The sequence below is a fragment of the Argentina anserina genome, chromosome 4 (genome assembly GCF_933775445.1).
Source record: "Argentina anserina chromosome 4, drPotAnse1.1, whole genome shotgun sequence".
Taxonomy (NCBI): Eukaryota; Viridiplantae; Streptophyta; class Magnoliopsida; order Rosales; family Rosaceae; genus Argentina; species Argentina anserina.
The window spans coordinates 9,273,983-9,346,071 of record NC_065875.1 but is presented as its reverse complement, the minus strand read 5'-3'; the positions used below and the strand labels follow the sequence as shown (position 1 = coordinate 9,346,071).

The following is a 72,089-nucleotide window of genomic DNA, read 5'->3' as shown; positions in this document are numbered from 1 at the left end:
GTGGAAAAGAGATGGCGCGAAAAGAGTGAACCAATTTAGAGTTATTATAAAACCCAGAGTTCGTATGTACGAAGTTGAAGTCACACAAATGAGGGAGAAAGCGACCTCCGAATGGGGAGGCTGAGCCTCTATATATACGAGTCACAAAAGCCTTCATGCCGTCCCAATTAGGAGGTAGAATCTAATTGGGAAACTGAAATCTTCTTTGATATGGACTTTGATTCATGTACTCTAAATTCAACTTGATGTAGGAAACCAAATCCAATAGGAATACACTTAAGGGCTGCACGGCATCTCTCTTGGTCCAACTAGGAATAGCTAGGCCGGCCTCTTTTTCTCCTTCTTCAACTCGGATATGATTTCCTTGTCTCACTAGGAGTGCATCACAACATCTCTACTCCTTGTTCAAATATGATTTGTCTTTCCTGAAAAGAAATCGACGATTAAGGAATAGGAAAGAATGTAAATAGAAAAGTAGAGTCCTAGTCGAGTAAGGAATCCTAGCTCAATAAGGATTTCTAACACTTAGCACAATTTCATCATCAATTCTTCTAAATTCGGCATAGCTCTACTTAGAACATACAAATGACAATTATGAACCTAAAATAACTAAATAAGAAGTAACACAGCATAAGAATAAGGCCTTCAACAACCCCACACTTAGACTTTGCTAGTCCCATAGCAAACACTAAAAAGGGAAATCAAAACATAAAACAAAATCAAAGCAACTAAAACTAACGACACAACATTCTAATGTCTTCTACATTTTGTCTTAGAGATCTTCAAACTCATAGCATCAAGAATAACACTCAACTGAAAAAGATAAGATGAATTCAATGGTTAATAAACATGAGATTTCGTTTAACAAGTAAGACATGGCAGAAACGAAGGTGAAATTAAGCTCGACATGTTCAAAACAAGTTCAAATTCAACTCAAAGGATATGCACTCCGAATCTTTTCTCTAAAAAACATGGCATATGATTAAAAACTTTTCACACACAAGAGTTATGAACATAGTGAAATCGAAAACCTCATGAAAGATACCAATCATATGCACAAATGAACTCAAACCATATGCTTACTCGTGAAACAAACTCCACAGATCAAGAGCTACTCATTTTAAGAATCATGCGGATCTTTAGAAAAAGGTAGGCTTAGGCTCGACATGGATACATTTTTTAGAGTAAAGGAATCACAAAGGTCATCCTCAAGACTTAGCAGAGCAAAACATCTACCTTATGTCGCCATACTCCATAAAACAAGGCCAAATATCATCACGTTGGACCCATCCTTCACTTTAAACATTGTGAATACGAACAAAGACTAAAGTATAACATTATTGAGCCTTCAACAAATACATCACAACTTCAAATTCACAAAAAAAACAAGTTGTATGCTGAGATCTCTTCATCAATCTTTTCATTTTTTTTCTTTTTCAAACTTGAAATCACACAAATAAGGGGGCAAACGACCTCCGAATTGGACGAGATCCACCGGAATTATTCATTTCACCACCCTCAAAAATTGGTAATGAGATGGGTCGAAAATAGTGAACCAATTGAGAGTTAGTATAAAACACGGAGTTCGTGGGTACGAACTTGAACTCACACAAATAAGGGGGCAAACGACCTCCGAATTGGACGAGATCGAGTGGAATTATTCATTTCACCACCCTCAACAATTGGTAATGAGATTGGGTGAAAAGAGTGAACCAATTAAGAGTTATTATAAAATACAGAGTTTGTAGGTACGAATGTAAATGTGAACAAATGAGGGGGCAAATGACTTCCGAATTGGACGAGATCAAGAGGAACTATTCATTTCACCTCCCTTAACAATTGGTAATGAGATGACGCGAAAAGAGTGAACCAATTGAGAGTTTACATGGTCCCAAATGAATTGTTCCACCTCAGTTATATCCAAGGAATAAAATATCGGTGATTACGGAAATATCGATGACCTAAAAAATGAAAATTTCGTCGAAAATTTCGGGAAATATCGATTTTGAAAAAAAATTGAGAAAATTGATGGAAATTTAAAGAAAAACATGGAATTTTTTTATGGAATTTTGAGAGATGTTTTTTTTTATCAATTATCTACTATATTTCATAAGAAAATATCATATAAGTATTAGTCTATAATGAATTATAATAATTTGAGGTGAAGCAGTAGACCATATAAACGAAGGGCTGCTACTACTAGAAGAAAAATCTTTCTCCCAATTATGAAAGAACATACAACTTCAATTGAACATAGGAGTACTAAGATCAAGTGGTAAGTGCATTAGTACTTGACTAGCAATATCCCATCAAGTCATTTTCAAAAACTTGAGATAAAAAAAAAATGTCGATCAAAAGGTAACAATGATCACAATTTTATTATTTTGTTTTTTTTTTAAGAATTTAATCTTACATTTCCTTCTCCAATTGTTTTCAAATGAACTCCTTGCTATGTGCTGTTACTTTGTCTGTCTTGTTGCAGAGAACAAGAACCGGAATTTTATTCTTCACTACACTAGCCTTGGTCAAAATATCATACAGGTACCTGTTGGAATTAAGGAGCGAAAATCATTCATCATTTACAAGCAGCACAATCAGGCTGGCACCCTTTGTCACGGTAAATTAGGTGTAACGTATGGTAAAAAAAAAAGATCACTATCAAAGCATCTATAGCTCAATTGGGAAGAAGTTTTACTCAGAAGCAGCACGCAAGTTTGGTAAGAATTCCAAAGCATCCACCGCAAAAATTACACCAGCTGCTTGAGGCAGGAACTCATCTAATTTGGGTCTCAGGCGAGAATGTCCAGGAACATCAACAAGATGTACAGGCTTTAATTTTCCATTCTGTGAGGGAGATGACAAACAAAAGCATGGATCATCTTAAAAACCCCAATGATGACCACAAAGACAACATCAAAAACCAAAGGAGTGAATGTATTTGAAGAAGATATAAAAGGTAGTGAACTAGTGATGTCTTATACACAAAACTAAGTGACTAGACATGGATTGATTACAGCACATGAGGAATTAATAATTTAATATATATCACCTTTGATTTATCGGAATGGAGCACAAAAGATCCCTCATTTGGTTCCATTGATGTGACAGTACCTTGGTGAGCAGAGCCATCCCAAAGCTGGAACATGAATCCATCAGTGAGAATCATCAAATCAACATTTTTTCTATGGATATTTTTGAACCCAGCAGAGAGAAAAACGAGTTAACCGAAATTTCTTGAAACTTTTTGAGTAATAAACCAAAAAACCCAGATATTGTGTAATTTCTGCGCAAGACGCATCTTACTGAAAGCAGGCATGATAATTGATAAAATAAAAATAAGAAAGGAAGAAGCATATGATATAGCATATGCAAAGGACAGACACAAAAGTTCCAACCTGGAGAATCTTATAACTTTTTAACTGACTGAACCATAATAGGAAGGAAGCTATATAACATACATGCATTTTCTTTGCATTTCTTATATGTACTACACATTGAGTAAGTGTGAGACCCAAAAAACATTCGCGATTTAGAAAAACTAGATCAACTGGTGGGTCGTCTATGCAACATACAATATATTTGAGATAAACAGTAGCCAACAAGGTCAGTTCTTACTTGAGAGAAAAGAACAGTCTTCCCACTCCCGCTAAGCCCACTCAGCAAAATGGTATAAGAGTTTAGGCTTTTGAACAAGCTTCCTATATCCCAAAGTTATGAAGCATAAATATAGATCTTGGATATATTCAAACAATAAGATACAAAATTATAAAAATACTAACCCAATAAGAAATACACTGACGTTAATAGCAAGATCGCAAGAGCAGCATAGATCTGAGTATGTGGAACCTGCTGAATGTACTCTTGTGCTTGAAACCACAATGGCTCTGCCTGGTTCTTCCATTGTTGCAATGCTTGAGATAACCAGCGCTCTGCCTGATTCTTCCATTCTTCAATTCCTTCCATGTTCTTCAGGGAATTTAAGAGACTTCGAGTTTGAGTAATGTTGAACCTTGGCCTTTAACCGAAGCCGAAGTCAAGACCCTTGGTGATGTTTCAAGAACAAACGGTACAACATGATAAACTCAGACTAACGTTTATATAATTTATCATCCTCCAACAACTATATACTACTTCCATCTAAAAATATCAGAAAATTTGTACGGTCAGAGAAAATTGTTGCTTCAAAGTACAGCGAATGTGCATTAGGGGGAACCCTGAAATGAGGCAATCCAGACCATTGACTGAATTTCCCAGTTCATCAACAGAACCCCTTCTTTGTCTATAGCTTCTTTGTCTTTCTGCTTTTGTAGTTAATCAAAAAACAATGATGAACAAAATATAAGTCTACTTAATTACAAATAATGAAAACAAATGAAACCCCAACCTACCAACTTTCACTCCCACAATTTAACAGTACTGATCCAAGCTCTATAAAAAAAATTAACCAGTGATGATACAATGAAAAAATATATAGCTCTTACCCCTTAACGACCAAATGAAAACCACAGTTCCCGTTCTAGAACCCACTTACATCATAAAACAATTTTAGAAAACAATTACACAACCAAAAAACAAATTAGCGAAAACCGAAACAGCAAACACAGATAAGAGTTGATCAAAATCTCTCTATCATTTCAAAGTAATGCTTACTTAATGTATCAAACTACTGCATTAGGTTTTAGAATAAATCTCAATTCAACATAAATGATAGAGAAGTCAAGAACAACACAGCAAACAGCCACAAATGACTAAGTCCCACATATAAAACCATACTGAAATGAAAATATTAATAAAAAAAAAACATCACACAGCATGAAACATCACTTTCTCTAGACATCAACAGTATTGTTATCCAACAACAGCCTTGACATCTTCCGTCATGGATAACTCTGAAAGTACGGGAAATTGTTGCCCTAGGGTGGAAATTAATTGGTGACTAAGGAAGCTTATTCGATTTTCTAGTTGCAAAGGTTTATTCTCATCTCTTAGTTGGGTATCAGTTAGACACATTCAAGCTAAGATTATTAGGATATAAGTTTAGTTCTTAAATTTCAATTCTTTGCTGCTTCGTGATATCAATGTCAGTCCATTTCCAGACTCTTTTTTAAGAATCCGGCATAATCAACGGGGATGCACCGTCGATAAGCGATAACCAATCCCTCTGCCTTGTCCCAATGAAAACAAAACTCAGAAATCGCCTCTCCCTCTCTGTTGTGCAGACCACAGCGGAACCCAGCCAGAAATATAAAACAAACGTAAAACAGAAGTGAAGCATTCTCAAATCAAACTAATCGGAGTAAACTCAATCTACTCTAATAGGAGAATTTAAATCATGCTCAATTGATCTTGATTTATCCAAGCCAGTTCACCACATTGAAATTGGTTGCAGAATGAACCACAATTGGATATTATATTGAAAAAGAGTACATCAAGAACACCTTGGGCTGCATCAGAAAGTTTTCTTAGTATGAAACCAAATGCCACACAATCAGAGTACTTGATAAATCACCAAGAAATTAGCCAAATCTCAAATTTCATCCAATTGGGAAATTTCAGGACTCTTACCCACACAATCAATCACCACGAAATCGATTTAGTTTCCTTTCTTAGATTCGCAGGCTTCTTCCCTAGTACAACTGATATCGCACTGGAGGGAGAGAGAGAAAGAAGCCAAAGACGAAGCCAGCTAACATCTGTGAGGATATTTTCAGAATTGCTCAAACCAGGAGGCAGGTTCTGTGAGACGAACGGTGAAGCGTTGAGCCGAAATTAACTGTTGAAGAGAAGGAGAAATTGGGGATGTGTGTAACGGCTCGGCTGGAGCTGACACTGTTCTTTAGCCGATGAACAGTGGAATGGGAAATAGTATATTGGAAATGAGATCATGGCAGCTAATTCAGTATACAGGAAAAAGAGTATGAAACACTATGTACGGTTAGCAAATCCTATAATCTGCAATTTAAAAGACATAATATTGGAATGAGAAAATGGTTTCATTGATTTTTTCTCAACTGATGCAAATTGTAATTGTCGTTAGGGGAAAAATTCATGAATGAATCACATCTTCATGTCTATATGCTTTGTGTTCGTTTTAACACTGATGCAGATGGTCATTGAATATATCACCCCTACTATTAATCTCGCAATGACAAAGAAAAACTTCTACACATAATATAGATTCAAACCAGCAACAAAAAGTAATCAATCACAACCAAACAGTAAATATTAGTCCAGAAGAAAAAGCTGCTTGCATTATCAAGCAGACAGGTAAACGACACTACATGAAACTATTTTCGGGGAATGCAATGAAAAATACTTTGATTCAGCTCGTTACTCACAACACCCATTTCCCCACAGAACTTGGGTACCTTTCGAAGAGTTTAAACACAACACCGTAGGTTGTCCTGAGTTATCAAATTCACACATGAAATTGCCAGGGTTAATACTAGCTCTCAGGTTCATTGTATCATATACACATAATTCATCAGCTGCTCAGGTAGAAAACTTTTCCCTCTTACGAATTGCATTATATCGAGGTAATCATATTTTCACCATACATGATACAAAACCCAACACACGATTTGTAGCAAATAGTTGAACATAAACGAGCCACATTTCAACACAACACCATTTCCTACACTACCGCTCCTAATGAACACGACTTTGCAATTTGCATTAAGTTAAACTCGCAAAGCACAACAAGGTATTGAATTAGAGAGTAATGGAATCTCAGATTTTGGTTCCAAATCATAATTATCTATCTAAAATTCTGGATGAAACAAGTTCAAAAGTGAAAACATTACTAAACAGAACAAGAATTGTATCTCTGAAGCAAAAAGCGAATAGCTTCCACAAATAATCCATTGTAAATTTCACCCACAAAAACTAGTAGAGTAAGTCCCAAACTAATATAAGTAACCCACAAATCCATTGAAAACTTACCCACAAATCCAAACTCTCTCTCTCTCTCTCTCTTTACTCTGACTGGTGCAGGAGCCGCAGCCAAGAAATGGACTTCGCAGGCTTTTTATTCCTTTATTTTCTGGGGTTCTCTTCGTTTTAAATGAAAATGAAAAGACATAGGAATGAAACGACGTCGTTTCTCGCCCTTATATATAAGCAGTCCAATGACTCCAACGAACCAACCTAAAGGATTGTCTCGATGAGGAACGCAGCGCAGCCGGCCCAGATTCCGACGAGCTTCGGCAACGAACTGAGGGCTTGCCTCCGTTGCCGCCTCGTCAAGACCTACGATCAGGTACGCTCTGTCTCGTTCTCAAAAATCTCCGGTATAGATGTTTTAGGGTTTTGTCGTATTGAAGGTGAATATGAATGAGGTGCAGTTCAGAGAGAACGGGTGCGAGAATTGCCCCTTCTTCAAGATGGAAGAAGACAGCGACCTGGTGAACGAGGGCACTACTCCTAATTTCAATGGGCTTATCTCAGTCATGGATCCTGACAGGAGCTGGGCTGCCAAGTGGCTCCGCATCTCGAGGTTCGTTCCCGGCTGCTACACTCTTGCTGTTTCTGAGGCTCTCTCTGAGGATTTGCAGGTAAACTTCTTTTCTTTTTCTTGGTTAAATTTACTTAATTTATTTGTGCTGGGTTTGTGGTTGCAATGCTACCTTTATGTTTGAACAATTCTAGGAGTGACCTCTAATATACTGCACATTAGGATTATCTAGTTCCTGGGTATACGGTCGACACTCAGATATGACTGGTATTTGTATGACTCAATTGACAATGCCCTAGCCTGATGACGGAACCGGAGGGTATTAGGTTAGGAGACAGAAGAGAAGGAACAATAAAGAGAGAATCTGAAGATTATGAAGGAGAACAGGGGAATAGAGAGGATTAATCTTATATAACAGAAAGAAAGTAGGACGAAGGGAGAGATCAGAACACAAGGATAGAAGTTTATAATCTTTATCAACCATATTTTTTAAGAACTAGAATAAATCTAAAACATATAGGAAAAGAGGATTTCTAATACTTATACTTATTAGCTACCAAAGACAATAAATCCTAAAACAATGTAGAACATAGAACATTCCTAAAGACATTCTAAGTATCGCTGGTTATTCTCCATCGCCTGGTCGTCCATCGTAGTTGTTGGTTTAGATATGTGAAGATCCCACTAGTTTTGAGTGATAAGCATTTTGTATCTCTCGATTCTGTTTTCTTTCGGGAGACTGAAAATTTTTAATGTGCTGCCTATTATGGAATAGTCCAATTCTGAGTGATGCTTACATCTATAGGCCAACCTTAGAAACAGGAATGTGTAATTGAGACTAATTGTAAAAATTGAATTCTCCATGAAGATGCGGAGTACCAACAGCTAGTTGTGGGGCTAACCACCACCCCTTCTCCCTACTCTCCCATTCAGGAGGAGAAGGAAACTGAACAATAGCTGCCTTTAATGATGTACATACGAAGGTTGTGTATATATTTCACTAGTTTGAATATCAATCTTTTTTAACATATCACATGTGCAAATAGACTGAAGCAACTAGTATTTTCTCACAAGTTACCCTGATCAGGGTGGGTTCTGTGCTAAACTTTATGATATAGGACTGAGAAACAGTTGGTGAGAGTATGGTTAGAATGGCTTAGGGAGTGTTGAGGGAAAAAGGGAACATAACAGTTTAGTGTTGAACGAAACAGAGGGGGTTTAGAAGGGAGATATAATGAGGGAGGTTAGGGGAGAGAAACCAAGGGGCGCCTTGTTCAGTACGTTCATACCAGTCTGTTCTTCGGGTTACATTTTAAAGCCATATTTATAGGCTTTAAACACAACCCTTAGAGTCCCAGGATACCATAAAACTAAAATCAATAAGACTGAAAAAAAAACTTACTACTAATATGACCTTTAAGTACTTGAGACATAAGTCGAGATTAAGACACACTCAAGAGCCTTGAGTACTGAGACTTTAATACTCTTTAAAACACTAGTCATAGTTATTTTTCATGAACTGAAATTTAACCTGACACAACACTTCAACTACCGTGGAGACTTTGGTTGGGCCTCTTCAAAAAGATGATATTTCTTTTCCAGCCAGCTTATGATAAATGTGGCTGATGTAGAGGGATATTTAATACATTGCCTTCTTACCCTGTGTTTATGATCCCATCATATATTCATAGTGGATAGCCAATAGCCTGCCACAAAATCTCAACCCAATTTGGATATTCAAATATTTTACCTTCTTACCCCTTTTTAATATTTCCCATCATATATCATTGGCATTGCAGATTAGAATAGTCTTGCCAGACATTCTTGGAATGTTTACATGTGATTTGCTTTATTCCAATATATGTCTCAAGTTATAGCATTTTTTGGCGGCCATTGTTTTTCTTTTTCACTCTTGTTTTGCCAGTTTGTGTTCATCAGTCAATTACAAGTAGTCTTAGCTGATTACTTTAATCTGATCATCTTTTTGCAGAACATATGTGAAGATGAGCGCGTGCAGTATGTACCACCGAAACGTGTATGAGCTTGCCTAATGATCAGATTACCGTCACTTCTGGAAGCAAGTTAGCTTGTTATGGAAACACTTGGTTGTTGCAGGTGATTGTTCAATCGGAATGAAGAATTAGTGAAATAATCAAACTGGGACACTTGTGATGTACTGAATCTTAAGTTCTGTTGTTAATATGAATGATCTGCAAGACAGAGTAGTAGTTTAACTGTGTTTACATGTTTGGTTACGTGGTTCAAAATCTACTCAAGTAATGTGTTTTCTAAAGTTGGGAGATTTTCCAATGAGGACCATTTTGTTAAGGACTTGTTGAGGATTTTCTAATTAATTGTTATTTAGACCTATTATTCGATCACACTTTTTCATTTCAACCATTTAGATATTAGCTATATATGATTAGATTATATATACAAATTTTCAGTTAAATTAGTGATTGTTAAGATATCAAAGTATGTTAAATTAATGAACGTACTAAAACTATCAAACATGAAGTCTAATGGAGTAAACAATGGAAAGGAGAACATACCCGGTTTCAATATCATAAGTACATAACAAACCTTCAAATCAAAATTTCATGAGGAAAACAATATGGATTGAGGCTGATCGGTCGAACCCAAGGTATATATGGGACAATTGATGACCACCCTTGCATAAAAATGGTAATGAACCATGATGGAGACCTCCCATTGGAACCTTTCTCCTGGCTATCTTTTGTAATCTCAAAAAACAATCCATACTTGTATCTTTGTCCATACTCCCATTACTAAATTTGGATCGCCATTCGCCAGGAAGTTGAGAACACAGGAAGCAAGCCTTCGAGTCCCCCATTTCTAAGGGCTGCATCTAATTCTAATCAATTACCAACAAAGAATTAAGGGACTTCCACGATTAAAACCCAGTCTTGGATAACGCTAAAAACAAGTCTATGATGTTGAATTGTCCAATCATTTACTTAATCCAGCAAAGAAAGGTCACTGACAGCTTAACCAGCTTGATGAACATAATGATCTCATATATGTCAGCATTGAAACAGGGCAAAGTATAACCAACAAAACCCTTTATTGCTGATATAAAAGAACTCATATATCATTCTGAATTTGAGGAAAAGATCTCTTATGTTTTAGCATTGTATCACACAGCTTTACAGCATCTAGATTATCCCTCACATTGTGCACTCGTACAATATTTGCTCCACCCAAAACTCCAGCAGTGACAGAAGCAACAGGATTTTGTGAGGTATCAATTGCTGACTGGTTGTCACAGGACATTTTCATGGTACTTTTTAATTTGACACCCAAATTAAGTAACAGGTTTCTCAGCCATAATAACTCACACACACCATGAGCCATACCTCTGTACTCAGCTTCTGCATTAGATCATACCACAATATTTGTTTCTTGCTCTTCCATGTAACTAAATTTCCTCCCACAAATGTGAAGTAACCTGATATTGACCGTCTGTCTGTGATATTTCCAGCACAATCTGCATCTGTGAAGCCACATACTTCAAGAATATTGTTGTGTTTATAAAACATCACTCCTCAACCCGAAGCTGACTTTAAGTACCTTAAAATTCTCACAACACCATTCATGTGATCCTCACTCGGATTATGCATGAATGGACTTACCAAACTTACTACATATGAAAGATCTGGTCTAGTATGAGTCAAGTAAATCAATCACCCAACTAGTCTATGATAACGAGCTCGATCAGTAGGTATCTGATCTGGATATTCTACTAAATGATAATTTTGCTCAATAGGAGTGTCAATAGGTGTACAATCTAACATGCTTGTTTCTGCCAGTATATCGAGGATGTACTTTCTCTTACACAAGTAGATCCCTTAACTTCTCCTCGCTACCTCAATGCCTAAGAAGTACCTTAGTTCACCCAAGTCCTTCATCTCAAACTAAGAGGCCAACTGTTTCTGTAATCTATCCATCTCCACAGTGTCATCGCCAGTTATTACCATATCATCAACATAGATAATCAATGTTGTAATCTTTCCTTGTTGATGTTTGAGAAACAAAGTATGGTCTAAATTACTCTGCTTGTAACCAACCTTACGTATAAACTGTGAGAATCTTTCAAACTAAGCACGAGGTGATTGTTTAAGGCCATATAGAGATTTTCTTAATTTGCACATAAAGTTATTAGGTTATGCATCTACATATCCAGGTGGAAGACTCATGTATACCTCATCGGTTGACTCTCCATGAAGAAATGCGTTCTTGACATCAAATTGCCGAAGTTGCCAGTTTGAACTTGCAGCTAATGAGAGCAGGACCCGAATAGTATTCATTTTAGCAACGGGAGCAAATGTCTCATCATAGTCTATACCATATGTCTGAGTGAACCCATTTGCTACAAGTCGTCCTTTATAAGGGCTCACTGATCCATCGACATTATGTTTTACTATAAACACCCAGCGACAACCTACAACCTTCTTTTCATCGGGTGGAGGAACAAGATCCCATGTATTGTTCTTCTACACCGTTTCCATCTCTTCCTCCATTGATTTCCTCTATTTTAGCTCATCCAATGCATCCTGCACTTTGTTAGGTACTGATACAGCAGATATTTGATTCACAAATGATTCATATGACTTGAATAATCTTCTAGTGGACATATAATTGGCTACTGGATACTTAGATTTGGCTTGTAGAGTAGGTTCATATCTTTTAGGTGACTGACCACAAGTAGACCTATTTGGTAACACATATTGACCACTGTTAGACTCACTACTACTGATAGGAGCACAAAGTGTGACGTTCTTAATGTGTATATGCCCTATTCTTATGCTTTGTTACTTCTTATTTAGTTGTTTTAGGTTCATATTTGTCATATGTATGTTCTAGGTAGAGCTATTTCGAATTTAGATGATTTGATGATGAAATTGTGCTAAGTGTTAGAAATCCTTATTGAGCTAGGAGTCCTTACTCGACTATGATTCTACTTTCCTATTTTCATTCTTTCATATTCCTTAATCGACGAATTCTTTTCAGGAAAGACAAATCATATTTGGAAAGAAAGAAGAGTTGCCGAGTTGCATTCCTAGTTGAACAAGGAAATCATATTCGAGTTGAAGAAGGAGAAGAGGAGGCCGGCCTAGCTACTCCTAGTTGGACCAAGATTGTTGCCGTGCAGCCCTTAAGTGATCTCCCTATTGGACTTGGTTTCCTACATCAAGTTGGATATGGAGTACATAAATCAAATCCATAACAAAGAGGATTTCAGCTTCCCAATTGGATTCTACTTCCTTATAGGACGGCAAGAGGCTTCCTAAACTCCTATATATAGAGGCTCGGCCTCTCCATTCAGATCATCATCAGCCCTACACACAAACACAAGCCTAGCTCTGCCGAATTTATTCTCCACCCTTCCAAGAAATCCTAAAACCGATTCCATCATTCCCCACCAATTAATAGCCTTCAAACACGCTTGTGAAGAAGGTTTCATCCATAGAAGTCTCGGCTATACACTTGTGGATTGCTTGATTTATAAAGTGTAACCATGTTTCTCTCTATGTCTATTTCGGTTTTTTTTTTGTTTTTCTTGTTCTTGGATGAAGCTTGCGATTTGTGTAGAGTAAACTTGTTTCGATTTTGTCTATGAGATAGTTACTTGTTTCAAATTATATAAGGTTGCGATTTTAGGTTTTTGTTATATGATTTTGGTTTCTGCCGTGATATATTATTGAATGATTTCGATATCTTTATGTTATGTATACGCTTGTAGTATGATATTTAGGTTGTTGGGTTTATGACTTATGCTATGAACATGTTTATCTTTTCTATGTGATTTTCGAAATTGCATGATTGGGGGTTAAGTAGGTGACATACTTAATGAATTCAATATGCGTGGCTTCGGAGTTGTATGGTAGGATAAGTATGTTAGATTTCGATTAAGACCGCTTGGAATGAATCGAATGTGTTAAGTGTCTATGTGTTTAGGTTACTGCTTAGAACCCTAATTGCATGATCCAACCTTAGTCATTCATGATAGTGTCTCGGCATGACTCTTAAAGGAGAACTAGAACTTGTTTTCGTTATCTTTGTATAATTTGTTTTGGTGATATATGGTGTGTTGGTTGGTTGATCACATGTATATATTAGCTTAGGTTTTAATTACTTTTTTATGACTCAATCCATAATCTATATCAACCCTTAAAACCTTTATGAATTCGTGTAAGTGTTGTGATCCTAAGCCTTGGCTGGATCCCCGGTTTGTGAACGATACCCTCTTGCTTTATACTACTAATGATGTGTTCAGGGTTAAATATTGATGTCAAGTAATCGAGCATTCATCAAATGGCGCCGTTGCCGGGGATCCATAAGAGATGGATCCCTAACTTTTAATGCGAATTCCTTGTGTATATTGTACATTTGTATATTCTTATCTTGTTTCGTTGTACATATAGTAATGTATCTTAGGTTGTGTTTTTGGTGCTTGAGTGAATGATTGTTGTAGGTTGTAAATCGAACGAAATAGGTAAAGTCCCTTTTGTTAATATTAGCCTTAACCCTTCATGCTAGCTCTCGAGTTTGCATGAGGTCGAGGGCGGCTTTTATTAACACTTGGAGATTTGTCTAACACACGAGGTTAAGTCCAGCTGAGTAAGGGGCACGCTCTCTTATTACTCTGGTGCATGGGACCAAAATTGGATCTCAGAGAACTAATGACTGACATACATCTCGGGTGGTAGAGTCGATAGAGAGTTCGCTCTCCGTAGTTCAACAAATGAGTCCTACCATGTTCACTATCTCTGATTGAGCTACAAGGCCTTCTGAAACAAAGACTTGATCTTGTGTCTAGGCATCCATACTTAGGCCGCACGTCCACCTTGGTTTACAACTTAGAATCAATCGATCGTTCGATCATTTGAAATGGCAAAAAGAACTTGTGAATTGTATGAACTTTTGTAAACGTAAAGAACTAACTCTTTGTGAACTTGACAACATAGTTGCCTTGCCCTTCCCCATAAGTGTGCGTGTGTGTGACTAAGGGAAGGCACGAATTATATGTGTTCATTGTGTATTCTTCAATGCTAACTCTTTTAACTTTCGTACAACAGGTACTATGCATGTCCGAATTTTCTAAGAAAACACAAGAGCTCAAGGATCGAATTCAAGCACTTAGAGATTTAAACAACTCTTTCATAAGTGGACCTTTAAATTTCGAAACATCTCCAAGCAATTCAATCTTAAACTCTTCACTTAGATCAGAAGAAGAGGAGGATCTTTCCTTCCCCTTTGTCTTCAATTCAGACTTAGACACAATTGCGGACCGTGACATAATTCCTGTTGGTGCTCCAATGGCACTCAAGAATGCATTCATTCCCACCACCCCTGAATCACCTTCATGCATTGCTTTCACTCCACCTGATGAAGCTAACTTCTCCATTCCTTGCAATTGCTTGGGCAGCTGCCTAAGTATTCTGGTTCTTCAATGGAAAACCCTAATGTTCACCTTAGGGAGTTCTTGGACATTTGCAAGCTCCAATCGATTCATCATCTTTCTCAAGAAGGCTTGAGGTTGCTTTTGTTCCCATTTACCCTTAAGGATGATGCTAAACGTTGGTTGTACTCTTTTCCTGCAGGAATCATCACCTACATGGGACGAAATGACTAGGAGGTTCTTGAAGCAATTCTTCCCTGCTCAACTCACGAAAAGACTTAGGAGGGAGATTCAGAACTTCACTCAAAAGGATAGTGATTCACTCTATGAGGCTTGGGAGGAATTTCAGGAACTACAAAGGAAGTGCCCTCACCATGGTATTTCGTTGGATGACTTGGTGCAATTCTTCTATGAAGGACTCGACACCACCAATAAGAGCATGGTGGACTCGGCATGTGGCTGCACATTCATGAACAAGACCGGTCAAGAAGCTTACACCTTGATTGATGACTTGGCTGACAATAATCGCCAATTTAGTTCCAAGGAGAAGAGAGGAAGCAAGAGCCTTGGGGTGTATGATGTTGATGCAAGGAATCAGATGGCTACTTTAGAGAGGAAGCTTGACGTTCTAGTCAAGGCATTCAATGGTTCGACAATAAACAATCAAGCATGTGGTATTTGTTCTTTCAAAGATCACACGACTGACAATTGTCCAAATGGTGCAATGACTGAAGAAGAGTTGAACTTTATGGGACAACAAAGGCCTAGGTACGATCCATATTCCAACACATACAACCCTGGACTTAGAGATCATCCAAATTTTCGTTGGAGCAACAATGCTCAACCATCCAATGCTCAAGGTCAAGGACCCCGTCCTTCAGGTTTGTTTGTGAGGCCTCAGGTACCTCAAGGTTCTGCTCCCTTTAACTCTAATGTTCATGGTTCAAATAATGCATCTTCACCTAATTATGATGAACTTTTGAAATCTCTTGCTCAAGTGCAACAAAATCTAAACTCTGCTACTCAAGCTTTAGTTACAAGTCAACAAGCTCATTCTAAGGACATAACCGAGCTCAAGAAGCAGATGGGACAAGTGATCGATTTCATGGGCAAGATCCATGAAGGAGGAAAGTTGCCGAGCCAAACTGAGCCTAATCCTAACGTGAAGGCCATGATGACAAGAAGTGTGAGGATTTTGGATGCTCCATTGCAGCAACACAAGAAGGCCGTGCCTTCTAAAGGTAAGGAGGCCGAGAATTTTAATGTCAAAGACTTAGAGAAGGACCCTGCCTCCTCTAAGGCCAATGATGCCGTGCCTCTACCACAAGGAGATCATGCCGTGCATGACAAAGGTAATGATCCTAACTCTAGTGGTTTGGTTTCAACTAATGATCTTCCTCGTGTTCCCTTCCCTAGTAGATTTGCAAAGCAAAAGAAGGATGACTCTGATCAAGCCATGCTCGACATTTTCAAGAAGGTGGAAGTGAACATGCCTCTTATTGAATGCATACAACAGAATCCTAGGTATGCTAAGTTTTTGAAAGAATTATGCACCAACAAGAGGATGACTCGAGAGAAGGAGGTTGTCACAATGAGTGAGACGGTTTCTGCCGTGCTCCAAAGGAAGCTACCACCAAAGCTTAAGGATCCAGGGAGTTTTTCTATCCCTTGTACAATCGGAAACATGCATTTGAGAAGATAATGCTAGACTTAGGTGCATCTATTAATGTAATGTCGTATTATATCTATGAGGACCTAGGCCTAGGTGATTTGAAACGTGACAATGTTGTGATTCGATTGGCTGATTGTTCCAACAAAGTCCATTTGGGCTATGTTGAAGATGTTCTTGTGCAGGTTTCGAGCTTGATCTTTCCTGCCAACTTCTATGTCATAGACATGGAGCCAACGGAGGCAGATGACAAGGAGGTCCCTATCTTGTTGGGCCGTCCCTTCATGAGGACTGCACGAACAAAAATAGATGTCTTTAGTGGATCACTCACCTTTGAGTTCGATGGTGAAGTGATTAGCTTCAATATCTTTGAAGCTATGAGGTATCCTCTTTCGGAGTTAAGTGATTGTTTTTCAGTTGACATTCTTGATTCCCTTGCAGATAACTATCTAGATACCTTGGCACATGACGAGTTGGCACTCACCATTGCCCAAGGGGCCGGATTTACAAGTGATAGCTCAAACATTTCGGTGCTAGAAGCTAATGATGCTGGGCCATCCTTCATTCATGAAAACGTGACCTCTCTTGAGGTTGCACGTGAGGTAAGCTTTGTCTCTCCTAGTCCAATTCTCTTAACTACTAACAAAAATCTTCCTTCTATGGTGCAAGCTCTGAAGCTTGATCTTAAGGTTCTTCCGGACCACTTGAAGTATGCATTTTTAGGAGAAGAGGATACATTGCCCGTGATTATTTCATCTGCACTCAATAAGGAGCAAGAAGAGAGATTGATTGAAGTGTTGAAGAGACACAAGACGGCAATAGGTTGGACCTTAGCCGACATCAAGGGGATCAGCCCTACCATGTGTGTGCATCGAATATTGCTAGAAGATGGTGCCAAACCAACCAAGGAAGGTCAGAGACGCCTTCACCCACCAATGATGCAAGTTGTAAAGGATGAAATCACCAAGTTGCACGATTGTGGTGTGATCTACCCCATCTCAGATAGTAGGTGGATCTCCCCCATTCAAGTTGTGCCAAAGAAGTCAGGCATCACGGTGGTGAAGAACAAAGATAACGAGTTGGTGCCTCAAAGGACAGTGACCGGTCATAGAGTATGTATTGACTATAGGAAGCTCAATGCGACAACAAGGAAGGACCATATGCCATTGCCATTCATTGATCAAATGCTTGAGAGGTTAGCTGGTCACTCTTTCTATTGTTTCCTTGATGGATATAGTGGATACAACCAAATAAGTGTTGCGGAAGAAGATCAAGAGAAGACTACGTTCACATGCCCTTTTGGTACGTTTGCTTATCGTCGCATGCCTTTTGGTTTATGCAACGCCCGAGGTACGTTTCAACGTTGTATGTATCACATTTTCTCTGGGTATATTGGTTCTAAAATTGAAGTTTTCATGGATGATTTTTCTGTCTATGGTGAAGATTTCGAAACTTGTTTAGAAAATGTTGAACTTGTGCTCAAACGTTGTGAAGAAACTAACTTGGTTTTGAATTGGGAAAAATGTCATTTTATGGTCACGCAAGGCATTGTCTTAGGCCATATTGTTTCATCTAGAGGAATTGAGGTTGATAAGTCTAAAATAGATCTTGTGCGTCACTTACCCCTCCCCACAAGTGTGAGGGATGTTCGATCGTTTCTTGGACATGCAGGTTTCTATCGTAGGTTTATCAAAGACTTTTCCAAGATTGCGAGACCAATGAGTTCATTGCTCCAAAAGGACGTCCCATTTCACTTTGATGATGATTGCAAGCTTGCATTCGAGACTTTGAAGAAGCTCCTAACTTCGGCACCGATCATGGCACCGCCGGATTGGTCCCTGCCATTTGAGTTGATGTGTGATGCCTCCGACTATGCAGTTGGAGCCGTGCTAGGGTAGAGGAAGGACAAGCAGCCCTACGCCATCTACTATGCCTCACGAACACTCAATGATGCTCAACAAAACTACACCACAACTGAAAAAGAACTTCTTGCCGTGATCTTTGCTCTAGATAAGTTTCGTTCTTACTTACTTCAATCTAAAGTTATTGTTTACACTGACCATGCAGCTTTGAAGTATTTAATGACAAAGAAGGATGCCAAACCGAGATTGATTCGATGGATTCTTCTACTCCAAGAGTTCGATCTCGAGATCAAGGACAAGAAGGGAAGTGACAATGTTGTGGCGGATCATTTGAGTCGTTTGGTAAGAGATGCCGAGCCCTTGGCTATCCAAGAGAGTTTTCCGGATGAGCAACTCTTTCGAGTTGAGGTAAGTGAACCATGGTATGCTGATATTGTCAATTATCTTGTTTCTAAGCAATTTCCGGATACTTTATCGCATGCTCAAAAGAATAGACTCAAGGCATTAGCTAAGTATTATGTTTGGGATGAACCATACTTGTGGAAACATTGTGTTGATCAAATCATTCGGAGGTGTGTCCCTGAACATGAACATCATTCTATACTTACTTTTTGCCATTCTGAATCTTGTGGAGGACATTTTGGTTCCCGTAGGACTGCTCTTAAGGTGTTAGAATGTGGTTTCTTTTGGCCTACGATTTTTAAAGATGCATATCATTTTTGCATGACTTGTGATAGGTGCCAACGCATGGGAAACTTAGGATCTAGAGATCAAATGCCTATGACACCAATTATATATGTTGAAATATTTGATTGTTGGGGTATTGATTTCATGGGACCTTTTCCTAGCTCCAATGGTTTCTTGTACATACTCGTTTGTGTGGACTATGTTTCGAAATGGGTGGAAGCAAAGGCCACCCGGACTAATGAGTCTCGAGTTGTTGCAGATTTCCTTCGTTCTAACATTTTCTCTAGGTTTGGTATGCCGAGAGTTATCATTAGTGATGGAGGATCTCACTTTTGCAACCGGACCATTGAGGTGTTGTTGAAGAAGTATGGAATCAAGCATAAGGTTGCTACGCCTTATCACCCTCAAACAAGTGGACAAGTGGAGCTATCTAATCGTGAGATCAAGAGAATTTTGGAGAAGTCTGTTGGACCATCATGCAAGGATTGGTCCCAACGATTGGATGATGCTCTTTGGGCCTATAGGACGGCATACAAGACTCCTTTTGGCATGTCACCATTTCAATTAGTCTATGGTAAGGCGTGCCATCTTCCTGTGGAGCTTGAACATCGTGCATGGTGGGCTGTGAAGAATTTTAACATGGACATTGATGAGGCCGGATTACATAGGAAGTTGCAATTGCATGAGCTTGAAGAGATTATAAATGAGGCCTATGATTCGGCAATGGTTTACAAGGAGAAGACTAAGACATTCCATGACCGCATGATTAGGAAGAAACACTTTGTCGTTGGGCAGAAAGTTCTTTTGTTTAATTCTCGACTTAAGTTGTTTCCTGGTAAATTACGTTCTAGATGGATAGGTTCTTTCATTATTACTAACATTTTCTCTTCAGGTGCTATCATGATAAAGAGTATGGTGAAAGGCACCGAATTTCAGGTCAATGGACATCGCTTGAAGCCTTATTTGGAGAATATGGAGAATCATGTGATTGAGGAGACGTCTCTCCTTGATCCTACGGCAAGCAAGTGATGATTTGGAGATAGTCTAGGCTATAGACTCTAAACATAAGCCAATGAAGGAGCCGTCAACGAGTGTTTGCATTTTCTTATCCCTTATCTCTTTTTAATTTTCGTTGCTTATCATATTGTACATTGAGGGCAATGTAAGTTTTAAGTGTGGGGTGGGGTATACATCATTCGTTGAAGTCTAGTGTTTGATGCTTATGTGTTTCAATTTTGTTGTTTTGATTTTCGAATTTTAGTGTTATTTTTGGTTTTGTTTTTTGATTTTTAAGTTGTTTAGTTGTTTTGCTTTTGTTTTGAGTCCTAGGTATGCCTTTAACTGTCTAGGATGAGTTGATCTTTGAAATTATGGTTGATAGATGATCACGATATTGAAATGAACTCCATTGTTATTTGATGGTTAATCGATGTGTAGATTTTGTACGAACATGTAGTAGATGAGGATTTTGAAACTTAGGTACAGAATGAGCATGTTCTTTACTTGTTTGAATTCATGTAACCCTATATGAGATTCAAGCCATATATATGTGTCTTTCTTTGGAGAGTTTATTCTATCGTTTCTTGGCTTTATAACCTCATTACATCTATTTTAATCAATTCATATGCCATAGAATTGCAATGAACTAGAGAATGCTAGAACTTACTTTGTGAAACTTTCGAAGCTTTATGTCATAATATACTCTGATTTTGAAAAGGATTGTTGGATCTTTTTAGGATTTCCACCACTTAAGCCAAAATGTCGTATTCCCTATTTGAGCCCTGCTTGGGCAACCTTAGTGTTAACCCCTTTGAGCCTACGTTAAGCCTTTTCTTTCATTACCAACATGTTATATCCTTGCTTAGTATAGTTATATCTCTACCTTGTCTTTGAGGCTTGGCAGAGCCGATTCTTGGATGTTAATATGGAGTGATGATTTGATTCAAGTGTGGGGTTATGCTATTGTATGTATGTTATGCCGTGAAAAGAGTATGAAAAGAGAAAAAAAATGTATGATGTCGTGTGGAAAAGAAAGAGAAGAAAAAGTATATGTACACGGCTAGAAAGAAAAAAAATGATGAAGAATGAAAAGATCTCGGCATACATGTTGTTTTTGGTGAATTTGGAGATGTGATGTATTTGTTGAAGGCTCAATAATGTTATACTTTAGCCTTTGTTCGTTTTCACAATGTTTAAAGTGAAGAATGGGTCCAACATGATGATATTTGGCCTTTGTTTTATGGAGTATGGCGACATAAGGTGGATGTTTTGCTCTGCTAAGTCTTGAGGATGACCTTTGTGATTCCTTTTACCTTGAAAATATGTCCATGCCGAGCCTAATCCATCCATTTTCTAAAGATCCGCATGATTCTTAAAATGAATAGCTCTTGATTTGTGGAGTTTGTTTCATGAGTAAGCATATGGTTTGGGTTCATTTGTGCATATGATTGATATCTTTCATGAGGTTTTCGATTTTCACTATGTTCATAACTCTTGTGTGTGAAAAGCTTTTAAGCATATTCCATGATTCTTGAGAGAAAAGATTTGGAGTGCATATCCCTTGTGAGTTGAATTTGAACTTGTTTTGAACATGTCGAGCTTAATTTCACCTTTGTTTCTGCCATGTCTTACTTGTTAAACGACATTTCATGTTTATTAACCATTGAATTTATCATATCTATTTTGATTGAGTGTTATTCTTGATGCTATGAGTTTAAAGATCTCTGAGACAAAATGTTGAAGGCATTAGAATGTTGTGTCGTTAGTTTTGTTACTTTGATTTTTGTTTTCTGTTTTGATTTCCCTTTTTAGTGTTTGCTAAGGGACTAGCAAAGTCTAAGTGTGGGGTTGTTGATAGGAGCACAAAGTGTGACGTTCTTAATGTGTATATGCCCTATTCTTATGCTTTGTTACTTCTTATTTAGTTGTTTTAGGTTCATATTTGTCATATGTATGTTCTAGGTAGAGCTATTTCGAATTTAGATGATTTGATGATGAAATTGTGCTAAGTGTTAGAAATCCTTATTGAGCTAGGAGTCCTTACTCGACTATGATTCTACTTTCCTATTTTCATTCTTTCCTATTCCTTAATCGACGAATTCTTTTCAGGAAAGACAAATCATATTTGGAAAGAAAGAAGAGTTGCCGAGTTGCATTCCTAGTTGAACAAGGAAATCATATTCGAGTTGAAGAAGGAGAAGAGGAGGCCGGCCTAGCTACTCCTAGTTGGACCAAGATTGTTGTCGTGCAGCCCTTAAGTGATCTCCCTATTGGACTTGGTTTCCTACATCAAGTTGGATATGGAGTACATAAATCAAATCCATAACAAAGAGGATTTCAGCTTCCCAATTGGATTCTACTTCCTTATAGGACGGCAAGAGACTTCCTAAACTCCTATATATAGAGGCTCGGCCTCTCCATTCAGATCATCATCAGCCCTACACACAAACACAAGCCTAGCTCTGCCGAATTTATTCTTCACCCTTCCAAGAAATCCTAAAACCGATTCCATCATTCCCTACCAATCAATAGCCTTCAAACACGCTTGTGAAGAAGGTTTCATCCATAGAAGTCTCGGCTATACACTTGTGGATTGCTTGATTTATAAAGTGTAACCATGTTTCTCTCTATGTCTATTTCGGTTTTTTTTTTGTTTTTCTTGTTCTTGGATGAAGCTTGCAATTTGTGTAGAGTAAACTTGTTTCGATTTTGTCTATGAGATAGTTACTTGTTTCAAATTATATAAGGTTGCGATTTTAGGTTTTTGTTATATGATTTTGGTTTATGCCGTGATATATTATTGAATGATTTCGATATCTTTATGTTATGTATACGCTTGTAGTATGATATTTAGGTTGTTGGGTTTATGACTTATGCTATGAACATGTTTATCTTTTCTATGTGATTTTCGAAATTGCATGATTGGGGGTTAAGTAGGTGACATACTTAATGAATTCAATATGCGTGGCTTCGGAGTTGTATGGTAGGATAAGTATGTTAGATTTCGATTAAGACAGCTTGGAATGAATCGAATGTGTTAAGTGTCTATGTGTTTAGGTTACTGCTTAGAACCCTAATTGCATGATCCAACCTTAGTCATTCATGATAGTGTCTCGGCATGACTCTTAAAGGAGACCTAGAACTTGTTTTCGTTATCTTTGTATAATTTGTTTTGGTGATGTATGGTGTGTTGGTTGGTTGATCACATGTATATATTAGCTTAGGTTTTAATTACTGTTTTTATGACTCAATCCAAAATCTATATCAAACCTTAAAACCTTTATGAATTCGTGTAAGTGTTGTGATCCTAAGCCCTGGCTGGATCCCCGGTTTGTGAACGATACCCTCTTGCTTTATACTACTAATGATGTGTTCAGGGTTACTGATATCAGTAGACAGACTAACCTCTTGAGTATGATCTTCAGTACCAAGGAGATGTGAGTCAAGGGTAGGAGTGATGACATGAGGAGCCAGTTCTGGTAGCTGGATGTTTGGTGGCTCGCAATCCGAATGTTCTTTGAGAGTTGATGAGTTAATAATTTCAACTGGATTCGTCAAAGTTTCACTCTTCTGAATGACTTCTTCTAATTCCTCCCCCTCTCCATGATGCAGCTCTTTCGAAATATGAATGCTCCCCCTGAAGAGTTGTATCAGAAGAGGTAAAATAGCTCATATCCTCAAAGAAAGTAACATCTATAGTGACATAGTACTTTCTAGTAGGAGGATGATAACACTTGTACCCTTTATGATGTCCTCCATATCTAACAAACACACATTTGAGTGCCCGAGCATCCAACTTAGATCTTTGATTTTTAGGTACATGAACAAAAACAATACAACCAAAGACACGTACAGGAAGATTGTGAAATGAAGATAAGGAAACATGGGATGCAAGTACCTCAAAAGGAATTTTCCTGACAGGACACTAGAAAGAAGATAATTGATGAGGTGGGAATAGGCTAAGACAGCATCGCCCCAAAGATATTTAGGCATATGAGCACTAAAGAGAAGAGAGCGAGCAATATCAAGCAAATGACGATTTTTCCTCTCTGACACTCGGTTTTGTTCAGGTGTTTGTGGACATGTAGTTTGATGAATTATCCCATGAGATTTAAAAAACTCTTGGAAAACATGATTAACATATTCTCCCCCGTTGTCTGAACGAAGAACTGTAATTGTACTATTATACTGTGTTTGAACAAGAGTACGGAAAGTAACAAAAGCTGAAAAGACTTCATCTTTAGTTTTAAGAAGGACAACCCATGACAATCTCGTACAATCATCAATAAAAATATCTCATACCCGACACAGTAGGTTCTCTAGAGGGTCCCCAAACATCAGAGTGAATAAGCTCAAAAGGAATGACACTTTTATTGGAAATACTAGGAGAGTAAGTAGTACGGTGTCTTTTGGCCAAAACACATGTTTCACGACGTAAAACTGACTCATCCACACCAATAAATAAAGTAGACATAGATTTTTTTATAAGACTAAAAGATGGATGCCCTAAATGACGATGTCATAACCAAACTTCACTTAGCTTATCAGATGTCAATGTCATGGCAGCACGGGATTGTGCTCCTGGTTTCTCTCTTGCGTATGTTTGATCTAAATGGAACAACATGCCCCTCAGATACCCCCGACCAATTAACTCCTTGCTGAGAAGATCCTGAAAAATTACATACATGGGATAAAAGGTCACAGGGCATTTAGATTCAGTATTCAACTATGGAATAGATATCAAATGATGAGACAAGTACGACACATATAACACATTAAGAAGTTCTATTGTGGGAGTGATACAGACTGACCCTTTTCCTAAAACTGAAAAGGTCTTACCATTGGCATTAGTAACATAGGATACTGATGGAGGAAATAATTTAGCAAAATAAAATTTATCATAAGTCATATAATCTGAAGTACCAGAATCAATAATCCATGTATCAGAACCAACAAAGTTAGAAATATTTAAAGTCATACCAATCTTACCACGACCAGCTATAGAGGCTGTAGGAGTAGCTTCACCTACTGTATGATGATCCTGACCGGTTACACTATAGAAATATGGTTCTTGGACCAACTGAACAGCTCTTTTCGCCTTAGGACGATAACGATGCTTCTTTGGTTTGAGATGAGGGTGCAACTTCAAACAAGTCTCTTGAAAATGGCCTGAATCATCACAGTAAGAGTAATGAGGACGGGGACGATTCTCAAAACCAGGTAGTGGTCCTTGCTGATGAATTGGAACTGATTTGATTGCTAAAGAAGTGGTGTTGGAGATCTCGCTTGAACAGTAAGACTAGAAACTTCAACTTGTGCTTGGTTGAGACTTTCATGTTGAGACTCATCCTTACGGATATATGTGAAAGTTGTAGTCAGGCTAGGGGGTTCTGTTATTCTGAGTAGCTCTCATTTAGCACTGTTATGCTTTGCATCAAGACCTCTCAGGAAATAGTGAACTCGTTCAAAAATCAACACCCTCTCCACCACTTCATTCCCCTTTCCTACCACCACCTCACGGCCCTAGCGTTGAGCGGTACTGTGTGACACTCCACCATCCACGCCGAGCAGTCCCCTTTGGAGCGGAGCCCACTAAAACACTCCAAAGCGTGATTCTTGCAACCTTTATCATGGTTTTGTTGGTATTTGTAGTTTCGTATTCATTTGTCTATGAACGATGTGAATTTGTGTTTATGTTTAGACTTTGGTATTTTATATTGTTAATAAATTGTCCGAGTTTATTTGATAATTAGAAGACAATTTACAGTGCTTATGTTATAATAATTTCTTTATTTGTTATTCAATTCATCTGTTCTTCAATATATTTATATATTTTAAAATAATTTTCAGATATGTGCAACCGAATTTAGTTTTTGGTTGTGTTTGGTAATACTTGTTGCCTCTGGTGATTATAAGCTAAGCCAACTATTGTGTTTGGTAACTCAGCTTCTCATCCGCGGCTTCCAGAAGTGATGACTTCTTCCGCCCAAAAGCCAAAGCTGCTCGACACTTCCTTTTAGAAGCAGAACCCTGTTGAAACACTGTAGCGCTGATCACTGTAGTTAAATGAATTTTGTGTAATACCGATGGGTACCCTCATCTGCTTCCATGAATTACAAAGAATTTTCATGGAAACCCTCGTCTTCTCTTAACGCAGGCGTTGTTCATCTCTCTCCCTTCTCTCTTTGAACAACATCGTTCAACACTCTGGATTCAATCACGATTTGTGAATCATCATTCACAGTTCTGGGTTCAAGCAGGCAACGCATTAGAAGAGCATCAGAAACTGAGTCTCCAACAACTGCAAGTGAAGGAGGAGATGAACCATATAAGGAGTACGAGGTAGAGATTATACAGCCTTATGGGCTCAAATTTGCAAAGGGTTGAGATGGTGGGACTTACATTGATGCAATTGCACCTGGTGGATTTGCTGAAAAGACTGGAAAGTTCACTGTTGGGGATAAGGTACTTGCCACCAGGTTTCTTCTCCCCCTTTTTGTTTCTGTTTTTCTTTGTATCATGGATTCTTATTCATTGATATGGTACTTGTTTGATCATATTCTGTAAATTTCTCTAGTCATATATCAATGTTTGATCAAAATGACTTTGTTTGGATGAGGGCGGTTTCTTAATGAAGTACTTGTGATTGCTAATGATATTTTAAACTTGATAAGTGATGCAGCAATTCCCATTTACGAAACAGTAGCTTGGCATTCTGATTAAATAGTTCTAAAGACTGAAATGCTTGAAGTGCAGTTTTTGGGGAAGAAATATGGCCTGCTTTCGAATATGGGAGGACAATGTACACCATTCGCTAATGGATTGGTCCACTACTCATGAGAATGCAGAAGAGATACGGTTAGCTCATCCCGCTTTCTACTCTTTCCCATCTTCCATTGTTTTTCAGAGTAATAATGATGACATTCACTCCAAATGATTACACATGATTGTGTTCAATTCAAAGCTCATCAATTCACTAATGCAATAGTTTGCAACTGTCTAAGCTTGGCATGCCAACAATTATTTTTCCAGGAAAGTTAGACACTTCAGGTGAACTAACTGAAAAGGAGATTATCAGAGCTTAAAGGAATTCTGGTATAGTTTGCGGCAAACTGATGAATCATTTATCAATGAGAATGCCATCAAATCTATAATTGGCTTCAATAAGAAAGACCCATGATTGGTTCCTTAAAACCTCAAGGACTTGAGCTGGTGGTGGGTTGAGCTTAGTGGAAGTCAACAGATGAATTGACTACTTAACCATCAGATCTAGTGCTTCATAGTTCAAACATAATCAATTTCAATATCCACCTGTTCAAAGCTATTAGTTTTGGATGAGTTCGAAGAGATTTTATTTTGGTGCTGCTTATCTCTATTGTATTCTGATAATGAGAGTCCTCTATTAGTAACTTCCAAGAATTGTAGATATAAATCCTATAAAGAGGGTTGACGTCAAATCTACATATAATATCTTATTTCACTTTCCATTTACTCAACTCTTTAATGCCTTCCATGTGAAGTTAGTGCATCTTAAACAAACAGCCAAACATTCTTATATAAAGGACTTGACTAGCTACTATGTCGATATCATCAAGTGAGAGATGGCAGAGCAGTGAAATGGATTGAAACTTCATATCTCCTTAAGTAGTTCTGCTCAAACTTCATACTCATATGTTTTTTTTTCTTGGTCTTGTCATTGCTGTATTACTTCAAGAATATGCAGAACTGGCATAGAATTATACAAATGTAGCCTCTTCTGTTCTCAAATTAGTTGTCAGGAATCTGCAAAGTGTGATAGAATGACACAAATGTAGCCTCTTCTATTCTCATATTCGTTGTCGGTGTCATCTAATTCACTATTGCAGCAATAAAATTCACATAAAGTTATTATGTCAGAAATCAAAACTCAGTTCAATGCAAATTGTCTTTACTGCTAACTCTAAAAATCCATATCATTTCCACTTTAACCAGCTAAACAGTAACAAAAATAAAAATATATTAAAAATAAAATCAGTGATCAATGCCCCAAGATTGATAAGCAGTTCTTAGATGATGACGTGGAAGAACAAAATCAGCATGGTGCACAAGAAATGGATACATTAAGAAACATGATTGTTCAAAATTTGATGGATGCCCGTGTTTAAGTGTTTATGTATTTACATGATCCTAATTAAAACCAAATAATTAATATAAGAATATTTTTTATTTAAGATAATTTTAAAACTATCCATTAATAATGTCATATATTTTTATTGTTTAAAAATGAAATTAACCCAAATTTATCTTATATGTCCAAATTGGTCATTTGACAAACTAAAAGCATAAGCCAATTTGAGTTTACCAAACGTTTTGTCATTTTTTTTGCCACTAACAACCACTTATATAAGTCAGTTTACAAAACAATCAGCTACTTTACTTATCAGCTTATTTTCAGAAATTAGCATAAGCTAGTTTTTTTATAAGCTCAACTGTACCAAACACAGGCTTTGAATGCAGTCTTTGTGATAGTGTTTTGGATGCTATTTTCATCTACCAATTTGGTACGCATCGAATCATGCATGAGTAGGTTCAGTTTGTATCGGTTTGTATGTATCTCATGGTGAGTGACGCCGCCATGTTAACATATCTCCAATAAAGACTTTTGTGCTTATATGTTTCCTTCTTTAATTTCTACGCTTAGTGTCTTTAAACAGGTTAGCAAAAAGTTTAGGATTTGGCACTAAGTTGGTTCTAAACTCTTAAGAAGTCTACAACGATTAGATGACCGCTGAAGCTACAATTATATTGGAACTAAAATTATGTAATTGATTGTGATTGAATGCATAATAGAAACTGAATGTGTAATTGTTATGTATTAGGATTGTTTTAGTGAAACTTTGCAAAATAGGAGTCGATCATGTAAATAGTAGTTTATGTTTTATTTTTACGTAATAGTTAAATAAATATTCTTTAAATCCCCCTTTACTTGTTAACACTTTTAAGTCTAGAATACCCTAATCAATTCTCCGAACGATCTTTGCTTATTTTATACTAACGATGACATTTTATAGGGTTTATTGTGAGACGCTTATGCGTCACATCAATTTTGTACTTTATTGTGATTTGTGTAATTGTATATTTGTAAATTTTTGTGAACAAGAAATCGTAAATAAATAATTTTGTGAACAGTATATCCTGTAAAAATTCTTGTAATTTGCAAAAAACAAAAATGTAGTTTGTTTTATTCTTGGCAAAATTGTTAAAATACACCCCAAATTTGGCTAAAATTGTCAATTTGCACCACAAACTTGTATTTGAGTCAATTTACCTCCTAAACTTGGTAATAATTGCCGATTTGCACCCCATCCGTTAAATTTAACTGTTTTCATCCAATTTTGCGTCAAATGTCATGCACATGAGGGGTAATGTTGTCATTTTCTATTTATATTTTTCTTAAAAACAAATACAAATATTCTTTAAAAAGAGGATTATTTTTTAATCAAATTATTTATTTACATCTTTTTTCTACATATTTAACCCTACTATGAATTATATATTCAACATACCCACCCATTCAAATATAGTGTGTTGTGTGTATATATATATATATATATATATATATATATATATATATATTCAACATGCCCACTCATTCAAACAAAACGTAACCATTTAATTATTGATAATGTGGCATATATATATGCATTACATAACTACAATCCCGTAGGATTCGGAGTTCTAATCTATTACAGAAATGCGAATATATCTCTAATAAGAAACCTAATAAGGCTAAGACAAACACAATACTAGAATAGTAATTCTCCTAGAACACACATTTTATTTTTAATTTTCAATATATTTATTTATATTTTATAATATCTTTTAACATACTATATCACGTAAAATAATAAATATATAAATCAATAACATGTTTCGAAAAAAAATTTGTAACAAGTGTTCATCTTAAGTAATTTTATTAATTTATTTCATTATAAAATATGAATAAATATATAATGACAATATTGCCCCTCAAATGCATGACATGTGACTTAAAATTGGATGGAAAACATTAAATTTAACGGATAGGGTGCAAATCGGCAATTTTTATCAAGTTTAGGAGGTAAATTGATTCAAATGCAAGTTCAGGGTGTAAATTGACAATTATGATCAAGTTTGGGATGCAAATCGGCATTTTTGCCTTTATTCTTTATTTATGTGATAAATGTTACAACTTTGTACTAGTATGCATGTAGAAATACTTGTTATACTTAGTTAACATTTTAGGAAGTTAAATATTTATTTATTCTTAATTTATTGTAAGTTTTAAAACAAACGGAATATGTAAAGTCTATTTTGTTAATATTAGATTTAACTCTCCATTTGTACCTTGCTAAGGTCATTTGGGGTTAAGGGCTGCTTTTATTAACACTTTGCGAGCAGTCTAACACACTAATTTATTCCGAGCTGAATAAGGGGCATGCTATTTTCATTACCCTAGTTCAAGGTTTACAAAATTGGATCTCAGATGCCTATATACTGACATACATCTCGGTGATGGAGTCAATAGAGGAGGCATCGTTTCGAGATTCGCAATGCGTTCAAGCATAGAGATTCAAGTCTATCTCACCTTTGACAATGTGAGATAGGCACGACAGCGAACGGGGGAGAGAGAGAGAGAGAGATGAACTTTGTTGGCAAATCAGATCTGGGTGTCGTCACCTCCAAAGTTAGTACAGTAAACTTCTCAGGGCTCAAACAACTATAGTCTAGTATGTTGAAACCTTGACAAGCGATCTTTTTCCCGCCGGATTTGCGGAATGTCATTTTGATTAGATAGTCTTCCTGTCCTCAAGGGGAGATAAGAACAATGAATGTTCTAAGTGGAACGACATGAATTATTGTGGGTTGTCTCCACTATGTCTCATCTTAATCCCCACTATCGCACAAAGTGACAAGATCACATATATCAGCCGCAAACATGCGTGCAAGGTTGGATGTCCTAAGAAGAGAACATGACGCCACCCAGGAGGAATTGGGTATTGTGTCGCCATAAAAAATGGTGGCATGGTGATGCCAAAAAGTAGCATAAATGGTGTCATATGTCGTGGATCTCTAAGGAAAAGAGGGAAACCACCTTAGGTTTGATATATACTTGATCCAATGAAGAAGACGAGTTTGGTACAATCGGATCCATTGATCAATATATAATCTTAATTCCGCCTCATGAGAATTTCTTGAATTTTGTTATCACTGGGGGACACCTAAGATGTTAGAACAAATTCTTGAAAATATAGAGATTTCTACAAATACAAACCACATAAGGACGTAGGATATTGAGTCTTGATATCAAACTATACTTTGTTGAGAAATACCAACATAGTTATTTTGGCCTAATGGAAAGAAGCGATCTAGCATGGACTAAGGTTCTAACAAAGAGATAGTTATTTGGGCAAGTGAAGCCGACACCACAAGTATAAACCCTATCATATGTCTTTGTTAGGATATATAATGAGAAATAAGAGTTTAGACTGACCTTATGGCGTAAGGTCTCTCACTAACGCACTGGAATCGACTTTGAGGAGATATTCATTTGTAATAGACCACAAAGAGATATACTCGTAATAGATGTCATTGTACTCCAATATCTTATCAGTTGAGTAGTTTCTACTATCTTACATGAAAGTCCTATGGGGATCTAAATATGTCAGTGTTAATATGTGGATCTAAATTAAAGAGACATACATGAAAGTCCAAGAACAAACTTCATTCACCCAAGAAGTGGCTCTAGACCCTAAAATGTTCATGACGTAAATACTTAATTTTGAATTGGGATCCGATGAATTATGCCATTATGTATTTAATATGGATTTGCACAGACTTTTAATGAACTAAAAAATATTGCTATTGTAAATCCTTAGTCGAGAATGAAAAAGATATTTGAGAAGACACGGTCTCGAAATGGATCTCGAGGACTGTAATATTGATTATTAACCATCAATCGGCTTCAGATACTCTAAAGGTTAAAGTGAGGCTTCCATAACTCTCATGATCAGTCAAAGTCTTTAAAGATAGACATTTTCGTCTAAATGGAAGATGACGAATAAGTGTTGGGTAATGAGATTCCATGTACAAGTGCAAAGACGCATTACTACACCGGACACAATATGCAAGACTCAACCTCTCATTTGTTGTATAGCTCTGCTCCCACACAACAACAATACATAAATGTTTAGGCTTATTTAATCCCTATACAGAAAAGAGAAAACAACAGGATGATAATGAACACTATCTATGATACGACCCGCTCCAAATTATAACCTAATATCTAGGGTAACGTGTGTGTGGCCACTATCAAAAGAAGCATACTAAAAGTTTTGGCATAGTCTCCCTTAAAAGTAGCCAATCATTCATGCTCAAAAATGATACTTCTATTTTAACATATCTAACCTCAACACCTGGTATCTCCGTTCTCCCCAACATATAAACCAAACTCCACCACAAACTCAAATTAATCAGAGCAAGACTAAAACCTTATAACTATATTGACCGAAGCTAGAAGGATGACTCTGCCTCACTCCAAGTACCCATGACCTCCTCAAGCTTTTCCTGCACGCTGCGAGGTTGAAAACGAGAGGTCCACAGGAAAGTAATTTAAAACGAAAACACGTTAGACTGAGTGGACAAAAAATCAATACTGAAATAAAGTAATCAATTATAATTACTTCTCCAATTTTCTATACTATGAAAGACTGATGCATGTGGTTTAAGGTTATAAATAATAAAATTTTGAATGTGAGTTCTAGTGAGAATGATTCATTTCCTCTTTCAATTTAAGAATAAGAAGTAGTCAAGACAATAATATAGCAATGCTGAAACTCACGCACATGCCCGTCATATCTCTCACAAACCTACACAAGACCACAACGCACACCATACAAGTGTAACATTCATCCCCTCAATCTATGAATATATACCTGAGGTCTACTAGTACATCCCCTCTCTACTAGCGACCTAGTAGCATATGCAACATGATTCATTCCCTCTCTTCCGGTATCATATTCTCGATAACATAAGTAACAATGCTGGTTCATCCCCTCTCTTTCGGTTCTAGTAAAATGACTAGCCCCGCTAGTAAAAATAATATCATAATGTCATAAAGTATAACCCCTGGGCAACAATAATACTCACAGGCTCCCAATACCATCACGTCGCGCTAATGAAGAGAGTATTGGGTTGTTGTGGTATTGTCGAATATACCACATCGCCTCCTAGGCAGAAAAGGGATATCACAAGATACGGTTCTAAACCGTATGAAAATATAAATATAAAACCTACTAGTTCATCCCCTCTCTTCTAGCTTCTCATATATGTGAGACCACTAGTTCATCCCCTCCCTTCTAGTGTCTCAATATATGTGATAACAACTTCATCAACCACTATGTAACTTCACCCCGAATCTCACTCGTAAAACATATATCTAACACCATTCTCAGACCCATACTCAACGTCCAAACCAACTAACTAAACCAATAGAAATCCACAACCTGGACGATCACACGACACCCAACATCTCTCCTCATAACCCCTTATCTTTCCTTGACAATCAATACCACAACCTCACCACAAACACACAACACTTATATCTATTGCAACATGACATATCACACACATATTTTTTCCGACAACTAAACCCACAACCACCAAACCAACACCGACACTCATAACCAACATCATATCAATCATTCATCAAGTCAATCACACAATAGCTATCATTATCAACACAAGAAATATAACCGATAATTTCTGAAAATAAATCACATCCATATATATTTAAAAAAAGTCCACTCATCATATAATGCTAGCAGCGCCCGGTGTGAATGTCCTCGTCACGTGAAGTATATGTACGTTGTCCTGAATCACAGAACAACATTATGAAATCAATATACACGAATCCATTGAGATTCAACATTACGATTCCTTTTCGTTTCTAATATCCAAAATAGACAAATCATATCCCGTTAGGATCGTATCGACAATTGTTACTCAATGGAGCAACCTACTGTCCCAAACACTAACGCACACGCCGTTGCAAGCTACGCCACAGTGGTTGCGCGTGGGTCAACGCGCCACCTCTCTCTAACTTTTCCGAAATAGTTGACTCATACATGGAAGTTATAGATCACATCGAGATAAAAAAAGTTTCATACCTAAAACGAAGTCCAAATCGACTGGGAAATGACCAGAAAAAGCAAAAGACAGTCGGAACAGTGCACCGAAATACTATTATGAACAGTCCAAACTCCGGTCGAATCACGCCTAGAAGGAGGGGATAAGATGATCTACAACAGCCTCGAGCTCCGAAGTCATCAGAAAAGGCCACACGACAACGTTGACTTTCAGCCGAATCTTGTGGGCGTTGCTGCGCCGTGTACGGCGGTCGGCGTGGCGTAAAACCGGTACATATCGACTGGAAATGACGGACGAAGCGAATGGGACTGGTGGCATCTTGATTGGTGGCCGGACCGCAGAGATCGGGCGGCCGAAATGTTTTTGGGTTTCTCGGGTGAACAGTATCACGAAAATTTGAATTTTCCGAAAGTATAATTTTACCCCTATTTATAGTATTTTCTAAAAATGCCTAAATACCCTTTTTGATTCGTAATTTTTTTATACAAACTTCGATTGGGCGTTGATGGATTTCTCGATTACTCGACATCAATATTTAACCATGTGCGCATCATTAGTAGTATAAAGCAAGAGGGTATCGTTCACAAACCGGGGATCCAGCCAGGGCTTAGGATCACAACACTTAACACGAATTCATAGAGATATAAAAGATTGTTGATATGTAGGATCGGATTGAAAGATAAAAACAGAAAATAAAACCTAAACTACTATATACATGTGATCAACCAACCAACATATAAGCAATCACCAAACAAATCATGTAAGAACAAGGCCATCGAATTCTATTCTCAATCATGTTCATGCCGTAGGTATCAAGGTTCAAACTAAGTTCGATCATGCATCAAGTTCCTACTTGGTTCCTAATACATGGATACATTCGAGCTCAAGTACTTGTCTTGCTACGAAATCTAACATACCAATTCATCATGCAATTACATATCACATAGAGAAATCAACATGTTTTAAGTACCTATCTAATGCCGAACTTAGAATCAAATTCGGTGGAAAAACAAAAGAACAATTAATCCACTACTTGTATCATAATCGTTACTAGCTTTGAATGATTAACATATGCAACATCAACTACTTGTCTTAATCACACATGCAATATAAGAGTACACCGAAATTTAATCAAGAACATAGAACAAGAACTCACGGCATCAAAACATAAATCATTGAAGAAAAATCGAAATCTTCATATCATTACACAATTTGAAAGTCACAACTATCTCATAGACAAGATTGAATTAAACTTTAACAAAACAAAAACAGAAATCATCCAAGAACATATAAAACCAAAATAAAACATGAAGATCATAGAGTTACACTTTGAAATAATCCTATGGGGTTTATTCCAAGCAAACGAAGATCCTAGGCTACTTTCTTCAAATCCAAAGGATGGAAAAATGATGAATTTCAGTTTTAGGATTTCTTGGTGGATGAGGGACTGATTCGGCAGATCTATGGCTTGTGCTTGTGTGCAAGGTTGATGATGAATGAATGGGGAGGCCGAGCCTCTATATATATGAGAAAATAAACCCTCTTTGCCGTCCCTTATGGGAGATAGAGTTTAATTGGGAAGCTGAAATCTTCTTTGATATTGATTTTGATTCATGTACTCCATATCCAACTTGATATAGGAAACCAAATCCAATAGGGAGAACATATATGGGCTGCACGGCATCTCTCCTTGTTCAATTAGGAATAGCTAGGCCGACCTCTTCTTCTCCTTCTTCAACTCGGATATGATTTCTTTATCTCACTAGAAATGCATCACGACATCACTACTTCCTTTCCAAGTATGATTTGTCTTTCCTGAAAAAAATTCGACGATTAAGAAATAGGAAAGAATGAAAATAGGAAAGTAGAGTCCTAGTCGAGTAAGGAATCCTAGCTCAATAAGGATTTCTAACACTTAGCACAATTATATCATCAAATCATCTAATTTCGGCATATCTCTACTTAGAACATACAAATGACAATTATGAACCTAAAACAACTAAATAAGAAGTAACAAAAGCATAAGAATAGAGCATATATACATTAAGAACGTCACACTTTGTGTTCCTATCAGGCGTGCTGTTACGACCCGAATCTTTTACGATTCGTTGCGAATAGTTTTCTCTTTTACTCAGAACGAGAGTCGTACTACGTGTGACGACTCTAAAAGTTGACTTTTCGATGCGTGAGTTTTTCGGGAAAACTTTATTCATGAAAGTCGTAAAACTCATCGATACAAATTCGTGGACACACAGCACGCCTAAATCGGAGTTCGTATGTAGGAGTTACGAATCAAGAACGTATTTGATCATTTTTGGGAGAAACAGATCGGGCCTGGCAACCCGACCTCCTCCTTTCGCGACCAGCGAGACCATCGATCCTTCTCCGCCGTTAGCTTTGCTCTGGTCGCCGCTTCACCTCCGTTCAAGTCCCGTTAGCGCCGCCGACGCTCTCAGCCCCAGTTTCTCCCAACCGGCGACCATGGATGAAGGATTTGTGGTGAGCGGTGTCAATCTTTCGGGTGCCATTGACGTTCTCTTCTCTTTTCTGTATTGAAGCAAGATTATGAACTTGGATCTTAGATTGAAATCAGGTCTAGTAGTGGGAGATATCAAAGGAAGTGGAGCTGAAACTCGGTTAGAAATCAGTGACCAGGTATTGATCTCTGATTCTTTTTCATGGTGTTTGTTATTTGTAGTTGGGTTTGTTTGATTTGAGCAGAATGAAAATTGTGTTGGTGGAGTTGTTGTTAACGTTGGGTTTATAGTTCTAGGTTGAACTCAAATGCTTTAAAGAAAGGTTGTATATTGGTGAAGGGTCAGAATGAATTAGTTGCCTGGATACTAAGAGATTTGTCAAGAACTTAATTGAGTTAGTCGTTCCAAGCCTACGGGAAAGTTAATCAATTAAGATGGGCTTTGAAGGAAAGGCTCAGTATGCCTTAAGTTTATAATTCAAGTTTTTAAATATTGAACTTTGGTGGTGGCATTCCGGAACTTGATTGAAGTTGCAGTTGTGAAATTATACATATTAACATTTGGTGATGTCTATGATCAGAATATATAGCCATTTGGTGTGCATTTAGACTTGTATATATATTGCAGTTTGATTGGTGACTAATGTCCTTAAAGTTTGGGAATTACGATGGTGGTATGATGTAGTTTAGAGTGAACCTATGCAGCTCTGGTTTCCTATTTTGCTGTAATTGAATGGCAAATTGAGAAGTCTTTGATCATTATTTTGTCCAGCTGATTAGTATGGAGTTGATTAGGACTTTGTGGAATACATTGGTATTTTTTGAGCTCTTAATTTATGTACTTAATTACAGATTTGGCTCTGTGCATCTATCCATAAACTGAAAGAGTTAAATAAACAAGATGGACCATTAATTATATTTTGTATGTTCTCTGGTAGTAATTGGAGCTGTCCGTGAGTGAGTTTTGTTAAATTTGTCAAGCTAGTATAGTGAGCGCTCAAGTTGATTATATTCTTGTGCCTTGTATGTTGAGGGCAAATCGATTATGACCTTATGCTTGACAAATGAAGTGAATTTGTTCTTTAACTGGGAAATTGAGTTGATTGTTATAGGAGACCATGATCAGGGATCTGGTATGGTACTCTTTTGCTTATTCTGCTTGGTTGGTTGTGCAGTGGTGGAGATACAATGGATTGGGTACTCATAATAAATTTATGGGTGTGCATAGTAAATTTATGGATTCTGTAAAATTACTATGCAACGGAAATTGAAAGTAAAAATGGAAGTATATGCATGTTGGTCTTGCATTATCAGTTAGTATTCCATGATTTGAAACTAATCTTATAATTGATCAAGAAATATTTGGTTTGGTTGTGACGTCGTCGTGATTGTTTATGACTCTTCAGTTGAACTACGAATGGCTTGATCCCTCGTAGAGGATACGTAGGCAGCCCAAACAAGGTTTGGGTGCAGCCACAATTAAATTAGATTAGATTTCGGTTTATTGGTTTTAAATTTTGGTCTTAACGCATAATTAGGTTAATTTTTGGGACGGGTCGTCTCACGTGTCACATCTACGAACTCATATCGACAAGCTCTACAACTTCTGTGAATGCAGATTTCTCAAAAAACTTACGCATTGGAAAGTCAGCTTTTAGAGTCCTTACATTTAAAACGACTCTTGATTCGAGTAAAATGTAAAAGTTAAATTGTAAGGAAGAATAAAAGATTCAGAGCGTATCAATTTACGTTGTCGTTAGATATGTGTAAAGAAATACGTACCCAATGAAATATTATCAAAGCTCTCATGATTTATATAGAAATCGGGAGGAGGTGCAGACATCAGGAGGAATTTAGCACATATATGTTATTTCCAATTGTAATAGGTGTGTTGTGTTTTTTTTTTCTTTCGACCAAGGTTTTATTTTCTCCCACTGAGCTTTTGTTATTTGGCAAGGTTCTTAATGAGACAACACCTCATGCACCATTTTACCGTTGACTCGGCCCAAGGGGGACTGTTGAATGTCTATGTAACAGACGAGAGGTAATTAAGTGATTAACATTCAATAGCTAACGTGTAGCATTTAGTCATTATTATCATCATAATGTACAATGTCATTACTATTGTAATACTCTCCCTATATAAAGGGATTATGCAATAAGATGAGTGGAACAATTTTATTTTTCCTACAACAAAGATAGAGATAATATTGGAAATTAAAATACATGTAGGAAATGATATGGTTAATGACACGCGCTTTGGCATATCTTTTTTGTATAATTTTTTGGGGTCTTTGAATTTTCCAAATGTCTATCTGTCATAATTGAAGAAATGAAAGAAACTCCCAAATATAAACCAACAAAACTACTTGTAGAAATTATAACTTCTTTATTTAATTTTTCGAAATAGACTACACAACAATAAGAGGCAGTCCACTCCTTTCTTGGCTCTACTGTCCTCTACACATTCATCATATTTATATCGTTACAGATCATGTTTGAGAGAGATGTACGTGACTGATTTTTTTTTTTTGTATATGCAAGCTGCAGTTTTAATTAAGTTTATTCCATTAATTAGCTCAGAATATGTATGTCTAGCTAGCAATAGAGATTGTCACCAGGAGCAACATTGAATTGGGTGCAGTAGTCTGTGTAATAGTTGACGCGAGCTTGAACAGTGTCGGGAGATTTGCCATCACATTCCACAGCACCGTTGATGGCTCGAGTTGTGGCTCCAAATCCCTGGCTGATAACAGAGTGAACGTTGTTCATCCAAAACCACAAGCCGGTCTTGAACGCTAGCACGGGTTCTGAAGCTACAGTTTCTGGGGAGTTTAAGCCGTCGAAGCCAATGGCATTTCCGGCAGCTCCGTAGTTGTAATTCCAGGTGAGTTGGAGTGGTCCGCGCCCGTAGTACTGCTTGGCAGGGTTGCATGGGAAGTCCGTTCTACTTGTGTCACAGTAGGTGTTCTTATTGATCTCTTCAATATAGCAAAAATCTGATTCCATGGATCATTAACAAAATAATGTAAAATTAATACGAAGTCCAACAGATGTCAAATGTATGGGTTCACCTGACATGTATATATATATATATATATATGATGAATTCTAGATGAATGATGATACAATGAGGAGGTACTTACGGCCAGTCTCATGAGTGACATGGGCAAAGAAAGCTGCAATTTCCCGTTTATTATCATCAGCGGAACCAGTGGTAGCGAAACCAGTGTACGAGCCAAGGGTATCGAGAAAAGCCTGTCTGGTGTAGAAGCTCTTCCCAGCACAGTCAGCGGCAGCCTGGTTAATAATCCCATTGAAGAAGTCAATTGTCACGATATCTGCCACCGAGTTTTGAGCACTAGCAGTTTGTGCTACAAATGCTAATCCTATGATGGTGAAGACTGCAACTTGGAAATCCATTTTGTTCGTGGTCTCTAGATCTCTATAGATATATATCTGTAGACTTGGGTGTAAAATTAAGTTGATGGAATTGGGTATTTATAGGAATATTTATGCATGGCATGGATTATCGATGACGATCGAGTTACATAAGGCTAATTAGGTCGATGTCAATTTAGAGAAGAACCTACAATTTTGGTCTGAAATTTCAACACTTATATAACATTATAAACATACACACGTATATGTTTCTAGATCAATTGAATACTGACTTAATCGGACGTATAGATTGGTTCATGTTTTCATTTTAATTAAAGAATATATATGCATGCGCAGAACTTACTTATTTAGCTTGCAAAGTACTGTACCATTATCAAAAAGTTTCCTATGTATGTGATATACACATCTGGACATATTTGAATAGAAGTGACTTAGCTTGAAGAAAGTTAAATAATGACTTCATGAATTAATTAACCCACCAAATGAGGAACGCAACACAATTAGTTATGTTACCCATGGTTGTTCTTGGTCCTCTGTTCTCCCTTCCCAGGTGTAGGCGTGTAGCCTCTTCTGTTATTGGGAGTGGCTTAATTAGCGGGGGATTTTCTTTCTAATCTTTCTTCTACTATATTTCTAAATCAAAAAAGCACACAAGTAGTTCTATCGATCCCTTGGTGGACTGTTAATTGTTAATCTGAAAGATCAATTGTACGTGGCACGAGTGTAGCTGGCTGCTGCATGCACCACTAAGGGAATCACGGCCAGAGCCAAAAAAATTAAAGAACAAAAAGAAGGAGACGGCTTATTTCGATGGGCGATGGAGTGGTCCGTCAATTAAGCTGAAAAGTGAAAACAATCAAGTAAATTAAGGCAGGTTCAAGCTAGCTACATATATGTAATGTATCGTCTTGGAAACGAAAGCCAGTTTCAACTTAAATAAACGCACGGCATCAACGGAACATCTCCATCGACATCACACACGAGATTACAAGATTTTGATGTACTAAATTGTAGATTCTAAGACTGATGAATTGGCCAGTGTAACACACATCTCTAATTTAATTATTAGAATTTTCTTCCAATATCTCCATTATGTCCCTACAATACTAAAACAAGTAGAGATGCCTTTAAACCGGTAGTCTTTGAATTAAATTTGATCTCTGCCCTTAATCCCACGTACCATTATCCCCACCTAACTATATGTACGACATGTGGACCTTCATCTTAACTATTCTAACAATGGTTAACTATAAAATAATTATGTCAAATTAAAAATTAATACCAAGTGGCAACTCAAATTATAAAAAGTTCAAGCAATTTATTTAAATTTTAAAATGGTGATCTCATTTAAATGAAAATTGAAACTATGCAACAAGTTTTAAACATAATTAAAAAACAGATTTATGACTATTTTGCATTTTCTCATACTATTTTTCTTCTTTTTAATTTCGGCCATAATTTAACCGTCGGGTGACAAATTTGAACGTGGTTAGTACCGTTGAAAGAAATTGTCTCACCTCTTTCATTTGATACAATACCCACTCCGAACCGACAACCTTACAAGCTGCACTAACCCTCGCAAATGGCTGCCTCCATCCATGGTGGTGCTTCAAGATATTCTGGTGAAAACGAAGTTTAAGGCTCCATAGTTCTAGCTATTTTCTTCATTCTGAGCATACTCATACCAATGTCCTTTGAATTTTAACATATATCAAGATGTCACACTGCATGTCATAGTGTTAAATCCAGTATTGACATTGTGACTACCATTGTATCAGGTATTGTGACAGGCATTGTATCTTGTATTGTGACTACACTTGTAACTGCTTTCAATGACTATGTTGTAACTAGAAGAATGTGAGAAAGAAAAACAAAAAAGAAAAGAATGACTGAAAATAACAAAATTGTGTTTTGCCATCCTATGAATTGTGTTTCTCAAATCAACTAATACGATTCAAATATCAATTCTAATGTTGTTACACTATTGGCCACACATATAGACACACTGGTAGTCACCCTAGTAGCTACACTATACGTCACACTAAAAAAAATGTTGCAAACACTTGACAAATGCGAGGAAACTTCATTTGTCCTACACAATCTCATCAGTGACAACCAATTTGTCGCATGAAGTAAGCATTTGCGACAAATTTGTAGTTGTCGCTTATATACTATTTTATGACAACCAAATTCCTCGCAAAATATCAATTATGTAACAACCTTTACCAGCTATCGGCTACTGTTTTTGTGACAACTCTAACTTCCGCAAAATTAAGCAAAAAAAATTGAAGAGATTGTTGCTTATTATTTATGCAACAATTATCTTTTTGTCACTGAAGACAGTTTCAGTGACATATTCTGCAAGTGTCAGATACCTTATTGTGACAAATTTTACTTCCTTGCCGAAAACTAATTGGGCGACAACTTAACAAGGCGTTGTGTAATGTTTCTGTGACAACTTGATGTTCCTTGCTAAAAATTACTTCAGCAACAAATATTGTTGGTTGTCAGATTAATGTTTTTGTGACAATTGTAATTCTCTCGCATAAAGTAAGCATTTGTAACAAAATAATAGTTGCCGCTTATATGGCATTTTGCAACAGCTAAATTCCCTCGTAAAATGTTAATTATGTGACAAATTTTCCAATTGTTGGTTAATGTTTATAAGATAACTTTAATTCTCTCGCAAAAGATTAATTATATGGAAAATTAAAGGGAATGTCGCTTATTCTTTATGTGACCAAATTTATTTACTCCCTGAAGGTAATTTTAGTAATAAATGTTTTGAGTTGTCAGATAATATTTATGTGACCAAATTTATTTACTCGGTTAAAACCAATTAAGCAACAACTTTAACGAGGTATTGTTTAATGTTTTTGTGACAAATTAAAATTTCTCTCTACAAAGTACTTCACCCGACATTTTCTACTCAATGGGGGGACTTATGTGTGTGAAATAAAATCAGAATGAACTGAATACTCCTCAAGGTGAGTCTTGATGAGATAAAACCTACATGGTATATATAACTTATCAAAAAATTCTATCAAGTGACTTTGTGTGAGAAGAGATCTTATCAAATTCATATATGAATTAGAGAGAGTCCGCTCAAAGTGAGAGCAAAGGTAACTCTCCTTGAGGAAGATCCTATTTAAATAAAATCCCCTCGAGACAGACTTAATTACAATTAAAAAGAACTAAAAAGATAAAAATAAAATATAAATTACTTGATTAAATTTAAATATGAAAAAAAATTGCTCAAAATGAAAAAGAAAAGAAATCATTGGCCATATATGGGATTTTGCGGGTTTTCCATTTTATGTTTTGAAAGGAAGGATTTTCCATTCATGTTCCCTTAATTTTTGTTTAAAAAAAATGGTCATTGACCTGCTTATGGAAAGACTAAGTTTCCAAGTCCTTATATAGGGTAATCAAGCATTTAAGGTTGCATAATTATGATCTACTCTAGGGTTTCAAAGTCAAAGTATGTCCATATAAAAAAAACCCATAAAATCGGGTTAGTATCCAATATATAGTTGGATAAATAAACAAAATACTTTATTTTGAAATAACTAATAACTAATAAATAAAATATAATAAATTTAGTTAACTACCCCTTATTAATATACTATGAAAACTTGTTTATCAAGGATAAAAAAGTAAATGAACAAATACACTCAATATTGTTTGGGAGACTGCTTTCAACCGCCATATAAAAGTACCAACCCTTGCTAAAGACGAGGACATGAGCACCAAAGACCATTCTGTAAAAAGTACCTTGCAGAGTCTATATGAAGCAACCCAAATTACAAAAGAAAGAGAATTACGACTATTCCTGCACTGCATCATTCTCATAGAGCTGATAGAAAATCCTATCACAAAGGAAAATGTATGCAAGTAGAAAATCCTTAATCCTTGTGGAAAAAGGATAAACAAGTATATATGTATATATCAATTGATCAACCGTACCTCATGTTTGTTTTTTTTCTCTCTCTCATAATATTATTGTTGCATCAACCTCTTCTATTTATTGAAATTGGGATCGACATATCGTGGATTCAGCAGAGTTTAGATCCAAATTGTTGGTTCACTAACGTGTACAAAGAAGGGATTAACTATTTTCTAGAGGTTGCAAGGCATCACCTGAATGAAAATAATCATATCTCATGTACGTGCATGAAGTGTAATAACACAAGTGCACACCCTTTGAGTGTAGTCAAGATTCATCTATTGAAAAGTGGTATGGTCACGACATATAACCCATAGATACATCATGGAGAGCATAATGAAGTGCAAAATCAACATATTCCAAATAGTCCAGTTAATATGTTAGACAGAATGCCAGTATATTCGATATGATACATGATTTTTTTCCAAGAGTTAATGCAAATGATACAAGCGACGAGAATGATATTGATGAAGATGAAGACGATGATGTGGATTATCAGGAAACTAAAGAGACTCATCAGATTACAAACGGTAGTACCAAACTCATCAAAATGAAGATCCACATCTACTTTCCGCACTCCTTTTCTTCCTTTTTTATAGGTTCAACAAGTTCAGCAGTTTCATCAGTAACTACTGCTTTCTTTCCACTCTGAGCTTTGGCTACTTCCTCCTGCCCTTGAGTTGTACCATCAACAACCAGAATCTCATTGTAGTCATCACTTCCAGAGTCGTACTCATCAGAATAATTGCTCCTCTCTGATCCAGACATTGAATACCTACAAATTACAATTAGTACATACAAATCTTAGATTCTTAATATAACAAAACACAAGAACAAAAGATTGGGCTTTATCCACAGCAACTTGTTTCCTCTTCCACATGGAGTGTTATGATAAGAATGAATGCCTTGGTCGAGCTGGATATGGAATATCTCTTCACCGTTCATGACTTCCTGCGGGATATCTATATCGTAACATTCTTATTAGCTTTATGTTTGCGTTGAAAGACTTGCATCTTACACTTAGTTCTCAACATTTGATTATCAAAAGAAGCGCGCTGAAAACACAACCAAATAAAATTTCAAGTGATTTTGTAAACTATAAAGCTTAGTGTTAGGATTGATAGTGAATGTACGAAGACAAGTTGACACAAATAAAAGTACAAAAAAAGATGCATTTGCATCAGCTAATGAAATCCCAGAGTACCTTGAAAAGAAATCAGAGTGGTTCTTCTGAGAAAAGGACAATACAATAATGAGAAAACAAGTACCAAAGTTAAAAGATGAGGGAAACAACAGGAACCAATCAGAAAGTGAAGCCAGAGCCGGGTTAGAAGTTTTTGCTCAAAAAGTGTGTCCAGGAAAAGGATCCATGATCGAGCTATCTACAGAAGAATTGAGACAAGCAAATTGGTTTATTTTGAATAATTGTGATGAGATTGAAAACTTCCGAAGGTACATTATTTCCCATTATTCTTTCCTACTTTTTTCCCCTCTACTTACCCTAGCTTGGAACTAGGTCCATGCATATATCACTCTATCATTGCCGCATATCACCCGAAGTACTTATATTTTACTGTATATAATATCTCTTAAATTATTAATATTATTACTATTTTTCCGGGAGAATTATTATTATACCCTTGTGTGTGTCTTAGTATATTTAAGTTTCTTTATCATAGTAGATTATGCCTTAATGTAAGAGATATGAATCCATGATTCTTCGGGATACTCCGTATGTAATGTTTATATCTAGCCTATTATCAATCAATAAAGAGTTTAGTTATGTTCTTTTACGTCGTAATTATTCTCGTTTCTATCACACTTGATCACGTTATCATGCACTTTGTTTTAAAGTGTCTGAACAACGGGCCACCACCAGAAAAATTAAAATCAGAACCCTGAAATCTTATGCTCTGGGAGCCTCTTTCCTTTTTGGGGTATCGCCGAGAATTTGCAGTACCGACAATTAGTTGTTGGAGAAGAAAACAAAAGAAAAAAAAACCCCAAAATCGAAGCTTCTACGGGCACCCAGGAATTTTCTCTGGGCACCCGAACTACCTCATCGACTTGCGTTAGTCGACCCGCGCCGGCGCCATGCTATTAACGCCGCTCTGGATTTTCATCGTGTCTCCTTTGACTCCGTCGTCAATCCAGCCCGTTCGTCGTCAAACCAAGTGCCGCCCTGCTCCTCATCGAATCGACGACTGCTCTTCTGAGACTCCCCAACGTTGAAGGCGACCCTGATCTCGACAAAGCCTCTGATGACTCCTCACCAGCGCAGCAGCGACGAACTGACTCAGCGTCGTTCAACCCAGTCCACCGGTGCTGCAAGCCCCATGCCGATGATGTTTTATTTCCCAAAAACCGACGACCCTCGTTCGAGCCTCCTGACGCTGCAGCTCGAGCTCGACCCGTTTTCTTTGGGTCCGACCCGGTCTTGACCCGGTTTCCTCTCTAAGCTAACATGTCTCGGATTTGGGCCTATGGCCTAATGAGCCCAACAGCCTATTCGGCCTACCTCTTTTTTTTCCTATTTATTTATTTGTTTCTTTGCACGTTTCGTTTCTAACTATAAATTTCATGTGCTTGTATAGGAAAAATGATTAATCGTCATACTATAGTGATAACATGCATACCGAAGATGGACGTTACTCAAGTGCAATTAATGCCATTCGTATGAAGATCGAAAAGGAATTCATCAAGCAACTTTCTTGCACGACGATTAATTTACAGCGTCACTCATTTTAAAGCGGTCTATTTGGCAGACCAACAAGTATGTTTTTCTTAAATTTTTGGGCGCTATTAGCCTTCATCATGTCTTTTTTCCGGCCCTTCTTATAGCGCCGATGAGACCAACGAAGGATATGTCAACATTTTTCGTGTGACCGTTCTAGGGGACTCACGTTATTACTTGAAGGGAAAAAATTAATTTCGTGTGGTCGTTTGTGTACACCACTGTTTTGGGTGCGATTATGAGAATCGCCATTTTGCATCGATTATTTTGTGACTTTATACATCATAACCTTTCTAATTCGGGGTACATACTTGAATAGTTTCGTTCCTTCGAAACATATACAACCCTCAGAGCACTCACAACTCTCACCGAATCCATCATAAGCTCATATGGGAACTGCAAACCCACTCTCCTCAACTTATTGGCCTCAATGAACTAGGTTGTCCGCTCAATTTCGTAGCTCGATTCCAACTCCATGGCCATGATTATATTCTCTTCTCCCCCTCAACTCCTAAAATCCGTATTCAGATTAGTTTTAGGCCGATAACAAATAAGTAGAGCCCATTTTGAGTAGGAGGCCGTATGTTTAATTTATCCGCCTCCCTTTTCTGCTTCACCATTCTACAAACTTCAGGATCAGTTTGGAGAGTACTCACCATTCTAACCCTAACTAATTGAACAAATAAACACAAATAGTGAGCAAAGAACGAAAGATCAAATTGGAAAAAGAGTTTTGAAAAGAGTTTGTAAATCAACGATGGACGACACTAGGGCTTCTAACTTCACTGTCACAATCCTATTGGGGTTTCTCGTCTTCTAATTACTAACTAATAAACTGGTGTCAAAAAATCCGTCATATAAGCCTTATGGTGGAATACTTATACGCATAAGTTCTCCAAAGTATGAATACTACCTTATAGCGGGGTATAGTACCCAAATTACTCTTAGATATATGGCGTCTATGTTAAGGGTCAATACAGTTCAATGAAAACAAAAGGACTCACACAAACCGAATAAAACATGGCATCTATTTTACCAATTTGTGGTCTATGATCACAAGAAGCATTAAAGATTCAGCATGGGCATCTACCTACTCTTGCATCAGATAGCTTAAACTAAACCCTAGAGGTCGCGAGTCAATAATATTTTGAAATAAGCAACAATTATCATTGAAAATAAAAATTCAACACCAATCTAATAGTCAAGTAATTAACCAACTAAAATCATCAAATAGTCATGCTAGAGATCCATTATTGCCCTAGAAAAATACTTAGCTACTTAAAGTCATAACAAACATAGAAATCATAAAGAAAAACATAATGAAACGAAAGAAGGGGAAGAGGGTGTTGACGAGGGTAGCCTTGGCTCTCCATAGGACTTCAATTTCTGATTCTCGAAAAGTCCAAGTCGGGCTGGGCTCGGGCCTGTGTCGGGCCTATTAGTATTATAAGACACAATTAACATAAAAAAATTGTGTAATTACAATATTTGTTTTATATAACTATTTAGAATAGTAAAATAAATAAAATATTACAACACATTTAATAATCTTATTTCTAAAACATTGCATGTCAAAACGATGATTTTTTATCACTACTTTGATGATATTTATGAAATAATATAGTTAAAATAATGAAATAATTAAGAGGTTGTTCGAGTATAATGAAACGAGAATAATCACAATGTAATGAAACAGAACATAATACTTTATTGATTGATATTGAGCCTATATATATGCATTACTGATAGAGCGTTTTGTTAGAACGTCTATAAAATACTCTGAAAAACATCATCGTTAGTATAGAATAAGCAGGGATCGTTCAGTCTTTGGAATCAAAAGGGCCTCAACACTTATCATGTTATTGGGGGATTTGATTTGGATTCTAAAACTATAACTTAAAATAAATCCTAAATTACTTATATACAATTGATCAACCACTCATCACATAACCAAAACACGAATTCTACACAAGAAACATGTATAACACGTGTAGAACAACATATAGGCAGCAAGTATTTTCGATTCTTCTTAAGTCCATTTCAATTCTAATTCTAATTAGAGCCCGAAGCGGTTCATCTAATCGTTAAGACTTCTTAATTATTTAGAATCAATGAAGCGTTCAATCCTAAACATATGCTAAAAAGAGTTCAACATAACGAAGCGTTCTAGTTAAACAAAAAAGTAGCACATAAGCACAATAAGTCAAATTGGAAATATGTAAGCAAGCATGGGCGTCACTCATCTTGATTAAACATGCAAATTCCTAGAACTATCACAACCCTAAACAAGTATCAATAATTGAAACACGAAGCTCATACTCAATCAATGAACACTTTGGTGAATTAAATCGCAACCTTAGGAGAACCATTGCCTTGGCTTCCTCAAGCATTGATTTAGATGTACAAATTCAAGGAATTAATTGAAATAAAACCTAAATAAAAATCAGAAATCCTACTGCCCCTATTCATAACACACGGCATACATACATATTTCATGAGTTTATACAATCAAAACATAAAACCAAATAAGTCTGAATTTATGCTCTTCATATATAAAACCTAAAATAACATCCAAATAATCATACAATGAATTCGAAATTTGCAGAAAACCAAAAGAAACTTTACAAGCCATGGATGAATCACACAATAGAAACCTTGAAAGATGGAGGAAGATGAATTCGGTGGTGGAAGAGGCAAGAGGATGGCACGGAAAAGTGGAGAATTGATGAAGTTTTTGGCTCGAATTTTCTGGGTATTTTTGCGCAGCAATTTGGCTGTGTTTATGAGAGAATGGTGATAGATTTTATGAAGGGAGGCCGTGCCTTATATAGAGGAAGGAGGAGGAGAGGCTGCTAGGGTTTTTGATGGGCTGATCCATGTATGCACGACTGAGATTTCTCTCTTTAATTGGATCGAATGGCTGCCCTTGCTTTCCTTGTAGAACAAGCTCTTATCTCCTTCTTTCCCTCATGGGCTGCACGGTTGGACTCCTTTTATTTTGCTGAATGCTAGGCACGACACTTATCCCTTAAGCTGATCCATAGGCACGGCAAAGCTTCCTTTACAAGCTGAATAGATAAGGCACGGCTCTCTTTGATTGAATGGAAAGATATCACGGCTGAAACTCCTTCTTTTTCTCTTTCAATTATCTCTTAATTCTGAAAATAAGAAAAGAAAATCAATAATAAGAGATAATGTATTTTGAAAATCATGTCCTAATCTAGACATTTGTTGTCTTAAAAAGACACATGTAATAGATGAGCTCAACTAGATTAGGAAAGTTTCTAATTTGCAAAAATGAAACTTTCTAGAATAAGTAAGTTACTAGAACAAGGAAGTTCATTTAGGAAAGTTTCGTAATAAGAGTTTGAGTTCAAGTAGGACTTTCCAAAATGGTATGTTTCCTAGTCTAACAAGGATTCCTAATGCAAACCTGACTCTCAAGATATCGCCAATGCGACCAAAACGTAAAAAGATGAAGACTCCTAATTCAACTAGGTTTCCTAGTCCTATAAGGATTCCTACTCAAACTAGGACTCTAGACTAATTCTTCGTTTTTAACTCGTTTAAGCACAAAGACACATCCAATACCGTCCAAGACTCCTATTGTGACTCAATGACTCGATATTACAACTATAAGGGCTAAGCAAAGTACAAATGGAGGTAAAAACATATTAAGAACGTAGCACAAAGTGCTCCTATCAATTATATAACTGCAGTCTCGTAGGATTCAGAGTCATAATCTATTACAGAGATGTAAATCTATCTCTACCAGGAAACCTAATAAATGTAAGACACACACAAGGGTATAATAGTAATTATCCCAAAACACTCCCCTTGTGTCACATGTCGAGGTTGCATGGTGCACACATCGTTGCCTCGGTAAAAATCTTGTCAAGTAAAATAAAAACCTCTTGGGTAAAAACAAAAGCTTGATCGAAAGAAAAAAGAGCACAACACACCATCTACATTTGATAGCATCATGTGAGGTAGACTCCCCCTAAAGTCTACGAAACAACTCCCCCTGATTAGTGTCATACTAATGCAGTACAAAGAACAACGTATACAACATTCATTACATGCTTCTCAAACTTAGTCTTGGGCTAATGATTTAATCATTAATCTCGCCACACATCCTTAGATCATACATGTTATACATAGCCAAACTTAGATCTTAGGAAACAAGATTGCATAAGACCTCAAAACAAGAGTTTGCAATGAAAATCAGATTCTCGGGTAGAGTGACCTTCACTCACTTAAACAGCCATAACTTCTTCGTCATAATAGGTATCAGTGAACCGTAAAATGTTCTAGAAAGTAGACACCCGTGGCTTTCCAATGACATAAAGTTCACAACCATATTCGATCGGAGCAGTTCACAATACTCTATCGAAGTTGACTGACTTGCAAATTCCCAGACATAACTGTCCTACTTTGCTAAAACGACCAAAACTTACTCAATACGATAATTATGAACAAATGGTTGATGTCCTTGGAAAGTAGACACATAGACCTTCCCAATGATACCAAATTAACCATATTTCATTGAATGATCTGTCCAATAGGTCGCATTGAAATTGACATACAAAACTGGACATATTCCGATTTGTCACATTCAATGTGTCTTTCACAAAGGAATGGGGAAATGGACCAATGAATGACTGGTTTTGGTTCGATACGGAACCATACGCACCCTCTACGCTGCCAGTGTTGACTACTACACCAAGGCATACGTTAATGTTGCTAGAGCCGCTGGCGGCGTTGGTGTGGATAGGATTTGTATTGGTTCACTAAGTGTAGAACTAGACTCGTGTCAATGGAACAATGCAAGTCCAATGACGATGCATAGGCACATAGTTAATCACATCATAATGAAAGCAATAGTGTCTCAACAACACTAACATATATGAACTATAACTCATTGAATCTCTTCATCATCTTTACTTAGATGGAATAGAAAGTCCAAAATTGGCTTTCATATGAACACGTATGGGTATAAGTTCTTGTAACCCATTGTACTACGTTCTCTCGAACGACGCAATCTGACTGCATAAGATCTATGTGGTCTGGAGGTATTTAATCAAGCAATTAAGGTCCTTCGGGCACTTTCATATGGTGCAAATTAGTTTTCATGGACACTATTACTGATCAAGTAGCGGAACGCATTTATGTCTATTACGAGAGAATATAGCTCATCGTGGTCAATACTAGGATAATGAGACAATCTTTGCGCCATAAGTCTTGCAAATATCACATGACTTCATCTTTCTCATTACACTTACGAACAATGACTAACATAACAAGTCTAGTTCAACTTGTATTGATTCTTTCCACTTCGGTCAAGTTGCTCATCGTTGATAATATACAACGGAATAAGAGCATAAGCGAATACATCATCAATCATGGGAGATCAATCCATTAAACACACGTGCGCGCTTATACGATCAATTTGAGAGATTTCTATTCATCTCTAACATCAACAAAAAGAGTCTGTAGCGTCCCACAGAAACTTAGTTAATACACATGTTTAGAGAATATGTCTTGATGATGGGCGAAATACTAGTGCCTACGCACCTCGCTACTTTCTGTTTTGATTCCAGAGAATAATGGTCTCCCCTTCATCTAGGTAAAAGCCAAGACCGAAGCTATGACCCTTACTAGTCAATCTTTATGTTTGCCGCCCTTGTTTTTTGGTGCAATACTACGGGCGCCAACAACACCACAGCGTATGATGGTGTCATCGTTGGCTTCCTTCCCACTGTTAAGGATGGTGCCAACGGTGCTAGGACCAGGTCATTTGAAATTCTCCCATATTCTGAGATTTCCAACCTTACCGGCATATCACAGGATTTATATGCGATCTTGTCACTTTCGTACTATTGGTAAAGTCATTGAGCATCGAATCTTTGACTTTCTGGAGGTCGATAATGCGTTACACCTTTACTTACTTTAAGTAGTGCGGGATCTTAATAAGACATAGTGCCACACCACGTCAATTTCTGGCGTTAAAACCAGAATGAGAGCATTCTATATCTCCCCCTAACGACGCGAAGTATGTCTCATCAAAGTGACTATCTGCTAATATCGCATGATAGAGATCCACGGTTGTAGATTGGAAATAGCGGACAAGTATTGGTGATTCATAAATCATGACCAACCAAAATACTTAATCGTGTCTTGTAGACCCATCTGAGAAACTAAAATGGAGGCACATAAAAAACGTAACCAAATAGGTGTTAGTGAAAAGAATGTTGAGATCGTATCCAGTAACCATCTGGTATGCACTAAACGCTTGGTGAGTTGTGGGGCTGAAACGAATAAGTGTCACTGCATGCAACATCATTACATATCCCCATGCAAATACCGGTAGGTTAGTACCCATAACCAAGTCTGAGCCTCTGCTAGATCGTTATGTGAATCAACATGAGGAATTATATGTTCAACAACGATCCCAGTAGATATGCAAATCGAAATCATCAAAAGTCGTAGAGGTGAACTCTCCAACGGTATCTAATCAAATAGATTTGAGAAGATGTGAAGGGTGGAAAACAGACTTCGGAACGTCACAAATTGACATCGTTTTAGCCTCTTGGCCGTACCCGGTTACTGTTTCAATTATTCAGTCGCCTTTCGGCCACTTTCCGGCATTTCTTGTTGGACCTGCAGCTCCGGCCTCCATACCGGCCAGCTACGGCTGCCGTCAGCTGGTTTTCCGGCAATATGAGTTGCCGGTTTCTGACCATTATGGAGGCCGGAGCTGCAGGTCCAACAGGAAATGCCGGAAAGTGGCCGAAAGGCGGCCGAATAGCCGAAACAGTAACCGGGTACGGCCAAGAGGCTAAAACGATGTCAATTTGTGACGTTCCGAAGTCTGTTTTTCACCCTTCACATCTTCTTAAATCTATTTGATTAGATACCGTTGGAGAGTTCACCTCCATGACTTTTGATGATTTCGATTTGCATATCTACTGGGATCGTTGTTGAACATATAATTCCTCATGTTGATTCACATAACGATCTAGCAGAGGCTCAGACTTGGTTATGGGTACTAACCTACCGGTATTTGCATGGGGATATGTAATGATGTTGCATGCAGTGACACTTATTCGTTTCAGCCCCACAACTCACCAAGCGTTTAGTGCATACCAGATGGTTACTGGATACGATCTCAACATTCTTTTCACTAACACCTATTTGGTTACGTTTTTTATGTGCCTCCATTTTAGTTTCTCAAATGGGTCTACAAGACACGATTAAGTATTTTGGTTGGTCATGATTTATGAATCACCAATACTTGTCCGCTATTTCTAATCTACAACCGTGGATCTCTATCATGCGATATTAGCAGATAGTCACTTTGATGAGACATACTTCGCGTCGTTAGGGGGAGATATAGAATGCTCTCATTCTGGTTTTAACGCCAGAAATTGACGTGGTGTGGCACTATGTCTTATTAAGATCCCGCACTACTTAAAGTGAGTAAAGGTGTAACGCATTATCGACCTCCAGAAAGTCAAAGATTCGATGCTCAATGACTTTACCGATAGTACGAAAGTGACAAGATCGCATATAAATCCTGTGATGTGCCGGTAAGGTTGGAAATCTCAGAATATGGGAGAATTTCAAATGACCTGGTCCTAGCACCGTTGGCACCATCCTTAACAGTGGGAAGGAAGCCAACGATGACACCATCATACGCTGTGGTGTTGTTGGCGCCCGTAGTATTGCACCAAAAAACAAGGGCGGCAAACGTAAAGATTGACTAGTAAGGGTCATAGCTTCGGTCTTGGCTTTTACCTAGATGAAGGGGAGACCATTATTCTCTGGAATCAAAACAGAAAGTAGCGAGGTGCGTAGGCACTAGTATTTCGCCCATCATCAAGACATATTCTCTAAACATGTGTATTAACTAAGTTTCTGTGGGACGCTACAGACTCTTTTTGTTGATGTTAGAGATGAATAGAAATCTCTCAAATTGATCGTATAAGCGCGCACGTGTGTTTAATGGATTGATCTCCCATGATTGATGATGTATTCGCTTATGCTCTTATTCCGTTGTATATTATCAACGATGAGCAACTTGACCGAAGTGGAAAGAATCAATACAAGCTGAACTAGACTTGTTATGTTAGTCATTGTTCGTAAGTGTAATGAGAAAGATGAAGTCATGTGATATTTGCAAGACTTATGGCGCAAAGATTGTCTCATTATCTTAGTATTGACCACGATGAGCTATATTCTCTCGTAATAGACATAAATGCGTTCCGCTACTTGATCAGTAGTAGTGTCCATGAAAACTAATTTGTACCAACAGGAAATGCCGGAAAGTGGCCGAAAGGCGGCCGAATAGCCGAAACAGTAACCGGGTACGGCCAAGAGGCTAAAACGATGTCAATTTGTGACGTTCCGAAGTCTGTTTTCCAAATTTTAAGTCTAAATTTACAATATAGTACTATTGAGGTCTCATGTAACCCAAAAGCCGCCAATTTAAAAACCACGTGAGTTACAAACGTTGACCATTCATGCTAAAGTAAGGTAAATAAAATTCTCATGAGATCATCTTGTAAACAAAGAATACGAGAAATTTTATTGAATATGCCAATCACAAACTATTTGGAAATTACAATAGACGACTTAAGATAAAGTCGAGTAAGAAACATGGCAATGCCAACGTCATACTTGAAAAATATTAGGCAGAAAACATAGTCAAAAGATATTTACTAATCAAAAGTCTGTAGCAACAAAAACTTGCATATTGGATCGGGCGGAGCCGTAGCCTGAGACTCAAAAAATTTGCTTACTTGAGAATAGAAGAATGTTACATTTCCATCTCCAAAGTGCCCTCAATATAAATAGATACAGGTGCCAAAAATGACATGTGGTTCTTAGATGTGGAGCATGCATCAAGGTCAACTCTGGTAATACAGCGTTATAGGCGGGTCTGCAGATGCGATGGAGGAGACCTCCATGGGTCGCCGGTCGGAGAGGCTAGACGTCGTCAGCAAGTCGGCAAATCCGGGTCGAGGCTCGTGCGAGAAATTTGGCGACGAAGGCAGATTTGCACAGAGATTCCGGCTTGGCGTCGGCACTGGGTTCTAAACATACAGGAGCAGCCATTGATTTCTAGAAGCTAGATCTCGTCCGGGTGGCGAGAAGGAGGAGGGCGTCGTGGGGTCGAGCAAAGCTTGAGGCTGCCAAGCTGGGCCCGGGTCAAGATATAGATGACCCAGACGAGGACGATGTTAGTGTACAGAGGCAGATTTGAAAGCAGCGCTGGCGATCTGGAGAGGTGGTCTCTCGACGACAACGGAGCTGCGTAGGGGGTGACCAAGAAGATGCAAGGCGATGTCATGCAACCAAGGTGGAGCCGCGGCTGGGCTAGCAGATCGATTGGAAAAGAAGGATGGGTGTCATACAATATAGACTTTAATTATCCATACAAGTTTAGGTGTATTCAATTAGGATTTTTAAAAGTCATTATGAAATCTAGGAAAGTCTGGGGGTATTTAAACCGAACTTTTTAAAAGGAATAGAATTATGTGAGTATTCAAAATATCATTCATAATTATGGATTTATGAACTCATGGACTTTGTAGTGTTAATTATACACACCACAATCCAAAAATTGTCTAACCTTTAGACCAAAGATTTTCATGGAATTTATCATGTATTTTATCATTGTATTTGAAGATGTTCATTCTCCACCATTTTCTTTATTTCTTTTTTGTCTTTTCTCTACCGATTCTTTTTCCTACAAGCTAACATGTTTATTCCTATGATCTCATGATTGTTTTTTCTTCTTCTTTATGTTATGTTCTTACCTTGTATCTTTACACTTATTAAAACCTCATTCTCATATGTAAACACATGTTCAATGCTAATAATAAAAATAATGATGATGAAAGAAGTATAAAATTTTCATATCAATGTCTCATTAACACTGACTTCTTTAGCTTGAAACTTCCAATAAGATTTATTTACTTCCATTTCTTTGGTATATATTTGTTGATATATTAAATTTGAAGAGTTTCTTTTAAATTTTCTTAAATAATTGAGATTTTCTAATTTTTTTTGGAATAGATACAACTAATAAATTTGCTTAGAAAAAAAATATTAAGTATAAAATTTTCTTACGATGCATTAATCTTCATCTAATAGCACACACGAGGCGTCAGAAAACCTATAAGGCCAATCTAGATACTTAGGGCACACCCAACCACTCGGGAGTGAAACAAATTATCATAGAACCGTTGACTTGTAGTAGAGGGACATACTATGAACATTGTTTAGTTACCATGCGTTATTTTCATAACTAAAAAAATAAATTTTTTATGAGTACTGAAAAATCTATGAAACTCCGATCAATATCAATTATCTAAATTTCATAAATCAATAAAAGTTTATAGAAATAAACTAAAAATCTGTAGTTGAAATAAATAATTTTAATTATTTTATGAAAATCTGTAAACTTTCAACCGTCGGTGGAGTTTAAAAAAGTCGGTCAATTAAAATAAATTCACACACAGCGATGTATGCTTCATTTCATTCTGCGAACCCTTTCGGGAGTGTGTCGACCTTCCCAAAGAGAAACCAAGTTCGACTCTCTCTCTTCTCAGCGCCACCGTCATCGTTTTGACCCGCACTGGTAAGCCACTGCCTCTGTCTAGCTCTCTTTCTCGTTCTTTCATTTGCTTCTTTGCTTTTAGTCCTTTATTGCATTCTTTTGCGTCAGGTAGAATTATAACAAATATAACAAAGAAATAGAAGCAAAACCCCACCGCTAGGGGATAATGAACCATTTCGACATTCCCTCCCTTCAGTCGCTCTCTTCAGCGCCTCCATCCCCAAAAATTCACAAAATCTCAGTTCTCACTCATCTCACCCCATAACCCAATTTTCCAAACCCTAGTTCCTCAAGAGTACCCCATTTTGAGGCCGAATTGAATTGATCTACAGGCAAGTTCTTTTTACTCTCTTCTGATCTTGTGTTGGATGAACTGGAATGGCTGTAAATATTTTTGTTTTTGTGTGTTTCAATCAAGGAACAAACAGCAAAATGCCCATTTTGTAATTCTAAGAAGAATGGGATTGCAGCGATGCAACAAGTGATTTGCCGATTTCAATTTCGAATGGAAAATTTTCCTTTTGTTTGTGTCTGTAATGAATTCTTTATGTGAACTATATATTTATATGAACTTAAGAACTTCAATCAAGGAAGAACAAGACCTCTGTATTTCACTTTCTTATTTCTCTTCCTAATTTTTTTAACTTCTTCAGCACTTCTTCTTTAGACCTCTGGAAACCGAAACCGAACCGAGAATTCGGTGACTGAAACTTCGGTAGTACTGAGGGCTTGGTCGGCTACGGTTTGAAAATTCCCTTACCGGCAAGAGTCGGTTCGGCATCGGTGGAGGCAAAAGTGGATCGGTTTACTACCGAATCCACCCCTAGCTGTTTACTCGTGCCTTTTTGATCGATGCAGAATTTTTATTTCCCAGAAACTTGTTCCGACCAACAACATCACTTTGTTTCTCACTTTTTGCTGCACAATGATCTTCAATTGGGAAATGTGTTTGGATGAGCCAGGAGGAGGGCAATGATATCTCTTCTTTGTTAAGAATTTGTGTTACATAGTTGAGTACTTGAGCAGAAATTCATGCACATTCAGCTTTCTATTCCTATACTGTAGTAATGGTTTCTTCACCTCATTTTTTCTCATGAAACCAACACAGTAGGGCGTTGTCTAAATTTTATTTCCATGACCTTTAATTGGTTGATAACATTTTCTTTTTCGGACCCACAAAAAAAGAAGAAGAAAGAAGTAGTTAGTGGCATGTTTGAGTTTCAAACTCAATTTGATTCATCAACCTTGTTGTTCGATATGCTTTCCTGGGTTATTGGTCGATGACATTTGGAGAATGGTTTTGTAGGATTGTAGATCTTCATGTGACATTTGCAAGGAAGCCGAGAATTTTATTGAGGATGAGCATCGTGCACATAACTTCATGCAATCCTACCATCGGCCTCAGAAACAGTTCCCAATCTCTTTGTCTCACTTCACAGCCATATATTTTACCAATACATGCTAAACATGCTCATCTTAGAAATTGTTTGGTAGCAACCTGCAATGTATCAGTTCAGCAACGGTGTGTGACTGTATTGGAAAACCAGCATTACAGGGCAGTATCTACGCACCAACAATCATCACCTGTCTGTTTATGGGGCGGAAAAGGAAAAAATGGAAGTGACGATGAGGTAAGACCCTTCCTATAAGCCTCTACAAAGTACTTGAATATATGGTTGAACTATGTCCTTATTAATTATCAGCGATATGTTTGCAGTTTCAAATCTGTTATTATTATTTTTTTCTTGTCAACCTATAATCTGTCCATTCAGCACATATCACATGACATTATGACCTAGTCAGATATTTGTACAGAAGAGTGATATATTCGGATATCGGAGGACTTGATGATTCTGTTTATGATATATTTGGAGACTTTTCCCTTCAACTAGTGAAAAGTTTTGAAGATGTATACTCCTTGATATTTGTTATGGTCTCTCTGAGCCTGCAAATGCATGTCAGCAACATATTCTTACTGCATATCTTAATGATTCCAGGGTTCCCCATGGAAATCCATGGAGAAAGCAATGGGCAATTTGAAGAAGGAAACTTCAATAGAGGATGTATTACGTCAGCAGATAGAAAAGAAAGAATTCTATGAAGACAAGGATAGTGACAGACGCCGCCGCGGTGGCGGGGGTGGGGCAGGTGGTGGGAGCGGTGGTGGTGGTTCTGATCCATCTGGTGGATCAGAAGACGAAGGCTTTGCTGGAATCTTTGATGAAACATTGCAAGTTATTCTAGCAACCATTGGATTTATATTTTTGGTGAGAAACCCGCATGCCATAGCAATTCATATAAGTTTATTGTTTTCTTAATGATGAGATGTAGAATAAGCTCCATATGCTGCATGCAATACCAGCACCAGATAGAGTATCAGTTGGTGCTGCCTATATGAGTATGATATTTAGGTTTGCTAATCTTCTTTCCCACCTAGCTGGAAAAAGTTTGATCACTTACATGATGTTGTAACTTGTCTCTGTTGCTTTAGTTTCATCAATGTTATGTTTTGATATGCTGTAGTGAATTCTTCTATTGCAGTATGTTTACATCATTGATGGTGAGGAGTGGACTCGGTTAGCAAAGGACTACCTCAAGTATCTCTTTTCAGGGGCTGAGAGTGTTCGTCTAAGACGTGCCATGTACAAATGGGGAAGGTTCTACCAGAAGCTGACTGAGAAAAAGGTGCATGATAAGTACTTTTTGGAGAAGGCCATAATCCGTACCCCAACCTGGTGGGATAGCCCGGCCAAGTATCGCTACATAAATGAGAGCATTAGATCTTATTTGGAATCAGATTCTGATGAATAGTCCAAGTCGGTATAGTTATACCAACCTTCCCTCTATAGTAGGCAATTCCCCATCTCTATATTTGAGGGCGGTTCGAGTTATCAGCTTATTATGTAGATTTCAATGTTACTTCTGACACTGATCCTTAAATTAATTGGACAGATATTTTCGCTACAGCCAGTGACCTCTGGATTGGAGTTTTGACAATGTCAGAACCAAGCACATCTACTTTAACTAAAAGTAGCTAGGATATTTGCATGTCCGCAGAAAGATGGAAATCTGATAACACCTGATAATTTAGAGTGGCCCATAAAATGTATGTTTAAATAAGCTAGCTAATGATAAACACTACAGCCATCTTAATCTTTCTGTACATGTAGACATGTAGTAATGACATTTGATCAAAAAATAAAAAACAAAACAAAAAAAATCTTTCTGTACATCTTCTGCCATTGTCGAGCGGTGGCATTCCCATCAGAATCGACATTCACAGAACCGACTCGCCCTCTTTGATCTCCCCTGCTAGAATTTTTTCTGCCATGCCAGCTCTGCTGCTGTCGTCCAGAATTACCATTCTGGGCATCTTGGATCATATTTTTTCTTAACCACTTTGTCTTATGACTTCTTTGTCTGTCACCCCAAACTCTCTCTTTGGACTCGAGCCTTCCATTGACCTTGATTGTTAAGCATTATACTTTCAACTTTCTCCAACTTAAGATATATTCCTGTGAAAACACAGAAAATGTCAGTTGATGATATATACTGGTTGAATGCTGACGTCAATAATATATACTGCAACAATTTCTAGTATCAACATCTACCGATATTTACAGAACATATATGCATGGTTATTACACAAAACTCGAGCACCAGGAAATATGTACTTTCGCAAACTCTTGGCTACGATTAGCTTCGTTCTTCTCTTTTGTTATGCAAGAAAGCAAGTTACGTACGAATATTCACAGATATTGATATTTGAATGCAGATTCACAGTTTTGTCTTTCAAAGTTTTGTTGCTCTTAAGGCCTGTTAGTTTTATACTTATATTTACATTTGAGAATGTTGAGGTTTAAACATCTTCATTTATTGCAGGTACCAGGAAAATGCAGTACAAGTGTACAACCAACTCAGGACCCATGATTATACCTCTTCGTGAAATGACTTATTCCTAACTTTAGCCATATGAAGATTTTGCAGTGATAGGTGGGTTTATTCTAAAAGCATGTTCTGAAAATGGGTGTAAAACGTATACCCCTTTATTTTAATGTTCACGTGATTTTTCATCTGATGGTAGCGCAAGACACTCTTCGGTCAGTTGGTGAGAACGGAGCCTGTAAATATGGAACATAAAAACATGAACTTTGAAGGTATAAATTCAAAGCATTGTAAGCATTGTATATCTTACAAAGTTACAATTTATATTTATTGCTCCTATTTAGTACCAATGTATGCATAATTGTTGTCATAGGCAACTAAGAAAAGCATATAGGTATGTATTTACAATAACCACAAATCAGACACAGGAGCACGAACGCAAATGCGTTTTCTAATAGGCAGAAACAACAAGTTTGATGGCGTGTAGATATAGCGCTACATATCTGTGAGCTGGAACATCTGTGAGCTGGTAAAGCATGAGCATGTTACTCATGGTGGTGTTAACAGCTAGGTTTAATCATTAGGATTAGTGCTAACAGCAGTGCAATATTTTTCAATATTTCCTATAAATAGATAGCTTAGCCTTGTATCAATTCAATCAATATCAATATAAATCTCAATATTCAAGTTGGTATCAGAGCCTACTTACTTGGTTGGTTGCAAATTTGCTCCACCGTTTTGTTTTCTCCCGTTTGGCGTAAGTGTCTTTTGCCAGACGTCCGGATAAGCAGCAACACCTGCATCACCCAGCCGAAGCTGCTCTCCGACGCCGCTTCCATTCACCCGGATCGGCGTGCCCGTGCCTCTGCCCCATCGTGCTGCTCCCGCTCGGTCCGTTCCCCGTCGTCGCCTCCTTGCCGACACAGCAGCAGCGACGACCCGAGACCTCGGCCCTCAATCCCACATCGGCCTCCGGTTGTGCCTTCCGGTGAAACAAGAGGAGAAATCTTCAAAATTTCCATAAATTGAATCCCAAATGGTCAAATTGACTTAGGATTCGCCTCAGCAGCCCAGATTCGAATCCACACTCCAAGCTTCACATTCCATCACTGACCATCATCACACAAACCCTATTTTCCCAATTCCTTTGAAAACCAAAGCCTAACCTCGAATCCATGGCCGCTCAGAACCCTAAGGTCTTCTTCAACATGACGATCGGAGGCCAGTCGGCCGGCTGCATCATGATGGAGCTTTACGCCGACACCACCTGACACTCTAATCATCGGTTTCTGGAGGAGCGGTGAAGATCACAACCCGAAAAACAGAAAAAATGAAGGGATTTTATTAACCCCGACCCGACCCGAGACCCGACCCGAGATCCGACCCGCCCTCGTCAGTGCTTTTTCACCGACAGTTCTTGTGTACCCGAGGCAGGTTCCTATCAGTTTTTTTGCTTCAGCTGCATTATTGCTGATTTGTGATTTGATTTGATTTACAATGGGTTCTGGAGACAAAGAAGAGAGTTCTCAAGTCAATGATGTTCAGAAATTTGAAGTATCTGTCAAGAATTCTGACAGTGGTGCTTTTGGGGGAGCTAAACTCAATGTGGCCAATTTCCGTAAATGGAAGAGAATTATGACAGCCCATCTCCGAGGAATGCACAAGATATGGCATGTAACCGGAGTAACTAAGGCTCCCAATGAAGATGTTGTTGTTGCCTACACTAAATGGGACGATAATGATGGTCTTGTAATGTCTATCTTGTTCAAAGCCATGAATGAAGAGATACTTGACCTGGTGGCAGAATGTGATACCACACATGCAATATGGACGACATTGGGAGTCCTATTTACTAATGACTCTGATTTTATACAGGTTTATGAGTTAATATGCATAGCTTTTGCAATGCACCAGGATGGGCAACCGGTGGCACAATATTTCACCAAGCTGAAGAATATTTGGGCTGAGATTGATGTGAAACGTCCTTGCATGATCAAGAATCAGGAGGATATTGTTTGGTACCAAAAAGAGAAGGAGCTTGAGCGAGTTCACCATTTCCTGAAAGGTCTTGATGCAAAGCATAACAGTGCGAAAGGAGAGCTACTCAGAAAGACCGAACCCCCTAGCCTAATCACAGCTTTCACATTTATCCGTAAGGATGAGTCTCAGTAGGAGAGTCTTCATAAGACACAAGTTGAAGTTTCTAGCCTTACTGTTCAGGCAAGATCTCCAACACCATTCCTTCAGCAAGCAACTTCAGCTCCACTTCATAAGCACGGACCACCACTAGGCTTCGGAAATCAGCCCCGCCCTCCTTGCTCTTATTGCCATGATACAAACCATGCTCGTGCAACCTGTTGAAAGTTGTATCCACGCCTTAGGCCCCAAAGGCCTAATTATCGTCTTAAGGCGAAAGCAGCTATTTAACTGGTCCAGGAACCAGATATCTATGGTGTGGTTGGACATGATCATCATACAGCAGGAGGAGCAACACCCACAGCATCAATAGCTGGTCGTGATAAGATTGGTATGGCTTTATATATTTCTCACTTTGTTGGTTTTGATACATGAATTATTGATTCTGGTGCGTCCGATCATATGACTTATGACAAATCTTATTTTACTATATTATCTCCTCCACCAGTACCATATGTTACTAATGCTAATGGTGAGGCCTTCCCCGTATTAGGGAAAGGGTCAGTTCGTATTACTCCCACAATCGAGCTTCACAATGTGCTCTATGTATCTGTTTTATCTCATCATTTGATATATTTCCCACAATTGAACACTGAAGTTAAGTGCTCTGTGACATTTTTTCCCATGTATGTGATATTTCAGGATCTTCTCACCGGGGAGTTAATTGGTCGGGTTTTTTCATCTGGATCAGACATATGCCGGGAAGAAATCAGGGGCACCATCCCGGATCGCTTTACTCTCCACTTCTGATAAGTTAAGTGAAGTTTGGTTATGGCATCGTCACTTGGGGTATCCATCTTTTAGTGTTATGAAAAAATCCATGCCTACTTTGTTTCTTGGTGTGGATGAGTCAGTTTTTTGTTGTGAAACATGTGTCTTGGACAAGAGTCATTGATCTACTTATTCCCCTAGTACTTCTAATAAACCTACTATTCCTTTTGAATTAATTCATTCTGATGTTTGGGGACCCTCCAAAGAGTCTACTGTGTCGGGAATGCGGTATTATGTGTCATTTATTGATGATTGCACACGTATTTCGTGGATTATTCTTCTGAAAACCAAAAATGAGGTTTTTCCGGCTTTTCAAGCATTCTATACCACTGTCCAAACACAATATAATGCCACAATTAAAATTCTTCGTTCTGATAATGGGAGGGAATATGTGAATCGTGTCTTTCAGGAATTCTTTAACGCACACGGAATTGTTCATCAAACAACGTGTCCTTACACACTTGAGTAGAATGGAGTTTCCGAAAGAAAAAATCGTCATTGACTTGATATGACCCAGTGTATTCTCTTTAGTGCCCATATGCCTAAATACCTTTGGGGTGATATTGTCCTAACTTCTGCTCACCTCATTAATCCTCTTCCATCCCGTGTCCTTGAAGGCAAAGTTCCGTATGAGGTGCTTGCATCCCATGTTTCCTTACCCTCTTTTCATAATCTTCCCGCCCGTGTTTTCGGTTATGTTGTTTTTATCCATCTTCCAAAACATCAGAGGTCTAAGTTGGATGCCCGAGCAGTTAAATGTGTGTTTGTTGGATATATTGGACGTCAGAAAGGGTACAGGTGCTATTATCCACCTACCAGAAAGTATTATGTCACTATGGATGTTACTTTCTTTGAGGACATGAGCTATTTCACGTCTTCTGATACTGCTCTTCAGAGGGAGAATTCATATTTTGAAGAGTTATATCATGGAGAGAGGGAGACAAGTCAGCCAGGAGATATGGTGACAGGTTCGATTGAGATTAATGATGTATCAGCTAGACATGTGCCACCAAATGATTCTGGTATAGTCACTTCAGAGATTCAGGTACTGGAAAGTGACACCACAACTGCCCCTCATACCTCCCCTACTGTTGTTAATACCCCTGACCAACGTTTCCCTGGTACAAAAGATCACTCATTTGAGGTTAGTCATTCCATTGGGGCTAATACTGGTGAATCTAATAGTAGACAATATGTCTTGCTAAATAGGTCTACTCGGGGTCAGCCAACAAAAAAATATGAACCTACCTTTCAGGCTAAAAATAAGTATCATGTGGAAAATTTTATGTCTACCAAAAGATTGTCTAAGTCATATGAATCATTTGTGAATCAAATTTCTGCTGTATCAATACCTAACAAAGTGCAGGATGCATTGGGAGATCCAAAATGGAGGAACGCGATGGAGGAAGAGATGGAAGCATTACAGAAGAACAATACTTGGGAGCTTGTATCTCCACCACATGGCAAGAAGGCAGTGGGATGTCGTTGGGTGTTTACAGTGAAGCATAATCCAGATGGGGCAGTGAGCCGGTATAAAGCACGCCTAGTAGCAAAAGAGTTCACCCAGACATATGGCATAGACTATGATGAGACATTTGCACCTGTTGCAAAAGATGAACAATATCCGGGTATTGCTCTCTTTTGCTGCTACCTTAAACTGGCCACTTAGACAGTTTGATGTTAAGAATGCATTTCTTCATGGAGAACTTACAGAAGAAGTGTATATGGATCTTCCTCCTGGATATATGGCAACTTCTCTAGATAACTTTGTATGCATATTGAGAAAGTCTCTGTATGGTCTTAAACAGTCTCCTCGTGCTTGGTTTGGAAGATTTTCACAATTCATGAGGAAAATTGGCTACATGCAGAGTAATTCAGACCACACATTATTTCTCAGACACCAACAAGGGAATGTAACAGCCTTAATTATATATGTTGACGATATGGTAGTTACTGGTAATGATATTATTGAGGTGGATAGATTACAGAAGTAGCTAGCCACAGAGTTTGAGATGAAAGACCTCGGTACACTCAAGTACTTCTTAGGTATTGAGGTAGCCTGGGGAAGTGATGGTATCTATTTGTGTCAGAGGAAGTACATACTTGATCTACTAACGAAAACATGTATGTTAGATTGCACTCCAATTGATACTCCTATTGAGCAGAACCATCGGTTAGCAGAGTACCCAAATCAAGTGCTCACTGACAAAACTCGTTATCAGAGGCTAGTTGGACGCCTGATTTATTTGTCACATACCAGGCCAAATGTTGCGTATGCAGTAAGTGTAGTGAGTCAGTTCATGCATAATCCGAGTGTGGATCACTTGGATGTTGTTGTGAGGATTTTGAGATACTTGAAGTCAGCTCCAAGGAGATGAGTAATGTTTTCTAATCACAATAATATCCTTGAGATATGTGGCTTCATAGATGTAGACTGGGCTGGAAATATTATGGATCGGAGGTCCACATCAGGATACTTTACCTTTGTTGGAGGTAATCTTGTTACGTGGAGAAGTAAGAAACAAAATGTGGTAGCTCGATCCAGTGCTGAAGCAGAATACAGGGGTATGGCTCAGAGAGTGTGCGAGTTGATATGGCTTAGGAATTTGCTATAAGATTTGGGTGTTAAGCCTAAGTGTGCTATACAGTTGTACTGTGACAACAAGGCAGCTATTGATATTTCACAGAATCCTGTGCAGCATGATCGTACAAAACATGTAGAGGTTGATCGTCACTTTATAAAGGAGAAGCTAGACGCTAAGATCATTTGTTTTCCGTTTGTTCCTATGGATGAGCAACTTGCGGATATACTCACAAAAAGAGTGTCTAAAAAGATCTTTTATGACTCACTTAACAAGTTAGGCATGGTTGATATGTATGCGCCAACTTGAGGGGGAGTGTGAGCTGGAACATCTGTGAGCTGGTAAAGCATGAGCATGTTACTCATGGTGGTGTTAACAGCTAGGTTTAATCATTAGGATTAGTGCTAACAGTAGTGCAATATTTTTCAATTTTTCCTATAAATAGATAACTTAGCCTTGTATCAATTCAATCAATATCAATACAAATCTCAATATTCAAGTATATCAATTGCATAGATGATTTTTCATTAAGATATGTAATTATGATCCACATGACAGATAATAATGCTTTTGAATATTAGTTTACGACCAATAGTGCTGCATAGCCTCTGCTAAACAGTAGCTCAGAGGTACTGACTCGCAGCCTTGCAGCAAGGACCTCTTGGATCCCCAGAACTGGATTCTGTTGTAAAAAAAAAAGTGGATACTGCATATAACTAGAAGTCTCATACTTGTATTCTTGTTATATGTGAATAGATCTAATCTGCAGACATTGTACAATTTATTTACAGGTACAATAGAGTCACTTCATTTGGTCCTCACACAGCTCCTCCATGTTTACACTCTAAAATCCCTACAGAAAAACAAGCTCATTTCTAAGAAATATTCAAGCATCAGATGGCAAGTAGTGAGAGCAGTTACAAGGAAAGCATCGTTTTGCCTTATTTTATAAGTGAAATGATTTAAGCGATGAAAATGTACATTTGTAGTAAGCAACAAACCCATTTCACATTACGATATAGGATCCATTCATGCACACATCTGGAGTGAAAAACAGCAAAGAGAAGATGCAGAATTCATGCTCAAAGTGAAAAATCAATGCTCAGAGCTTTAAGAATTTATGTGACCATGGACAACTCTTTAAGAATTTCTCTCATGCTCTTTGAGCGTCAACAGACACAAATATGCAGCACCAGAACTGAAGTGACATAATACAGATGGCCGTGTCATCTTGATAACATTCAAAGAACATAATACACATTTTCCAAACTCAATCAAGAATCACCCAAGCCAAGAAGTCGAGGTCACATTTGATTTGGAAGACAACTATTGTCCAAACCACAAAGGTTGGTATTGGTAACTGGTAAGAGTATAAGAATTGAAATTTAGGGTTGGGAGAAGTTGGAAGCTGAGGATTCAATTACCTTAGGGGTAAATATGGAATTTTATTCTGGGCGCTCGGAGGTTATTGGCGCTTCTCAGAATTACAAGAGACGGCGTCGTATTTGGGGATAAGATTCTCCTTAAGAAACAGAAGAAGAAAACCCGGAGTCATCAGAAAATTATAGTCGGGAGCAGCAGCAGCAGCCATGGCTTCGTTGACGACGATGATAACTATTCCTTCGAATTTCCCCTCCCTTGGACTTCCTCCGGTACTCTTTTAAATTGCTCAACCTCAAATTGTGCACCTTCCAATTCTAAAGTTTTCGGTGATTTACTTCCTTATTTCTTGCAGCGTTTCCCTGTCAGAAAATACAACTGTACTTATGTTGTTGCTCATCAAAATGCAACAAAAATGGGGTTACATTGCTCTCACTATAGTCTCTTCTCGCGGTAAACTTTTCATACCGTTTTCCCATCTCTCACACCTTTCTTCAATACAAACTGAGACTTCCTGCTTTGCAATGCAGCATGATAATAGTGCAAGTAATGAACTTAGTTAGACCCATTACTGCCAAGCTAACTGGGTTTTCTTCATTTAGCAAGAGTAAAAAGAAAAAAATGAGACATATATAATGAATTGTACATATTAATATGTGGTTGTTTGAAGAGTAAATTTCCAATATACTGAGGTTAAATTCTGTTGTAGTATGCATGAGATCGGTCCTGCACGATTATCCTGGCCAGTACACGCAGCCGGTTCAGGTTTGTTTATTTATGTTAATTGCGGTATCACTCTGTCGACTCCTGTTGCTCCCTGGTGTCAATTGTACGTTATTTCTGTTTTGGTGTTGCAGGTTTAGAGGCATCTATTGCAGAAGAAAATGTAATAAGATTGAAGACCACAAAAATTGTTGTCGAGTCCCAAGATGAGAATGTTATACAAGTAAGTTACCAGTACTTGCATTTCAACCTTGATTTAAGCTTTAAGGTGATAACTTGAATTTGTTCATCAATGCTGTTTAAGGAAGAGTTTAAGTCGTCATAGGAACATCTGTCTTGTTGGTATAGGGAAACAGAAACGGTACTCAAGTATTTACAATTTCATATTGAACTCTTGAAACAAGCATTAGAAAAAACTCACTGGTTCTGCAATAAGTTCTCCTTATCATCAAATCAGAATGGGGGTTATAGTTTTTTGTTATATTTCGTTAATTTTTTTTTTTTGGGTTTTATATAGAATTTTTTCGTTTCATTTTATTAATGGTTTGATTGTGTTGTGCTATTCAATTCCATTATTTGTTGTCTTGTTGGAATTAATCTACAGTTTCTAGTTTGTTTATTTGAGTTACTTTCTCAAACTGTAGTTATGTCTGTCTTTAGCATTTACTCAGTCAGAGTTTGGGACCTTATAGTTATGATGACCAAATGCTAGGTTAGAGTGGACGTGGCTGGGGATGAAACACAAAAAGTTTTTGATCAGGTTTTGACAAATTTGGCACGCACAGCCCCACCAGTTCCAGGATTTCGCAGGCAAAAAGGAGGTAATGCAATCACGCCCCCTCCTATTATTGTTGAATTGGTGAACCATCTTAACCTTAGGGCTCACAGCGTACATATGTTAGATATAGATTATCTTCTAAATGACTTCTACAATCCCTGGGCTCTTCAAAAATCTTTTAAAAGAAAACGGCACTTCAAAAGTGGCTACACCACGATATTAGAAAATCCTGTTAAGGTTCTTCTCATTTTAGATGTGCTTAGGATTATTGACCTCAATGCATCCATGTTTAAGTCGTCCTATTTCTAGCTGATAATGTTTCTTTCTTGTTTTACTCATAACCCTGTATTTGAATAACTTTTGAAATCGCAAGTAGTATTAACCTAATTTTATCCTTTCATGTGCTTTCGAGGGACTCCAGGAAAAACATCAAAGGTCAGTAGCTTTGCCTTCAGTCCGTTAATTTTTACCATTTGCTATTTTCTCAGTATGTAACTATATAGTCCATATACAATAGGTCTTATTGGGTGATTATTCATATCCTTGCAAAATATGTCATTGATTTGTCCCAACTTTTCGTTAAAACATGTATGTTTTGCAAATGGCATCACCACTTCAAATTATAAGTAGGCTGAGCCTGATTCAGCTCTTCTTCAATTATTAAATATGATACCAGGGCTGTTTGTGCATCTCTATAAGTTGATGCACTATAACTGTCCAACTCAGTAGTTTAAACTTGTTAGAAATTCCACTTATATTTTATTTTTCTTTGGGTGGATGATGGAGGCACACCTTTTATATGTACAAAAGCTTTTCTTTTTTTAATTTTTTTCATGTTGAGCTGCAAACCATATTAATGCCACATGGATAGCAAATTGCAAACTATAAGGTAAAGTGGTCACATCTTCATGCTGAACTGTGCTTTTAGAGAACCCAAACTTGGGCAGAATCTAAAAACTCGTGAACTTGGGTTTCTTAGCTGTTTATGATTGATAAGTGGCATAACAGCATATTGCTGGTGCGATTGTTTAAAGCGGTTATGCAGTTGAACTTGTTTTGCAAGTTATTTTCTCTAGTCTTGTTCTTCTGTGACTAACCGGCGACTTCTCAGGTACCAAAAAGCTTTCTCTTGGATATACTTGGTAAAGAGCGTGTCACAAAGTTTGTCATACAAGAAGTAGTAAGCTCTGCCATGGCTGATTATGTAAAGCAGGCAAGTCATAATCAACATCCTCTATGTATGTATGTGTTTCTCTTTTAAAGTTGTGTGGCCTTTTTAGAACCTTTCCAATTTCAGGAAAATCTGACTGTGAAAGAAAACAAGATCAACACCACCCAATCGGCAGAAGAACTCCAATCATTGTTCACCCCAGGGAATGAGTTTGGATTCAATGCTATAGTTGAGCTTGAAAAGTCAGAAATTGAAAACCCAAGCTAGGCCGAGTTAGAAAATGTGAAAGAAGCTGCTTAACCCTAGTATATTCTTTTCCTGTTGGATAGGGGAAGAGAAATGTTGTAAATTTTTATAGGGGAAATGTCCCTTTTTTTTTAATCTTTTGCATATCTAATTTTTTGTAGGGATTCTATTATGGTTAATATTTTAGACAGTAAAAATATACCCATTTTTTAAACTACCCTCTAGTGTCTTTTTTTTTTTTTTTTTTTTTTCTAAAGAGAATTGTCCCTAGTGTCACTCTCAGACTGATTATCCGTTTATGAAATCCACCCTTGCGAGTTGTGGTCAAAAGGAAAGAGGGTACTAAGGCAATCCGCGTTTAGTATGTTCCATCCGTATAAAAGTAGGGAAAGTTTAGTTTGCACCTCATATATTGCTGTTTGTATAAGCAAAGAAGTCTGCAAAGAGTCTTGGCTACTACTTGACTTGGGCTTCGGGGCACAACCTTTTGAAACAATGGATTGCGGGGGTCGAAATCAATAGTTGCACCAAGAACCGTAGCGTGGAAGAGGAAGCTCAGGTAACAGTTAACTCCAACCCTGCCGGGAAGGAGTTAGCTGTCGTTTGATTTTGTGTTGTTGTTTGCTGTCTCCAAGTCTGATACAATTTGGATAGTCTCAAATATTTTTGAGGTGCTTCTGTATTTTTACTTGTGCCAAAATTACGTGTGTTTTGAGAGGTGGGTGATATAGGTTAAGAACGTCTTAGAGATCGAGACTGTTTTAGTTGTATTAGGCTTGCTTTAATGCGAGCTGAACAAGCTCATTACTGTCGGAATGAGCTTTAGTTGTTTCCCCGCCAAATCACATTCTTTAGCGTTATATGGACTCTTACCTATTGGCATTTGTTCTATTGTATGAACCTTACTTTAAAAAAT

General features: G+C 37.6%; 5 protein-coding genes, 1 long non-coding RNA gene and 1 other non-coding gene across 9 annotated transcripts; 3 read left to right on the top strand and 4 right to left on the bottom strand.

The window, feature by feature from the left end:
- Positions 1-750: 750 nt before the first annotated feature.
- Positions 751-7,014, bottom strand: LOC126792146 (uncharacterized). The gene is given in 7 exon segments (XM_050518630.1): positions 751-813; positions 947-962; positions 2,414-2,545; positions 2,696-2,844; positions 3,050-3,136; positions 3,616-3,698; positions 3,780-7,014. Coding segments are annotated over 7 exon segments (714 nt in total). The 5' UTR covers positions 3,964-7,014.
- Positions 7,015-7,128: 114 nt separating this feature from the next.
- Positions 7,129-9,823, top strand: LOC126791846 (transcription elongation factor SPT4 homolog 2-like). 2 transcript variants are annotated; one of them, XM_050518345.1, is made up of 3 exons: positions 7,129-7,258; positions 7,344-7,553; positions 9,444-9,823. In XM_050518345.1, exons 1-3 carry the CDS (start codon positions 7,163-7,165, stop codon positions 9,492-9,494), a joined length of 357 nt encoding a protein of 118 aa, XP_050374302.1. In that variant the 5' UTR covers positions 7,129-7,162; the 3' UTR covers positions 9,495-9,823. The 2 variants fall into 2 exon arrangements, with proteins under 2 accessions (XP_050374302.1, XP_050374301.1); XM_050518344.1 differs by having other exon boundaries at positions 7,142-7,258; positions 7,323-7,553.
- Positions 9,824-15,150: 5,327 nt separating this feature from the next.
- On the bottom strand, positions 15,151-15,257 carry LOC126793021 (small nucleolar RNA R71). The gene has a single exon (XR_007672007.1). It is a non-coding gene; the product is annotated as a small nucleolar RNA R71 (small nucleolar RNA).
- A 24,076-nt stretch (positions 15,258-39,333) lies between these two features.
- LOC126791835 (endochitinase EP3-like) lies at positions 39,334-40,261 on the bottom strand. The gene is made up of 2 exons (XM_050518328.1): positions 39,882-40,261; positions 39,334-39,734 (listed from the first exon to the last, which is right to left on the bottom strand). The coding sequence occupies exons 1-2, from the start codon at positions 40,156-40,158 to the stop codon at positions 39,334-39,336; spliced, it is 678 nt and encodes a 225-aa protein (XP_050374285.1). The 5' UTR covers positions 40,159-40,261.
- Positions 40,262-57,363: 17,102 nt separating this feature from the next.
- Positions 57,364-60,407, top strand: LOC126791831 (uncharacterized). Its single transcript, XM_050518323.1, has 4 exons — positions 57,364-57,462; positions 58,748-59,072; positions 59,439-59,708; positions 59,983-60,407. Exons 2-4 carry the CDS (start codon positions 58,800-58,802, stop codon positions 60,250-60,252), a joined length of 813 nt encoding a protein of 270 aa, XP_050374280.1. The 5' UTR covers positions 57,364-57,462; positions 58,748-58,799; the 3' UTR covers positions 60,253-60,407.
- A 210-nt stretch (positions 60,408-60,617) lies between these two features.
- On the bottom strand, positions 60,618-62,564 carry LOC126791849 (uncharacterized). Of its 2 annotated transcripts, none has more exons than XR_007671858.1 (3): positions 62,036-62,564; positions 61,484-61,852; positions 60,618-60,956 (listed from the first exon to the last, which is right to left on the bottom strand). It is a non-coding gene; the product is annotated as an uncharacterized LOC126791849 (long non-coding RNA). The 2 variants fall into 2 exon arrangements; XR_007671857.1 differs by having other exon boundaries at positions 61,484-61,562.
- Positions 62,565-68,386: 5,822 nt separating this feature from the next.
- Positions 68,387-71,387, top strand: LOC126791836 (uncharacterized). Its single transcript, XM_050518329.1, has 8 exons — positions 68,387-68,527; positions 68,611-68,708; positions 68,965-69,020; positions 69,113-69,201; positions 69,691-69,799; positions 70,178-70,191; positions 70,868-70,969; positions 71,054-71,387. The coding sequence occupies exons 1-8, from the start codon at positions 68,465-68,467 to the stop codon at positions 71,192-71,194; spliced, it is 672 nt and encodes a 223-aa protein (XP_050374286.1). The 5' UTR covers positions 68,387-68,464; the 3' UTR covers positions 71,195-71,387.
- The last annotated feature ends 702 nt before the right edge of the window (positions 71,388-72,089 follow it).

What these genes read in the sequence shown, in the direction of transcription:
- LOC126791846 (XM_050518344.1), top strand. Translation starts at nt 7,163, where the DNA reads ATGAGGAACGCAGCGCAGCCGGCCCAGATTCCGACGAGCTTCGGCAAC. An exon ending in TCGTCAAGACCTACGATCAG is followed by an intron (nt 7,259 to 7,322) that starts GTACGCTCTGTC and finishes GTCGTATTGAAG; the next exon opens with GTGAATATGAATGAGGTGCA. An exon ending in CTCTCTCTGAGGATTTGCAG is followed by an intron (nt 7,554 to 9,443) that starts GTAAACTTCTTT and finishes ATCTTTTTGCAG; the next exon opens with AACATATGTGAAGATGAGCG.
- LOC126791835 (XM_050518328.1), bottom strand. Translation starts at nt 40,158, where the DNA reads ATGGATTTCCAAGTTGCAGTCTTCACCATCATAGGATTAGCATTTGTA. An exon ending in TGTCACTCATGAGACTGGCC is followed by an intron (nt 39,735 to 39,881) that starts GTAAGTACCTCC and finishes CCATGGAATCAG; the next exon opens with ATTTTTGCTATATTGAAGAG.
- LOC126791831 (XM_050518323.1), top strand. Translation starts at nt 58,800, where the DNA reads ATGAGCATCGTGCACATAACTTCATGCAATCCTACCATCGGCCTCAGA. An exon ending in AAAATGGAAGTGACGATGAG is followed by an intron (nt 59,073 to 59,438) that starts GTAAGACCCTTC and finishes TAATGATTCCAG; the next exon opens with GGTTCCCCATGGAAATCCAT. An exon ending in CCATTGGATTTATATTTTTG is followed by an intron (nt 59,709 to 59,982) that starts GTGAGAAACCCG and finishes CTTCTATTGCAG; the next exon opens with TATGTTTACATCATTGATGG.
- LOC126791836 (XM_050518329.1), top strand. Translation starts at nt 68,465, where the DNA reads ATGGCTTCGTTGACGACGATGATAACTATTCCTTCGAATTTCCCCTCC. An exon ending in CACTATAGTCTCTTCTCGCG is followed by an intron (nt 68,709 to 68,964) that starts GTAAACTTTTCA and finishes ATTCTGTTGTAG; the next exon opens with TATGCATGAGATCGGTCCTG. An exon ending in AGTACACGCAGCCGGTTCAG is followed by an intron (nt 69,021 to 69,112) that starts GTTTGTTTATTT and finishes TTGGTGTTGCAG; the next exon opens with GTTTAGAGGCATCTATTGCA.